General features: G+C 42.1%; 2 protein-coding genes across 4 annotated transcripts in view; both read left to right on the top strand.

The window, feature by feature from the left end:
- The first annotated feature begins 9,371 nt into the window (after nucleotides 1-9,371).
- cbfb (core-binding factor subunit beta) lies at nucleotides 9,372-38,702 on the top strand. Of its 2 annotated transcripts, XM_085357168.1 has the most exons (7): nucleotides 9,372-9,551; nucleotides 9,984-10,070; nucleotides 14,273-14,389; nucleotides 31,842-31,958; nucleotides 32,047-32,142; nucleotides 33,260-33,321; nucleotides 38,109-38,171. In XM_085357168.1, the coding sequence occupies exons 1-6, from the start codon at nucleotides 9,474-9,476 to the stop codon at nucleotides 33,287-33,289; spliced, it is 525 nt and encodes a 174-aa protein (XP_085213294.1). In that variant the 5' UTR covers nucleotides 9,372-9,473; the 3' UTR covers nucleotides 33,290-33,321; nucleotides 38,109-38,171. The 2 variants fall into 2 exon arrangements, with proteins under 2 accessions (XP_085213294.1, XP_085213292.1); XM_085357166.1 differs by lacking the exon at nucleotides 33,260-33,321 and having other exon boundaries at nucleotides 38,104-38,702.
- An 18,282-nt stretch (nucleotides 38,703-56,984) lies between these two features.
- The window catches only part of phaf1 (phagosome assembly factor 1), a 12,909-nt gene continuing 981 nt past the window's right edge, over nucleotides 56,985-68,912 (top strand). Inside the window, exons 1-16 of one of the 2 annotated variants that reach the window (XM_085358959.1) lie at nucleotides 56,985-58,230; nucleotides 58,347-58,429; nucleotides 59,602-59,685; nucleotides 59,779-59,822; nucleotides 60,166-60,245; nucleotides 60,355-60,449; nucleotides 61,224-61,288; nucleotides 61,456-61,568; nucleotides 62,318-62,451; nucleotides 62,672-62,755; nucleotides 63,889-63,971; nucleotides 64,066-64,109; nucleotides 64,215-64,258; nucleotides 64,639-64,697; nucleotides 64,803-64,875; nucleotides 65,236-68,912. The exon at nucleotides 65,236-68,912 is cut by the window's right edge and continues 981 nt beyond it. In XM_085358959.1, coding sequence (XP_085215085.1) covers nucleotides 58,167-58,230; nucleotides 58,347-58,429; nucleotides 59,602-59,685; nucleotides 59,779-59,822; nucleotides 60,166-60,245; nucleotides 60,355-60,449; nucleotides 61,224-61,288; nucleotides 61,456-61,568; nucleotides 62,318-62,451; nucleotides 62,672-62,755; nucleotides 63,889-63,971; nucleotides 64,066-64,109; nucleotides 64,215-64,258; nucleotides 64,639-64,697; nucleotides 64,803-64,875; nucleotides 65,236-65,331 — 1,245 coding nt within the window. In that variant the 5' untranslated portion in view covers nucleotides 56,985-58,166 and the 3' untranslated portion in view covers nucleotides 65,332-68,912. Of the gene's footprint in view, nucleotides 58,231-58,346; nucleotides 58,430-59,601; nucleotides 59,686-59,778; nucleotides 59,823-60,165; nucleotides 60,246-60,354; nucleotides 60,450-61,190; nucleotides 61,289-61,455; nucleotides 61,569-62,317; nucleotides 62,452-62,671; nucleotides 62,756-63,888; nucleotides 63,972-64,065; nucleotides 64,110-64,214; nucleotides 64,259-64,638; nucleotides 64,698-64,802; nucleotides 64,876-65,235 lie in introns of both variants that reach the window. The other variant, XM_085358958.1, reaches the window with a different exon arrangement.

Genomic DNA, 68,912 nt, shown 5'->3' with positions numbered 1-68,912 from the left:
GAAGGATGGATGAAGGATGAAGGATGGATGGATGGATGGATGGATGGATCATGGATGGATGATGGATGAAGGATGGATGAAGGATGGATGGACGGAAGGGTGGGTGGATCATGGATGGATGGGTGGGTGATGGATGATGGATGGATGGATGGATGGATGGATGGATGGATGGATGGATGGATGGATGGATGGACGGACGGGTGGATGGATCATGGATAGACGGGTGGGTGATGGATGGATGGATGGATGGATAGATGGATGGATGGATGGATGATGGATCATGGATGGATGATGGATCAAGGATGGATGGACGGGTGGGTGGATCATGGATAGACGGGTGGGTGATGGATGGATGGATGGATGGATGGATGGATGGATGGATGGATGGATGGATGGACGGGTGGGAGGATCATGGATAGACGGGTGGGTGATGGATGGATGGATGGATGGATGGATGGATGGATGGATGGATGGATGGATGGATGGACGGACGGGTGGATGGATCATGGATAGACGGGTGGGTGATGGATGATGATGGATGAAGGATGGATGGATGGATGGACAGACGGGTGGATGGATCATGGATAGACGGGTGGGTGATGGATGATGATGGATGAAGGATGGATGGATGGATGGATGGATGGATGGATGGATGGATCATGGATGGATGATGGATGATGGATGAAGGATGGATGGACGGGTGGGTGGATCATGGATGGACGGGTGGGTGATGGATGGATGGATGGATGGATGGATGGATGGATGGATGGATGGATAGATGGATGGATCATGGATGGATGATGGATGATGGATGAAGGATGGATGGACGGAAGGGTGGGTGGATCATGGATGGATGGGTGGGTGATGGATGGATGGATGGATGGATGGATGGATGGATGGATGGATGGATGGATGGATGGACGGACGGGTGGATGGATCATGGATAGACGGGTGGGTGATGGATGATGATGGATGAAGGATGGATGGATGGATGATGGATGAAGGATGGATGGACGGGTGGGTGGATCATGGATGGACGGGTGGGTGATGGATGATGGATGATGGATGGATGGATGGATGGATGGATGGATGGATGGATGGATGGATGGATGGACGGACGGACGGGTGGATGGATCATGGATAGACGGGTGGGTGATGGATGGATGGATGGATGGATGGATGGATGATGGATCAAGGATGGATGGAGGGGTGGGTGGATCATGGATAGACAGCTGGGTGATGGATGGATGATGGATGAAGGATGGATGAAGGATGAAGGATGGATGGATGGATGGATGATGGATGAAGGATGGATGGACGGGTGGGTGGATCATGGATGGATGGGTGGGTGATGGATGATGGATGGATGGATGGATGGATGGATGGATGATGGATGGATGGACGGGTGGGTGATGGATGATGGATGGATGGATGGATGGATGGATGGATGGATGGATGGATGGATGGATGGATGGATGATGGATGAAGGATGGATGAAGGATGGATGGACGGAAGGGTGGGTGGATCATGGATGGACGGGTGGGTGATGGATGATGGATGAAGGATGGATGGATGGATGGATGGATGGACGGAAGGGTGGGTGGATCATGGATGGACGGGTGGATGATGGATGGATGGATGGATGGATGGATGGATGGATGGATGGATGATGGATGAAGGATGGATGAAGGATGGATGGACGGATGGATGGATGGACGGGTGGGTGGATCATGGATAGACGGGTGGGTGATGGATGGATGGATGGATGGATGGATGGATGGATGGATCATGGATGATGGATGAAGGATGGATGGACGGGTGGGTGGATCATGGATGGACGGTTGGGTGATGGATGATGGATGATGGATGGATGGATGGATGGATGGATGGATGGATGGATGGATGGATTGATGGACGGGTGGGTGGATCATGGATAGACGGGTGGGTGATGGATGGATGAAGGATGGATGAAGGATGAAGGATGAAGGATGGATGGATGGATGGATGGATGGATGGATGGATGGATGGATGGATGGATGATGGATGATGGATGAATGAAGGATGGATGGACGGATGGATGGATGGACGGGTGGGTGGATCATGGATAGACGGGTGGGTGATGGATGGATGATGGATGAAGGATGGATGAAGGATGGATGGATGGATGGATGGATGGATGGATGGATGGATGGATGGATGGATGGATAGGTCGGTGATGGATGATGGATGATGGATGAAGGATGGATGGATGGATGGATGGATGGATGGATGGATGGATGGATGGATGGATGATGGATTCTTTAAAGTTAATAATACATGCACAGTATTCAGTGGCACTTGACTCAAGGCAAGTTTGGGCTTAAATATCAGTATATGATATTTAAGCCCAAACTTGCCTCAACACTTACAACCCTACAGCAATATCACTAACATCTATGTGTGTGTGTGTGTCTTCATATATATATATATATGAAGACACACACACACTATTCTTCCAGCTTTTTCTTTTTAGTAGTGTTTACTTTTCCATAATTTTGCTGTTGCTGTCTAAACATCTGAGACTTGTTGCTGATATTGAATTTAAAATAATCTGTTTTTCATGAAACATCAAATATCTCATGTTAAATATTTCATGTTTTTTCTTTGATCAATTGTGAATAAAATGTTACTTATATGTTTATTTCATTTTACAGAGCATTGCTCTCTCTCTCTTGCAAACACACACGTGTGTGTGTGTGTGTGTGTGTGTGTGTGTGTGTGTGTGTGTGTGTGTGGTTCTTCATCTAAGAAAGATCCACTCTGTGCATCGTGAAAATGATTTACTACCATGAGTAACTGTTTACTGTTGGGACTGCTCTGACCCCCACCCCCCACTTCCTGTGGTTTTTAGACACAGGAAACATACTAACAGTTCACATGTGTAAATAAAGCAACCTACTGAAAAATCCTGCATTACACTAGATCATAATAATCGTTTTGAAAGTGATACTACTGTCCTTAGTGACGTCATTCGACCCAGAGCTTAGGTAATTTATGGAAAGAGTAAATAAATAAGCCCTTACTCGATTAACTTCACTGACAAAGTAAAGTTCAAACTCCCCAACAACACATGTGAGTGAGCATTAAACATGTAAGAGGACTTTAAAGCTACATGACATGAAATAAAGTGGGACCTGTCCAGTGTGCGTGTGAAGATGAGACCAGACTGCACGTCAGAACTCTTTGGCACAGCAACCACAGATTTTCTGTTTAATTAATGAAGCTTTTACTGCGTCACCAGCATTTTTTGGCCTGCAGCAAACACACACACACACGAGACACTAAAATACTGGGCTTTGTGAGTGTGTGTGTGTCTTCAGGCTATCTGAATGGGTGAAGGGGTTTTGAAGAAATCAATGACACGGGTGTCATAAAAGGAGTGTTTCTTTTCGGAAAAAGGGTTGGGAGCATATGCTGCAGCCTGAGGTCTCGTTCCTAACCCTGGGACTCTTGTTAGGCAGAAAAGTAATGATTAAAACATTTGACCTGCACAGATGCACCACAAAAAAGCAAAAATCTTTTAGGCTTATGCTAAACTCCAGATACACATCTTTGAACAGCTGCACTCAGATGTGTGTGTGTGTGTGTGTGTGTGTGTGTGTGTGTGTGTGTGTGTGTGTGTGTGTGTGTGTGTGTGTGTGTGTGTGTGTGTTATTAAAGCTTAATTAGATGTGCTTCATTTTCTCTCTGTTCCATCTCAGAGGATCTTTGATCCAAACATATATTTATCTAATCTCTTTAGAAACACCAATAAAACGAACTACATCGCATGCCACGACAAACACACACACGGAGGTTCGACCTGCTGGATCTTGTTCATAGTTTAATTAAGATCTCTGTCTGTTATTGTGAGACATACCTGAGAGTCTGATAGTCATATTTCCTGCGTACAGTATGTTTGTGTTGACAAGAGAAAAAAGAGATTTCAACATTGTGTTTATATCTCCTTTGATTGCATAAACAAATCATTAAGTTTGCAGATGACACCACGGTGATTGGCCTCATCAGTGACAACGATGAGGCCGCCTACAGGGAGGAGGTGGATCGTCTGGCTGAGTGGTGCGACAGAAACAACCTGCTGCTTAACACCGAGAAGACCAAGGAGCTCATCGTGGACTACAGGAGGAATGCTGACCCACATCCACCCATCCACATTAAGGGGATGGCTGTGGAGCGTGTGAGCAGCTTCAAGTTCCTGGGAGTCCACATCTCCGAGGATCTCACCTGGACGACCAACTGCTCCAAGCTGGTCAAGAAGGCTCACCAGCGCCTCTTCTTCTTGAGGACTCTGAGGAAGAACCACCTGTCCTCAGACATCCTGGTGAACTTCTATCATTGCACCATCGAGAGCATCCTGACCAACTGTATAACAGTCTGGTACGGGAACTGCTCTGCCTCGGACCGGAAGGCGTTGCAGAGGGTCGTGAAAACTGCCCAGCGCATCGCCGGAGCACCACTTCCTGCCATAAAAGACATCTACAGGAAGCGGTGTCTGAAAAGGGCTGGGAAAATCATCAAAGACCCCAGTCACCCATCACATGGACTCTTCACCCTCCTGCCCTCTGGGAGGCGCCACAGGAGCCTCCGGACTAAGACCACCAGGTACCGGAACAGCTTCTTCCCCACAGCTGTCAGACTCCTGAACTCTGCCTCCTGACATCTGACCCACGTTAAACTCATGGACTGAACATACACACACCCACAATGGACAACTGTACCCTCAAACACACAATAATAACATGGACTGAACCACCACTCACAACCACTAGCACTTTATATAGCCTCTGTAGAAACTATCCACACCCTCACTTATCTTAACTGCACTACTGTATAGCTCTGTGTAAATAATCATTCTGTACATTCAATAATCTTTAATCCTACAACTGTTTACAACTTGCATAGTTCCCATTTCTGTATAGCTGTATATCTCAGATTCTGTAAAGTTATTTATCTCATATTCTGTATAGTTTTTCATATTTATATCCTGTTCATAGCCTGTACATAGCTTGTACTCACTACAGCCTGTACATACTTATAGTTATAGAATATTCACAACATACTTCATACCGTGTACATTATAACATACCATAATAGACCCATTTCTGTAGTATACTTACATATCTATACTATTGCTAATATATATTGTAATATATCTATATCACTAAAGCACTTCTGGATGGATGCAAACTGCATTTCGTTGCCCTGTACCTGTGCATGTGCAATGACAATAAAGTTGAATTCTATTCTATTCTATTCTATTCTATTCTAAACATCGATTCCTTATTTTGGTGCAAGTGCCGATAAGACTTAGCTGTCAAATGTAAAATAATATCAAACTCGAACAGCGGTTGGTGTCTGTAAGTGTTTTTTGACTATCCCTGGAAGCTTTAATTGCAACAAAGCATACTCGATAGAGAAGCAATGGAAATACCCAAGTGAAACATCTTTGTGTTTCCTGCTGTCTCGTGTCAAAATCTGAGGAAAACTTCAATCCGTCCATTTTCTTCCATTTATGTAATTCAGCTGTCATAGCACCAAAGCTAAGGTAGCCCCAGGACAGGTCACCCATCTGTCACTGTGCTTAGGAAAACATTTTAATGTAATTTATGAGAAACATAAAGCTCACAAACGTGCATGTTAATAATAAAAAACGTAGTGTATTATGATGCCGTGATCACAGCAGAAGAAGCATACTCGAGTAAAGCACGTTTCTGAAATTTCAGGCACGTTCAGGGAAAAAAGCAGAGAAACTCCAAATATTAAAGCAGCGCGACTTAAACTTTGTTAAAAGAGTTCTGGTTGGTAGGGGAGACCGGGGATAGTTGTAACATTTTTGACATTTCTGTCTGTAAATTGGAGCTCTTTTAAGGTAGTGGATTCAAAATGTAATGCAAAGTATTTACATGTCTCTGCTATTAAATAGTGCAGCTATTTTCTCTGCAGCACAATTACCCATTGCATGGTATGGCCTCAAACACAAAGAGTGAAATGTTACGATTAACCCCATAGTCTGGGTTAGTTGTAACATATCCTGGGGTGAAATGTAACACAATGAAATAAGGGTACTGACAAAATATTAACATGTAATCTTTGTTTATTCAACACATGAATGCACTTAGAGCCATTTATGTAGCTGTGTGTGTGTGTGTGTGTGTGTGTGTGTGTGTGTGTGTGTGTGTGTGTGTGTGTGTGTGTGTGTGTGTGTGTGTGTGTGTGTGTGACAGAATGCAGAAATCTAACTTTGAACATATTCCAACCCCCCAAAAAAGACAAATTATAAAATTTTCTGCAACTGAATATTTCCTTAATTTTGGTTGGTCTTCCTTGAGTTTGGCCTCATTGGCTCAGTGGGCATTATAACCTACAACTCTTGCACCAATTTTGAACATAACAATGAAGCTGAAAAAATGTAGTTGTTCACCAGCATCGCAATTCCATTACTTTTTATCATGGCTTACCTTGGTGAGGTTTGCAGAGTGCTTCAGAAAGATGAGGAAATCTGTTTCTTGCACCCATCCTGATTTATTTCCACTACCAGTACTTCCTACTGGTCCATCTCTGACACAGAGGTCTGCATAATGTATGTGTGGGAACACAAACAGTGAAGTAATTGTGTTGCCAATGGCATTAACCGCATATACAAAAGCGACCAGTGAACCTCTCTCTGCTGATGTCATTGCCCCAACTTGTTTAATATAAGTTAAAGTAATAGTGTGGTAAGTTGTAACATCTGCATTATTGTTACAACTGACCCAGACTCCTATAGCCATGAACTAGCTAACATTACAGCCAACGGCTAAAACACTAGCACTAAAGACTTACACAGAATATATCCCCATAGACATACAAATAACATAATTTGAGTTTGATGAGTTTAACTGCAAAGCAGATGATGCTATTAGAAATTGAAATAAAGTAGAAAAACTTACTTTTGGGCATACAAATTACTTTTTTTCGTGTTAAATTGTCTGTGTTTGACAAAATGTGCTGATTTTTCACATGTGATAGCAGAACTGAATTGGGCATGCACAGGATGAGTCACATCATTTGAAACTTAGCCCTGATTGGAGAAATTGGAAGTGTTACAACTGACCCACGTTACAACTATCCCCGGTCTCCCCTACATTTTCTCGTCCATCGAATGAATCACAATCAGAGGGCGTTATGAATCCAAAGCGTGAATCGTTTTGTTACAGACACTCACGTAAAATGTAAATATGAAACAAAGAACAAAGACCAAAAAGTGGAATCTTAATTACAAATAATAAAAGAATTCCCGATGTCCAGTGTTGGGGAGTAACGGAGTACATGTACCGCCGTTACGTATTTAAAATACAAAATATGAGTAACTGTATTCCGTTACAGTTAGTAGTATGTAGTATTTATTTATTGTCATTGTCAAGAACAATGAAATTGTGTTTGGGGCTTCCATACAACCCAAAAAAAGAAGAAAATAATAAATACCCCTTAAAACCCAAGTGTACATATTTAACCCAGTGTGACTCCAATGCAATAAGACAATCCTTAGCAATAATGTTCGTAGAAATTCAGACAAAGACCTGAGAAACATGACAAAATACAACAATGCAACCCATTCAATATTATTGTACTGTGAGATATGATATCAGATATGATAGTTATCTATTTAAGAAAGAGCGGGGGGGCAGGAGGGGGAAGAGAATAAAGATATGATGCACCAATGCAGACCAGTTCATTGCTATTAAGAAGTTGGATATGGTTATTGTCCGTGAGAGGGGGGCAGAGAGTTCAGGAGCCTCACAGCCTGTGGATACAGGCTGTTGGCCAGTCTGGATGTTCTGGCCTGTATAGACCTGTACCTTCTCGTTATAGCTCCTCATATATAAAGAGGAGCTATAGCCTGGAGTTTAACGGCCACAGGTACAATGATTTCCTGCAGCATTCGCTGATGCATCGTGGGTGAATGAGTCTTCTGAGATGGAGAGGCTGTGGGGGATTTTAAACTTGTTTATTTATTTATCTAAGTCCTCACTCTTCTCAGTAACCTGGTATTTCTTTCTGTATGTGTACTTTAAAAGTCGAGCACAGTCTGTCTGAGGAGAAGATGTTCCAAACATTTGTCGATCGCATCAGTAAATCTGTAAATGTGAGAGAACCAGACTGACTGTATGTCTGCACAATCAGAACACCGCCCATCATTTCTACAGCAACACAACATTTGATTTCTTTTTAAAGCAAACACACACCGCCCCCTCTTTATGCTCTCCCTCCCGCTTCCACTTCTCACATAAGGATCCTATAAAGTTACTGCGGCCCAAAGTAGACGCATGCGCGTTAGGTAGCGTGTGTAGTAGTATTATTATTATTGTGAATGGGGGGATGGAGGTGTGGGCATGGGGTAGAGTGGAAATGGGATGGGGGTGGGTGGCTGAGGGGGGCGGTATTTTCGGTGTACAGTCACAAGAGCGACTCGACGGAGCCAGGAAGTAGACTGTTGATGCCTTCAAGTACTTTCTAAACTGTCGTAAATGTGACCTTTGACAGCGGCGCTAACGACCTGCCAAAGCGTTACCACGAAGGAAAAAAGGAGAGAAAGAGAAAACAAGAGCTCTGTTATTTTATGAGAAACTGAAGGAAGGACTGTAACAAACGGCTGCTTGTACTCCCGACTTCCACAATGATACTGCAGGCTGTTAGTGATGAATTGTAGCTATTTCCTTTTTTAAAATTCATTTTAACTCCGGGCATACTGCATTTTGGAAGCATTTTGACCTTTTGCTAAATCATGCTGATACATGAATGAAAATGCAAATTATGCTACACACCAGACAAATATTTCCTGTGCTGCCAGAGCATAAAACAGCTTTGTTCCCTGGCATCCCTGCATTTATTCTAATAGCAACTTTACAGACTTAAGCGCCTTTGTTTGGTGCTTTAAGGTTATCTGTATCCCAAAAATCCCTCTTGACCCACGGGTAGTCGGTAGGCCCACTGAGAAGAAGCACTTGAAAGTTACAGGTAGACTTGAGACGCGCTCATTTGTTGCCACTTGCTTGAGATCAGACGCTCGTCGGGAGAGGGAGGGAGGGAGGGAGGGAGAGCTACACGGTCAAACTGAGCTTTATCTGTCGCTGTGGGTCACTTAATAAGAGCCATTTGGAGCTAGAGGCGACCCGGAGCGCGCAGGAGCCGCAGGCAGAGGCAGATCATCAGTGTGTCAGCAGCAGTCACAATCACAGAGATCAACAGCACAGAGCACATTGCTCCACACAGGGAAGGAAAAAAACACAGAGAGAGAGAGCGAGAGAGAGAGACGCGGAAGAGAAGTGAGTGAAAGAGAGACTGAGTGAGGGACGGACTGCAGCACACTCTTTAACTTGTACTCTGCGCTGCGGGATAATTACCAAAAAAAGAAAAAGAGGCGAATCTGAAGTGGCCGCAAAGTGTTGGTGAAGATGCCGCGGGTAGTCCCGGACCAGAGGAGCAAGTTTGAGAATGAGGAGTTTTTCCGCAAGTTGAGCAGGGAGTGTGAGGTGAGTCTGCTGCGCTTCTACACTCGGCGGAAATAAAGAGAGAAAGGAGGCTCGTTAGAGGAGAGAAGCGTGCTGTAACAAACTTCACACTGTTGGGTAAAACTAATAAAAACTGGTAGCGCACAGAGAGGCTTTGTTATCAGTTGCTTCGACATTGTTACTCTTTGTTATTTTGCTCTTTCCCTTTATGTCGTTATGGATTTATTTGTGGTATTAATCCTGGATGAACAAAAAAAATTTATGTATTTTTTGTTTTTTTGTTAAAGGTACAAACCCCAGAGTAGAAAGAAGGATCTGTTTCTGACATCAAAAATCTAAATTCCTGTCGCTTATCTTCAAATTGCAGCTTACTGAATATCAATCAGTCCCATTCAGTGCAGATGCCAAATCAAATTCAGCTTTATGAACATGTATGTGTTCTTTTCTCTGTAGATTAAATACACTGGCTTCAGAGACCGGCCCCACGAGGAGAGACAAGCTCGTTTCCAGAACGCCTGCAGAGATGGACGCTCAGAAGTGGTGAGCAAAACAAACATTTTTACTCCTTATAGAAAATAACTGGATGGGAGGGCAGTCCTGTGTACCCATAATGTGACACAAACAGTGGGAAAAGTGCACCAGAAACTTTTCATTTCTATAACAAGCACACTGATGTGGATATGATGTACAGTGGCTGGATGGTGTGTCTTATTCGCGCTGTTGTGAATGGCACTAGTATATATGAAATTACAAAGACACGATCGCGGCACTAATACGTGACACTATGAAAGCGTATTGTTAAACTGGCTTTGTGCGTGTGCGGATATTTTGATGCGTCCCTGCACCAGGAAGTAGACCTGTTATCAGACATGCAGACCCACCAGACTTTACTTCACTCGCGGGCTTCTTTCCTCTGTGTTCTGCAGCTGCAGTCGTCGCATGTTATCACGCAGGCTTCACGGTTCCAACGAACGCTGTGCAGGAGGCGCGATTTGGGGCCTGAAAGCTGCCACTTAAGCTAAACCTCACCTTGCTTGTCTAATGTTGTTGTACACAGGATCCAGACGACAGTAACGATACAAAAGAGTATTCACTCATTTTTTCAATAATCATGTAACTGATTAATACCTGGTAATTAGATTACTATTTTAGTTTAGATACTCAGTTGTGCTGGGCGGTCCCGTGCTCTGCTGTCGCCTGCGTCACACTGATTTATGTAAAAGTTTTTTCTTTATTTTCACTTACGGAGGAGCAGCCTGTGGGGAGCTGCGGCAGCAGGAGGTAACAGTGAGCTGGCTCTGCCATTTACCCGTTCCCCCGCCTCGCTGCGCTCTTCCAGTGCATCCAGTCAAACGTCCAGTTTGAAATGGATGCCTCCTCACACGAGCTCACTGTCACAGGATCACAATGTCAATTATAGTGCAATGCAGGTAAAACTGCAGTATTCTCAGCAGTGCGCTCTCTTTGTTGTACCCAAACAGTGTGAGCAGCATTTAATGTTGCTGTGTTGTGTGAAGGCTTTAAAACAGCTCTGAGTGGGAGATGAATCTGTGAACTCCAAAGTGCAGCGTAGAAGTTGCTCAGTGTCGAACTTTAACAGTCACACAAAGCAACAGTGTAACAGAAACGTATCTGCATATTTTACTGTCTTCACTTCTGTGGAAACACGACAAAGCTTTCTCCTTACAGTAAGCGCAAACAAACCCACGTGACCCGCTTTTGTTTCCTTTCAAACACACAGGGCGCAGTGTTTGCGATCAGCACTTTACCGCGTCAGAGCAAGTCTGGACACATTAATATTCTAATGAGGCGATTAGCCACGTCTGTTTCAAACTTTCTATATCACGCCTCCAATAAAAGGTGAGGTCAGACGAGAAAGCCTTCGGGCTGCTGGCGCAAACACAGAGCAACTTCTGCCGTCTTAGTCATCCTCGTGGTATTTTTCACAAACACGCTGTCATCATCGGGCAGCGGCGGTGAGCCAGGAGGGTGCAGGCCATCTAGTTTTACCATCTTTTAGTGGGCCGCGTTGCGTCTGTCTGTCTGTCCGCACTGTATTTATAAGCCTCTTCTGCCGTGAGAATTGATGGCCACGGTTTTAATGGTTTGACGGCAGCTGTGACATCATGCCTCTGATTTATCTATCGGCCTGACGCCGCTAAAGACCTCCTGCTATTTTAACGGTGAGCGTGAACAACTATTAGACACAATGTGCTGTCGAGGTTGGCCTTTTATGGACGAGACAAAGTCTTTTTAATACTTCTGGATTTTAAAGTTTGACCTCCAACGGATTGGGATGTGTGTGTAGCGACGTCACAACACGTTAACGTGTAGCTTTTAATAAAAGCTGACGTGTGTCAGCTCTGGCGCAGTCAGTCGATTATTAACTTTTAAAAACGATTGGGAAAAAATGACATCAGACCTTTTTCCAAGCAAAGACTTTTAAATCTCTGGGACTTTAAATAAATAGATTTCCAGAACAAACACGTAACTCACGGGCTAACTGTAGAATTCATTTTACTTGACATGAAAAAATCAAAGACAAAGTTTTAGTGGTTTTGTTTTCATTATTTTTTGAAAGTAAAATCAGATGTGCAGAAAGTCTTTAGAGTTCAATGGCTTTTAAAGAAACAGGCATTTATCTCGTTTAAAAAATCCTACTCATTTCTGTGCCTCGGCATTTTGTTAGACACGTACGTATCACGAGAAATGAAATGAGGCACACACACTGATGCGTGGCTCTAATCGCAGGGCCATTCTAAAATGTTCAGGATTGATCTGATGAATGGGACAATAATTCAAAGTAAATGATCTTCAGCTCAGCTCATTAGAGATGAGTCCTTTTCTAAACTACTATCGATTTTCCTGCTGCGCTGCTCTCTCTGTCTCTCTGGATGTTCATCTCCTTTGACTTCATTTTCTTTGCTCCTCATACTTCTCTTCATCTCACTTCATGTCCTCCTCCACCTTTGCCTCAGTTTCTTGTCTCCTCTCCTCCACTTCTGTCTTCTTTTCTGCTCCTTTGTCTCCGTTTCCCTCCATCTCTCTTTTTGCCTCCCCTTCCCTCTTTTTTCTCTCCTGCAGTAGTAGGCAGCAAATTAGTATCAGATGGTTGTAATCCAATACTTCAAATACAGCAGAAATGATGACTCGGGTGTTCTCTGCTCCCCTCCGCGTCGTTCTGTCCTTCTTCTCTTTCATTCAGTTTTTGCTCCCTCTCTGATGAGGGACAGATTTGAAAGGGTGCATAATTCATATGCTTCCAGTTTCAGTCGCATCACTAATGCCCTTAGTATTGATCTGTCTCAGCAAACGCAACACATCACACGGACACACAAAGACAGTGGGCGCACACGCACAGATTCGCATTATAAAAACGACATTTTCTAACCTAATTTTCTGCCTCTCTGTTATTCGTTGCTTTCTGACTGCAACGGAGAAATGCATTTTATTGATTTTCATTTCATTTGTGCTTCTGTGCGTTTGTGTGGAGGTACGTGCGCATATTCCGAGCGGAGCACATCCCATTAGAGCGAGAAGCTGTTTTACAGAAATCCGAACAGAAGAAACACTAGAGCCTGGTGTGATTATATGTTTGTGAGGAGAGCAGGCCGCTGTTTCAGTTGGAGCTTTTGTTCTGAGAGGAGAGCGGTTAGACCACGAAGAAACTCAGAAAGGCAAAAGGGAAAGAGGAGGAGGGGGCTTTGATGCATCGAACTTTAACATTTGTCACTTATTTTCAGCATTTCAGGTTTCCTGCTGAATGTGCTGGGATTCTTCTCATTTCTGGACGTTTTAAGAAAAAGGCCATTAACATTGATTAATTACAATAATGCCACTGGACTTCTAAATGCCAGCTTCTGGTTTGTTATCCAGTTTCAAGGCCCAAGCTGAGATATAACAGTAAGGTCGAGTAGATAAAAATGCTCATCCAGAGCCACAGCTGTGCAATATCCCCTTATTATCACTTATCACTCTGAGGTCAATATTAGCCCTCTTTACACCCTTTTAGGATTATTTTTTAATGTGCAGCCTGATAAAGTTCAATAAAAGTCGCAAAACAAATAAAGAGCAAGCGACACTGTTAAATGTAACTCAGTTAGTTTGTCTTGTAGCATGTAACACATGAAAGTCCATGTTTGAATTATTGAACCAACCCAAGTAGGTTTTTTTCTTTTTGCCTATCTAACCAAACAGTCAATGGTCAATGGTAACTTTATTGTCCCTAACGGGAAATTGATTTGCAGTATGTCCGTACAAACAAACAAACAAACAAACAGACAACCAACACATCACATACACTCACCAAGATAATATAATAATAAGTGACAGAAAAGGAAAAGTGGAAGTGTAAATGCAGCCGTCCCAAACGGGCCTTCAGCTCCTCTCTTTGCTTGGACGTCACTGGCTTCCTAATACAGAATTTTGACAGTTGTGCTGTACTGGCATGTACACTGATGCTAAAGCTGTGTTCATGTGTGACAGCAGTAAGCAAGAGACTGTAGGCAGAGCATCACCATAACTTCACCCGCTGGATAGTGAAGACCTGTGGTACCAAAGTCCTGCATAAAATATATTGTTATTTTTCTCAGAAGCTAAATGAAAATGAGCATTTTGAAGTCAAAACACCAGTTGTCTAAAAAGTTATGTGTTGAGATCTGTTTTCAAAACTTCATGCACATTTCAAATGATCTCGTTTCACCTCTGACCGACTCAATTGTGCATTTTCCATTTCTCCACAGGCCTTCGTAGCGACAGGTACCAACCTCTCTCTCCAGTTCTTCCCAGCCAACCTGCACGGAGATCAGAGGCAGGTTCCTACGAGGGAATACGTCGACTTCGAAAGAGAGTCGGGAAGGGTAGGATGAGTGAAAGATGCACCAGCTCCAGCAAACACATTTCTTTCATTTTGTAGTGTGAAGGGCAGCAGTCAGTGTCAAGCAGCGAGACACACTGTTTGCACCTTTAATCACGCAAACAGCAAAACCTCCACAGGTTTGAAAACAGATGTTTAGTCATGTGTGCTTGATTCATATGACGTTGACATTGTGAAACTTTTAACAAAAAAAATAGAGAAATGGCGTCTGCCCCTTTGCTTTCTGTTCCGCTTTTATTCAAGAAATGAAAATGACACCAAAGACCAAAAAAAGCCTCATGTGAATTTCTGAGTAGACGTGTATCAGGACACATTTGACTTCAACTTTTAGCCAAAAACAGCTGACAGAAAACACACTGATTTGGGTGTCAGGGGTCGTACAGGTGCCCACGATGGACTTGAAGGATCAATGAGCGTGTGGACGCATTTTGTCTTTTTTGCAAAGATAAGCTTTTAAACCAGCGTGGGCTGATTGTGACGCTGTGAACAGGATCTTGTTCTCAGAGGTGAAATCGCTGCCGAGCTTCGTCTCTCACGACAGCAAATTGATGAAAACCTTGTTTGAGGCCTGAGCCTCTTCTAACATCAAAGAAGTTAAACAACTTAGAGAGCTCAGAAGATGTTAGTTTGCTGCTGTTTCCAAAGTAATATCCACTGCTCGGGAAACCGGCGCTGCCCTGTTTATGTGTATGTTAATTGTGTCCCCTGGCGCCAAGCCTGGACTCTTCCTATGGTTGTGTGTGTGCGTGTGTCAGAAGACCCTCCACGGACACTGGCCAGCTGAAATGAATGCCGGCTGGCGGCTCATTAAAAATGCATTCTGGGGAATCGATGGACCTCCGTGCCCTGAGGCTGACGGGCTAATCTCACACTGTTAATTATTTAGCTCAAGTGCCCTGACGTTGGGAACTCGTGTGTGTGTGTGTGTGCATGCACTCGTGTTAATGGGTGATTAGCATTTTGCAGACTTTGTGTTTAGTGTCAGGCAAAAGGATGCATGCGTATACGGCCGAGGCACAGTTTGCGTGTAAGACTCTCCTCTTCTCTGTCACCTTAATGGTGCTCACAGATCTATGAAGTTTTAATGAGGCCAGCACTTGTCAATGTAAAGCAGCTCAACAGTTGTTTCGTAGCACCAAAGTCGAGGCCTCGCTTTCTGTGTCTCCCTCGTGAGACGAACAATGCTGACGCTCGTGCTGACAGCGTGGTGTTTGACTCCATATTCATGTTTTAAACTGAAACACAAACGAGTCCTTCTGCTCGCTGTCCGGCTCCTTTCATGCTTCTCCAACAAAAGACAGAACGATTTCGGTCTTTTCTTTGATGTAAGATTCATTTCCATTAAAAAATACAGGAGGGCGTGGTTTCCCGAGCGCAAACAATTCCACTCTGCCGTATCAGTGCAGAACCTTTGTTCGTGCACTCGGTGTACAGTTTCTGCAGCGTTACTCCACCAGTATCCCGTCTTTAGTTTCACGCACACAAACACACAAACACACACTCACAGCCTGCCTCGCTATCCCACTGGACCTTCCTGCAGAAGATGACTGTCAGGCCAGGCCAGAGATCTCGTGTACGTTGCAACTTCTTCTCTTAATTACTGTCACGGCTAACCCACACAGAGAAACCCGATGCTTGGGGATCGTTGGGGGTTTTAACTGCTTGCAAAACAATTGGTGCAGGCGAAAACTTTTCAAAATGAAATTACAGCACAGGGTAACTTTAGATATAAATGGGGTTATCGTTCTTGTAGTTCTCCTGATCCTTTCTCTGTTCGTTATTCTTTTGATTTTATGCCAACATCCATACTGCATCTCCTTTTTTCACTCTGCCAGCTGGACTTAGATCCAGATCCTTTGGGTCCCTAAGTTAGATAAATGGTAAAGAAAATGGGTCCACCCAACCCTCCGTCCACTCCCGGTATGTTTTGCACATATCCTCACTCCCACGCTGTGGGCTTCATCCCCCACTCCTTTACTCACTCTCATCCTCACTTCATTGCTCTACCCCTCCATTTCTCCCCTTTTCCCGCCTTCGTTTCCAAACACTGATGGTGCCAAACCAAAAGAGTGGCACAGCCAGGTTAAACTTGGCGACTGAGCATATGGTGTGTGTGTGTAAGAAAGAGGGAGAGAGGCAGGGAGTGTAGAAGTTACAGGCTCTCTGTTTTGCTGCAGGCTAATGGGAGCCAGCTGTGGAGGAGGTTAATTTTAGTGTTAGCTGCTAAGTTGCTAGCAAGCCTCTGAACAGGAACTGTAGCGCCGGCAGCAGCTTCGTCTGAAACAGACTACAGCACGGTTCTTATTTTAGAGTTTTGGAGCATTTAAAATGTCAAAACTTCCCCGGTCACTATGTTTCGGTTTGACTTTGCGTCGCGCTCAGCGTTGGATTGGTCTATCTGGGGCAGCCGTGCCTTGTTCAGAGGCAGGTGTGACCTAAAAATTAAACCCATTTCTAAATAAATGTTGGCTGATTAACGACAAAACAACTACACTATTATTTAAGTTTCAAATACTGAGTGGTGCTTTCTTCTGTAATCAGAGTAGTACATCGTGTTTAAGCACATTACCTTTATCGTTATTCACATAAATATGTGATTTGTTAGATGCTTGTTAAGTCATTTTTTTGTTCATGAAAGTCCTTAAAAATCGCTTTTCCCCTTCGTTGATTCTTTCGTGGGAGTAACCACGTTTCTAAAATGGATATCTGCCTTTCTCGCCACATTCCCATCCTCCTCCTCTACTCCTCTACTCTGCAGCTTTTAACAGGACAGCTCGAGACACCGCCTTTTTCATTGACCCAAAAGAATCGAGGTGAAGAGGCCATAACACCGTTGGGTTGCTGTACTTGTTCGGACCCAAGGTGCTAAAGTAAAGGTGCTCTTTTGGATTGAGATGTGATGATTGTGCAGTCCACTTGTTGTCAGCAGTGTCACCAGTGTTGTGGCTTTCTGCTGCTGTAGTACATCTGTGTGAGGGTTTGGTGTATTGTTATTCAGAGATGCTCTTCTTGGTTGTTACAAGAGGTTTAATAGTGTGGATGCCCTCAAAGGCATCCACACTATTGAGTTCCTGTTTCTCTTTATTCTTTATTCCACTATAATCTAGTTGCTTCCGTATGTTTTTTGGCACTTAACTACTCCCTCAGTTTTCAGCCAATTTTCACCGTTCAAACTTTTAAAAATTCTGCTGTTTCTGCTAATGGGTACAATGACTTTTGGTGCTCATAACTTCTATACTTTTTGAGATATTGAATTTTTTTTTTTGCAATATTTTTTGTCCATTTCTTCCGCATTATAAGTGGGGTCACTGATTTTCCTCACTGGGTTGACTGGTGTTTTAGCTCATTGAGATGAGCAGCTGTTCTCAGACTGGGAGGCCCGGGTTCAAATCCCGCTTATGGCAATATTTCTTTCAGTTAACAGTTTAACTTTTTTAACTCTTTTCAACACAAATTTCAGCTTTTTCACCAATTTATTTTCAGCTGTTTTCAGAAAAAAACTCTTTTGAGCAGAAATTCTGCTGATTCACCTCTTTTCTGCAAAGTTTTCAGCCTTTTCACCTCTTATCAGCACAATTCTCAGCCGCTTCTGCTCATTTCAGCAGAATTGTCAGTCTCTCCATCTCTTCTTTGTGAGAATAAGCTTGGCTCAGTGAGATGAGTAGCTGCCTTGAGACCAGGAGGGCCAGGTTCGAGTCCTGCTCATGGCAACATATTTTTTTTTTTCAGCAACAATTTTCTGCTTCTTCACCGCCATACAACTTTTTGCAAGTTTTCAACTTTTTCAGCTTTTTCAGCAGGCAACTTCAGCATTAAGGCATCCACACAGCATTTTCGCAGGAAATGCAAATTTTTCTAGTTGCAGTTGCCTTCTCCTCCTGACCTCAGCATCAGTAAGGTACTTTTGCCAAAGCTGCTGCTCACTGAATACTTTCTCCTTTCTTTACTTTTTATTGTGATACATTCGGATGCTCTTTTGCAGGATGTCCTGAGCATGTCTACGCGCCTAAATGCATTGATCTGCTGCCATGTGAGCGGCTGATTAAATATTAGCATTAAGCAGAAGTTGAACGGGTGTGCCTAATAGAGTGAATTTTTTGCGTGTGAAGACGCAGAAAAACTAACTGAAAACCTGTTCATGAACCAGGCCATTTTCAGTCATACGTGTATGAACTGTAAAGGTCTAGTTGTGTGAATGCTGTGTGATGGTTTTCAGCGCTGAGGCTCCGTCTCTGTTAAGTATTCTGACTTTGATCCGGTACGACGAGCCTGCACTGACACTTTTTCTTCTGCTGTGAGAAGTAATCAGATCTGCAAAGTCGTCGAGCTTGCAACCCAAAAAACTTTAAAGGATCGTCAGGTGATAACTTACCGTTTGTCATGACAGCACAACTGATGGCAGTTAACTCCACTTTTTATATTAATTCACACCACAAATATGTCGCACACCCAGTGGGCCTTACTTTCTCTTTGTTGGTGCCTCTCCGTGCCAAATGATTAGATACTATTATTGTGCCTGCAGATAAAAGTTGTTCCAGATCGATAGGAGTGAATAGAAAATATGGCAAATATGGACACAGCTGTTGATGTATGTTATTGCACCGTCACAGCTCCACGCCAAGAGTAAACGGACAACTTTTGAGTCATCGACAGCTTTCAGAAGAAGAATGTTCGCAATCATAGTCACTCTAGAAATGTCGCTCTTTTTAGGTTAGATACACAACAGTGGTGCAAATCAGCTGCTGCAGAAAGTGGACATTTCAAATGAAGTCAATGTCAGAATTACACTGTACACTGTGATGGATGCAAAGTGCTTTGGCTTCTTTGATCAATGTGAGAAGACGCCAGCTGTGAACCTAAATGTGCATTTCAGTGTGTTTGTCTGCTTTGTGCTCCAACCTCAGAGTTGTTTTCAAAGATGGTGAAAAAGTTCTTCCAGATGGCAGCGATCTCTCTGACACACACAAGCCCTCGCAAATCATTTCTTATCTGACGCCTCTGCTGCCCTCTAATTTATTCATCGGCTTTAAGCCTCCAGGACTCTGTCACAGCAGCATCAAGTGTGCGTGCATGTGTGCGTGCGCGGTGTGCGGTGTTATGTTTCCCTCTGAACGGAAGCTGTGCCATCGGTGCGTGACTTGTCAGTGACATCATCAAAGCCAGACCACTAATTGGTTCCCTCTGCTACTGCTTCTCTTCATCCAAGCCTGTGTGTGTGTGTGTGTGTGTGTGTGTGTGTGTGTGTGTGTGTGTGTGTGTTACTTCTCAGACAGCCCGAGTGGCTTTTCCGTTCATTTTAATGAAGGTTGTTTGATTGAAATAAGTTAAAGTAAACTTTGATCTGAGCCCCACAGAGACACACATCCACACACACATCCACACACACATCCACACACATCCCCACACACATCCACACACACACATCCATGTGCTTCTCCTCCCACAGAGTATCATGTTTCCTGCTCAAGGGCTCAGATCAATGACCACACCCACTCCCACAATGCACTGTTCTGTCTAGTGTCCTCTGTTTGCATGCTCTTTGTGCGCGTCCCCGTGCTGCATGTTCACATCGTGTCTTTGTGTTTGAATGGAGCTCTCTTTCTGGACTCGGGCTTGAACAGAGCGCGAGCTCACTCTGGTGAGGAATCCAGCACGAGTGTGTCAGTCCCATTCCTCTGCTCTTAGTCCTTCTCTTCCAGTAAACGTGTGCTGAGCTGGAACAAAGTATGTGCAACAGTTCACCTGTGTGTTTCTGTCCCTGTGAGCCTCAGATGTCCTGACGCGATCGCACACTTTTCTCTTTCCCGTTGCTGTTTTTATTGTTTTCCTGCCTCTAAAGAAGGACAGCCAGTGTTCTGAGTGGAAATGTTTTATACGTTATGCAGTTTTATGTGTACTTTGTACCTCTGAGTTATTCTTCTTTTTTTAAGCTTAGGGTTCTCAAAATGTGGTCAGCGGGTGCACTGGCAGCATTTCACGTGCCCTGAAAGCACATCAAGGAAAGAATTCACTTCTGCTCATTTCATTCATTCATAATTCACGTTCAGAACGAGGACAAAGGTGAATGTGCTCTTTTGTTGCCGTCATCGCAGCGCCCTAAGCCTTCCTAACATTGACAAATACAGCTGGTTTTTCAGAAATCTCAGCATCAACAACAGTTAAAGTGTGAGCCAGCACAGAAATTTAGTGAGCAGTGTTGAACCACCATCCTCGTAAAAGACGCATTAACTAACTAAAGGCTTTTCGTGTGTTTGCTTTAGCTTCACACCCAAGCTCACAGAAAACCTTTAAAATGGTTTAAAGGGATATGTGTAGAAAACTCACAGCACGTTGTGATGTGAACTACACTGTTTCCCCATTAACTTACTACACTTTGGTCTCCATCACCTTTGGTTTGCATGTAAGTCTACATGGGGAAAAGGGAAACTGCTAAATACTGAGAAGATGCTGGATGAGCACAGATTGGAAGCTGAGCTTTGAAACACGCTGATGTTGGCTGAGCTGCTTCAAACCCGATGAACAGGATCAGCTGCAGTTTGTGGATCGGTGTAGCGGCAACAGCGCGTTTCTCCACAAGAGAACGACGTGCCAAACACAAAGCGATGTCTGCAACATCATTATTTCAAACCTACAAGATGCATCTGTTTTCCTGCATCACAGTAAACATGGCAACCTGTTGCTATTTGGAAAATGTTGCTGCTTTGCTGCGAAGTTTTTTTCTTTGCCTGATCAGATATAAATCATTTTCTTGTTTGGACATTAAGCTCCGCCCCCACCTCCCCATCCTCCACACGGCTGTCAACCGTGTTGACAAAATCAAGCATGATGAAAATAATAATGTAATGAGAATAGCGAGATACAAAAAACACAAATGATTTGATTCCTGCTCCAGTAGCTGAGTAAAGCAGACTTTCTCCAGGTCACATGACACGGGACGTAACCTTCATCTCCAGGGTTTCTGGCTTTGGACCTCCTCTGATGTCCTGCAGCTTCTCTTCAGTTGCTGGACTGAAAAAAAAACACAAACACAATGCTTTGGAAATCTGCAATCATATCAGATAAACTGTGTCTGCAGAATATTTGGCAATGCAAAATGTGCTGGTGCGTGTCAGCACGTGTGAGTCTTTGGAAAAATATTTAGTACGAGCTCGTGCTCTCTCTTGTTTGTAAGTGCATCTCCAGCGTGTGGAAGGATTTGCATGATATTTCCATGAAAGCCATAGGAACATGCCACAGTTTCTGGCCCTCTGGTGCACACAGAAAGGACTTTGCATAGCAATGATGCACATTATGTGTCTCCGGGCAGTTAGAGATTCAGACTGGGGCAGGGCCAAGTCACTCACAATAGAGGCACCAACTGCCAGGAACAATTGTTTTGCAATACAAAGATATGACCTGAAAAAAGTTTCAACATTTTCGCTCTGTGAAAACTGAAAAGTGAGGCCTGTGAATCAGTTTGCACATAGAGAAAAGTTTCTTCTTCGTGGGTTCGTGTTTGTTTGTCTTCACCTTCCTCTCACATCTGTCTCAGATCATTTAGATGGAAGCTCAAAGTCCTATTTGACATCATCCAAGATGACCTGGCAGTTACTGTTTGTCATGTGGTGCGCGTGTGAGTGTGTGTGAGTGTGTGTGTGTGTGTGTGTGTGTGTGAGAGTGTGTGTGAGTGTGTGTGTGAGTGTGTCACGTGTTGTTTTGCAGTCTTTATAATTACAGGGTGGAAAGGCAGAAGAAGAGAGAGTGGTCATACAGTAGAAGAGTACCCTGCTATTATACTTCTGTTGCTTTAGCAGGTGTGTGTGTGTGTGTGAGTGTGTGAGTGTGTGTGTGTGTGTGTGTGTGAGAGTGTGTGTGAGTGTGTGTGTGTGAGTGTGTCACGTGTTGTTTTGCAGTCTTTATAATTACAGGGTGGAAAGGCAGAAGAAGAGAGAGTGGTCATACAGTAGAAGAGTACCCTGCTATTATACTTCTGTTGCTTTAGCAGGTGTGTGTGTGTGTGTGTGTGTGTGTGTGTGTGTGTGTGTGTGTGTGTGTGTGTGTGTGTGTGTGTGTGTGTGAGTGTGTGTAGGACAGACAGAGCAGGCTGTATTCAGCAGGGGATTAGAAACAGAAGGCCAGTAACGTGCTTTATCTACACCTGCTGCTGTCACACCTGGCACACACACACACACACACACACACACACACACACACACACACACACACACACACACACACACAGGTCTATGACTTTAATCTTTGAGGTGAAAACACTTATCGCAGTTTAACAGTTAAAGGCATGACAGTCAACCTGTACTTTATATGTAACATCATTACTGTCAGCTCTGAGTTTGAGCCTTTTCATAAGCACTGAGTTAGTCATTCATTTGCTTTACATTTTCCTCACTCAGAACACACCCTCAGGGGTGTGTTCTGAGCCCTCTGCTATACACTCTCTTCACCCATGACTGTATTTCCTCCTGCGCGTCCAATCTCATTGTTAAGTTTGCAGATGACACTACAGTGCTCGGACTTATTTCCAACAATGATGAGACAAACTATAGGACAGAGGTGCAACAACTAGAGTCATGGTGCCACGACAATAACTTGGTCTTAAACACCAAAAAGACCAAGGAGATCATTGTAGATTTCCGGAAGAGGGGTCATAACAACCATCTGCCTCTCTTCATTGGCAGTGAGGCGGTGGAGAGGGTGAGCAGTTTTAAATTCTTGGGGGTAACTGTGACCGAGGACCTGTCCTGGGGCAACCATATCACCTCAGTTGTACGGAAGGCCCAACAGCGCCTCTACTACCCGAGGAGACTGCGGAGCGCACACATTCCCAGATCTCTGATGTTGAACTTCTACAACTGTGCCATCAGCAGCGTTCTGACGTATGGATTTCTAGTGTGGTTCCCCAGCTGCACCAAGGCCGATCAGCAAGCACTCCAGCGGGTGGTGAAAGAAGCTGGCAGAATTATTGGAACAAGTCTGCCAGAGATCAGTAATATCTTCCCCACTCGCTGTCTGAGGAGGGTGCACAGTATCCTGCGGGACCAACATCACCCTGCGCGCCACCTTTTCCATCTGCTGCCCTCAGGGAGAAGGTACAGGTCTATACAGGCCAGAACATCCAGACTGGCCAACAGCCTGTATCCACAGGCTGTGAGGCTCCTGAACTCTCTGCCCCCCTCTCACGGACAATAACCATATCCAACTTCTTAATAGCAATGAACTGGTCTGCATTGGTGCATCATATCTTTATTCTCTTCCCCCTCCTGCCCCCCCCCCCCCCCCCCTCTTTCTTAAATAGATAACTATCATATCTGATATCATATCTCACAGTACAATAATATTGAATGGGTTGCATTGTTGTATTTTGTCATGTTTCTCAGGTCTTTGTCTGAATTTCTACGAACATTATTGCTAAGGATTGTCTTATTGCATTGGAGTCACACTGGGTTAAATATGTACACTTGGGTTTTAAGGGGTATTTATTATTTTCTTCTTTTTTTTTTGGGTTGTATGGAAGCCCCAAACACAATTTCATTGTTCTTGACAATGACAATAAATAAATAAATACTAAATACTAATACTCCATGTTTGAGCCAAAAGTGACCATATTTGGACATGAGGGTGGACTGTGCTAAGCTAGCTCTAGCTAGCTCAGAAAGTACATGTGAGCACATCACACAGTTTCCAGTTATTGCTATTAAAGGTTCATTCGCAGAGAAAAACTGCAGCACTCAGTTTTTACACAGGTTGTTAACAGTTAACCACACAGCAGCTGTATTATGTGTTATATTATTACATTAAAAGAGGTCTTAAAAAACACAAGACGCTTAGCTGAAATCAAGAACACAGCTAGAGGTCACAGCCAACTGCGTAAGCACCAGCCTCATTCGAAGTGGTCAAGCTCTTAATCACACATACTTTTAAGCCTTCGAAGCCTTTAAAGCAGGGGTGGGGAACTCCAGGCCTCGACGGCCGGTGTCCTGCAGGTTTTAGATGTGTCCTGATAAAATGGGTAAATGACCTCCTCAACATGTCCTGAAGTTCTCCAGAGGCCTGGTAATGAACTAATCATGTGATTCAGGTGTGTTGACCCAGGGTGCGATCTGAAACCTGCAGGACGAGGCCTGGAGTTCCCCACCCCTGCTTTAAAGTAAACCCCACAGAGTTGTCATGGAGCTGCAAGCTGGCTTTTTGTACCAGGCTGTAAGTTTGTCGATTTCTTTGTTAAAGTTGGAGGTCTTTAGGGACTGACTCAAGCATGAATCCAAGGACCTGCAGTTTTTGGCACGTCTGTGTAAAATGGTGTAGTTTTACACCTCTGGAGACGGGAAATTGGTTTTAAATCGTTTTGTAGTTAGAATCGATTTTAATGTTATTGCATGCATAACATGGCTGCAGGATCAGTCTGTCTGACTGTAACCATGAAGGTGAGCACAGCTGTTTTAGCGCTTTATGGTATTTTCCTTTGCATCATTATTAGCATAATGATTCTGAGTATATTTCAGTGGATTAACCATTTCTGTCTGGTTTCATTGACTGATCACTATGGTTTCAAAACGACCTACATCAGCGATATCACAGCGTGTTCATGTTGATAACCAGAGATGGGCAGTAGCGTTACTGTAATCCCATTACTTTTTTCAAGTAACGAGTAAAGTAAGGGATTACTATTGCAAAAACGGTAATTAGATTACCGTTACTTTCCCGTAGGAACGCTGCGTTACTGCGTTACTAAAACCGTGATTTTTTGCGAGAATGTCTCATGACAGTGACGTAAGCGAGTGCGACGTTCGTGACAACAGCTGTGTGCAGATCAACAATGGATCATATATCGAGTGCAGAGAGAGTATGAGCGTGCAGCGTTTAAAGCGTGGAAGTACTGACCTTACTTTGAGTTTGATTCCATAAAAAGTGACAAAAACATTAGTGTCCGCTGTGCGTGGGAAGAAAACTTCTTTTTACAGCGAAAAAACCCCTAAACTTCAGAGCAAGCACCGAGTAGCTACGACGTAATGGGAAACTCACAGAGAAACTCGCGGATTCTTCCACTGACCGCGGCACACCTGCACCAGGGTAAACCTCCGCCTACCTCACTCCTGCTTTACAGGTGAAAATAGAGCAACAGGACCGCTGAGTCTTTGACTTTATTTATGTTCTGCTGTGTTTTACTTGCATCTATTTGAAAGACTGAGTGTAAACACAAAAAATATTTTATTTTATGTGCTGGAATGTGCAGAAAATAGGTTTAAATGTTAAACTAATTTCTTCCAGTCAGAGAATGTTGCATATAATTAAATGTTTGCTTGATGCATAAAGTTAAAAGATTAAAACTAATAAAACAAGTTTTAAAAAGAGACTTTTCCATCTGATTACATTTTATATGATGGATTATGCAGGAAGTAGAATTGGGCTGAAAGATCTATCACTTTATCACCTCTTCAGGTTGTAAATCGTGTTTTTAAAAAGTAACTAAGTAACTAAGTAATTAATTACTTTTGAAAATAAGTAATCAGTAAAGTAACTGGATTACTTTTTGGGGGAGGTAATCAGTAATTAGTTACTGATTACTTTTTTCAAGTAACTTGACCAACACTGTTGATAACTATTGAGCTTCGATCCATCGATCTTTAGACTAAAATCCTAAATCTATATCTATATCACTAAAGCACTTCTGGATGGATGCAAACTGCATTTCGTTGCCCTGTACCTGTGCATGTGCAATGACAATAAAGTTGAATTCTATTCTATTCTATTCTATCCTAAACTCTTTCCAAACGTCTCCCTCAGCTTCTCTGCTTTAACTTCCAGAGATGAGAAAACGAGGTCTGCTGGCTGTGAAAAGGCCGTCGTGTGTGCTGTGGATGAATCAGGAATGATTCATGTGATGTGCACTTTATTATCCTCGCAGCTGTCCTGAGACTGTTTTACAAAATCCCTCCATTCTTCAGAGCAGTCCGCGGTCCTGTATCATACGAGGCGATCACATGGGTGATGAGATAAAAGGAGCGAACGGGGAAAGCAGGCAGAAAAGAAAGCATCTGGCTGCTGACTCAGACGCACACAAGGCACGTGTTTATTGTGTGAATAACACACACACAGATTTCCACATAGTCACTACAGATTGTCTTTAATCTAAATCGCACACACACACACACACACACACACACACACACACACACACACACACACACACACGCTGGTGTTTGAGTGACTCTTTGTAATCGACACATTCAACCCCCCAGACACTGATGTTACATTCTTCTGGATAATAACATAATTACTGCACTAAATCAGTCGGTGCCTCCAGCTTAGACAGTAGACACACACACACACACACGCCTGAAAGCAAAAAAGTTATGCGCTGAATTGTGGCGGAGGAATTAAAGAAGGCACGTTTTTGTGTTACTCGAATGTGTTTGCGTGTGCATTGACATGTGTAGGAGAGACGCACTGCCACAACTCAAAGGGCTGAAACACAGATACCCATTGTGATCACACACACTTTGTGGGCACTGGTCTGTGTGTGTGTGCGCGCTGTAGTGGGTTGTTGTGCTGACTAGATGGTTGGCATCAGGCTGAATGAAGGGCAGTATGCCAACACATCTCCCTCCATCTGCGTCACGCAATGTCTGCCAACATATACTCTGCCTTTCTCTTTGTTACACACACACACACACACACAATCTCAAAAGCACTTACAATAACCGGCGGCTCGGTGGATGTGTTAGCATGTGATACGTCTTTGCTTGGCTCAGTTTTTTCTGACAAAGTGGAAGAAAATACGATAATTAGATTTCTATTCTTTACACAAATGCAAATATTCACAGAAGAAATATAATTCACACTCATTCACAAACGAACTGGTTGTTCCTGTCACGTACAATCCTCATCAGCGGTCAATAACACATGAGGAGAATTAGTTTAAACCAGTCAGAGTAACATGTCACAGTGAGCAGAGATGATCCACAAACACACCTGTGAAGGTCACAACAGGTCAGTCAGGATATTTCACCAGCCATCCAATCACTGAGGCTACGTTCACACTGCAGGCGAAAGCGCATCAAATCCGACTTTTCTGACCCTCTGCGACCATCTGTCCGATCATGGTGTGACAGTGTGAACGGCACAAATCCGATATTTTCAAAGCCGATCTGGGTCACTTTCGTATGTGGTCCTGAATCCGATACATATCTGATGTTTCAGAAAGCGACTGCTGTTTGATGGTCATGTCGCATTAAATCCGTCTTTTACGTCACTGACACAAGACAGACGCCAATTATCAGCGCCGGAGAAGACATCGCGAACGCTTCCTGGCCATCCAGTGAAACTGTTGGGAAGACAACGTGAACATTTTATTTGTTGTGTATAATCTGCAGAGTCTGACAGAAATCTGCAGCTAGAAGCAGCGCTCCTCTCTTAAACAGCAATAAGGATCATTATTAGGTTATTTACATTATTATGTAAATATTATTATGTAAATTATTATGTAAACTGTCATTTACATTATTATGTAAATAACAAAATAATTTAAAGCAAAAAATTGGGAAACGTAAAGTCCGAAGTCTTTATATTAAAGGGCCATCAGTCAAGCAATGCTGTTTGCTCTGGGTCTAAACAGAGCGCGTTTGCTGTCGCATTTTAGTTGTAGTGTGAACAAGCACACAAAAAAATCGGATTTGATCAAAAAATCGGAATTGAGCATTAAGACCTGCAGAGTGAACGCAGCCTAAGTGACCTCTTCGTGTCCATCATCAATCTAAGCTGTGTGAAGTACCAAGAGACAGACGAGAGCGAGCATGATGTCAACGTATGAGTGTGACAATGTTAGCCTCACTCATACGTCTGCATTTCTATGGATGGATAAGAAGCAGTACAAAAAAGATGCTGATTGTGACTCTATAATATCATCAGGAGAACCCCACCAAAGACCAACGCACACACGTGCACTCACACACTGGTTTAAAATAAGTCGTAATTACTTAGCAAGAACCACACGACACTGCACCTATTCAACCAAACGTTAAAAGCAATTTACAAAAACGGAAAGAAGACAAAATATTCACTTAAGAAATAAATATATATATATTCAGTGCAATGCTGCGAGATTCCTGTGTTGAGGATTTAATGTTAGAGTCCAAAGAGAAATCGATCTGATCGGAGAAAAAGACAAAAGAAGCATTTTGACCTCAATGGAAATAAATCCAACACATCTCAGATTGTCACAGGCTCCACTGGAGACTCGCTGGTATAAAATCTAACATTCGAATAATGAAAATGATGAATCATTTTACAACTACAGCTTTTACAGGCATCACAGCACAGATTTGCCTTTGCATTACAGCTCACAGAGATGATCCTATCAAAGAGATAGTACGATTTGAAAGGCCATGGACTCAAAATAGTGAATGATTTCTCTCACAAAATGCCCAAACTCCAAGTAAAAGAACAAAATCGAGCCAAGGAAACTGTTTTTCATGCTTAACATCACTTAATAGAAGTCTGTATGCACGCTCAGCCCTTTATCACAGAAACAGCAGCGGCGCCCTGGTAAATGCACGGTTATGGGAAACCATGTGAAATATATTTAACCTCAGTAAACTTCACGTGTGATGACGAAGCACATAGGCACATGTGGTTTTAGAGTCTGTTTGTTCTTACAAGTGAAAACGTGAAGTTTGCTTCAAATGTTGTTGTGAGGAAGACTCACAGTGGATGGTCGCACTTTATAAAGTATGTGTAACTCTTACCAGTTAAATCAGTACATACATAGTCTCTGAGACCAAGAATAAGGCAACGCTTCACTGAGTGGTTCGCATTTCCACTGGATTTCACTCTGCTTGTTTTTCATATTCACTGCAGTGTGTGAGTTCTCCTGTCTTCACGTGTGTGTCTCAGTAAATGGATGTGGGGGTTGACATGGTTCTCTCTCAAAAGGAAGTCTGTGGTCGGGCCGTTTCTACATATTTTCCCCTCACACACACACACACACAGACACACACACACAGACACACAGACACACACACACAGACACAGACACACAGACACACAGACACACACACACACACACAGACACACAGACACACACACACACACACAGACACACAGACACACACACACACACACACACACACACACACACAGACACACACACACACACACACACACACACACACACACACACACACACAGACACAGACACACAGACACACACACACAGACACACACACACACACACACACACACACAGACACACACACAGACACACACACACAGACACACACACAGACACACACGTGCGTTTTCCCTGTCAAGCTAAATGAAGCTTTCTTTTAAAAGCAATATGCAGCCCCACAGATGTGGAAGCCATTCCTCTTGCTCTCTCTTGCTTTCACACACACACACACACACACACACACACACACACACACACACACACACACAGAAAAACATTCACTCGAATAAACACAAAAACCCACAGTCTCTTGGGGTGCGGTCTCCCCTGCAACCCCGGTGCAGTGTGGGTAGCTGTCGTAAAAGAGGTCCTGTGAGAGAGCGTCCAAAAATAGCCTGAGTAAAAAATGCAGGACCATAAAGCTCACCCAGTGTCACTCAGAGAAATCCAGTCATCTGTGTGTCTGTGGATGTGTTTAAGTTTTGTTCATTCATACCAAAATACTTATTGATGTTGATAAAAATAGCCCCTCACAGCTTCCCACCCTGACAAATACACTCTCTGCATCTGTCAGAGGTGCTGCTTCATTGGGTTACAGACATCAGAGTAAAGAAAAGGACGAAGGCTGAGTGTCCTGCATCGTACATTATGAACTCTTTTGGCTGAAATAATTTCTTAAATCTTGTGAAATTCATTGTTTAGTCTGACTGTGTTTTAACTAACTGACTGTTTTTGGCTGCTTCTTCGGGGTTTTGCCTCAGTTCAGGGCGCTGCAAACAAGCTGATACTGATTTATTAGATATGGGTTTTTATTGATCTCTGAGGGCCTTTCTCAGGAGCACAAAGACTGGTAGAATGAGCCCAGTATGTTTTTGAGGAAGGGAGAAATGTGATCAAATATAAGCGTTTTTAAGGCATATTGAGGCAGAGGTATCTTTGGCCACAGCAGGCAGCTACACCCTGAATATGCTGCCTGCCCAGCAAGTCAAACAAAGTTAGACTAGACAGGAAATAAAGTGTAGCGTTTGAGCTATTGGTGTCGTGTGTTTTCTATTCCTCAAGTATTTTGATGGAACCCAAAAAAACTCTAATTATTTTTTTATGTATTGCCAAATACTGAGAAGTAGTTCAGTTTGCAGCTACTTGAACAGCAAATCCAAACAGAGAAATAGTTTTGTGATCCTACAGATGCGAACGTGGTCTAAACTCAGTTCGTGCATACATGCAGACTGTGGCATACGCACCCTGACCACAGCCTGATCCTCTCCCAACGCACTGTGCTGCTCAGCAAACAAGGGAGAGACGAGGGCTCATGAAATATAAGTGAGCGCTTCTAGTCCCTTTATTATCACAGCTATTTCACCTCTCTCACTGACGGAAAGACAAAACAGAGACAAAACAAGGTCAAAGAAGAGTGACGTGGACAGTCTACTATCGATCGGCTAATGTTGTTCCGTTTCTCTTTCTGACTTAACTGAAAACACGTGACATTTGAGGCAAGATTACATTTATTTTCAATGAATAATGAAAGGGATGAAAGCTGTGCAGTCTAATGTCTGAATGAGACCATTAAAGAAGCCGCAGACCTTTTCCAGAGGCTTTGAAATTCAAATGCCTCTAAAAACGAACACAAAGAAGATGTTTTTGATATGCGACACTCACGTTTGATCATTTTAGCTACACTGTATCAAAGGAGTGAAAGCATCACTCACACAAACATTCGTGTACATTCAACGACCTCGACCAGTCGCACGTGCACACATCTGTAATTGCAAGTGTGTGCGTGTGTGTGTCATTTAATAGTCCGACACTCAGAGTCTCTGGAGAGGCCTTGACGTACTTTGTGGTTTTTCTGTTTCACAGACGATGGAGCAGGAGGGGTCAGTGGCAGGAAGGCGTCCACGTCCCAAACTCGGAGCTTTAACAGCCGATAGATTCTGATTTAAAGCCGTCATTTCGAATGAACTCGTGTTCACATGAAGCTGCTGCTCCACCCCAGGGCCAAAGCACAATCCGTGCACGCCCAGTGTTTCTGTCGTGAGGAGCAGATAACACATCTTTGTGTGATTCTTACAGAAAGAACTGATGTACTTTTAATATGACTGACTGCCATCTGCCTTAACAGCTTAGATGTAACTGTGATTACATGAGAGGAGTTTGAACAACACCATAAGCGCCGCAAATACTTAACCAATGTCACAACACATATTGGTTGCTATTTAAAATGGCAAATGTGGACATTAATGTGGTTCTCGCGCTGTCCTTGCAGGTCTATTTAAAGGCCCCTATGATCTTGAACGGTGTGTGTGTGATCTGGAAAGGCTGGATCGACCTACAAAGGCTGGATGGGATGGGATATCTGGAATACGATGATGAAAGGGCACAGGTATCACCAGTTCTGCTTTTTACTCAAATGTCTTTTCCTCATCAGGAAACCAACTACGATCTTTCTTTGTTGTCGTTTGTCCTCGCAGCACGAGGACGCTCTGGCTCAGGCCGCGTTCGAAGAGGCTCGACGCAGGACGAGAGACTTTGAGGACAGAGAGCGATCGCACAGAGAGGATCTAGAGGTGAGAGACGAGGGATCGCCGACTATTTATGTTGACTATTTATCTCAAATTTCTACTTTATCTTGAAATCTTTCTCAGTCTTGCAAAGCCGGTCCCAAATGATTCTGTTGTGGTGAACAAAACAAAAAAACCTCTCATATATGTAAAGGTTGGAAACGTGACTCGTGCAGTAGTGTTTCATGCTGGGCCTCTCAGTGATGGCTATAGTAGCTGTAAAGCAGTACAGTGAACACAAACTGCAGCTCTGGAGGTCGCAACAAAGCTTGACGTGTAATTATTTTTTACGGTGCATTTTAGTGTGAAAAAGAGAATTAAATGGCAAAAAGGCTCCTGCTCTTTTTGCCCTCTAACATATTTATGTCACAGACTGGCTTTGCAGGACTGGACAGAGCAAACAGCATCACCAACACAGCTTGCTTGTAGTGCAGTTTCTTGTTTGCAACTCTGAAAATAAATTGGCTCACTGAAAATGATTTTGATCCTCTGCTGAATTTTCTCACAGATGCTTTCAGACGCTGAAAGTAGAAAAGTATCAAAGTGAATTAAAAGTAGAAATGTATCAAGAGTGTAATATATATCTGCAGCATCAAATTTGTAGTATCGCTTTCCTTGCTTAGTGCTTGGGGTTGTGTGATGTGTGCTTGTGTTCTGTAGTTTGTTTTTAATTATTATTCTTTTTCTTTAAAGATTATTTCTGTAGTTTGAACCGTAGGTTTAGTGCATGATCAGTTTGACGGTAATTCTAATCTGATAATTGATCTGACTTGATATTCATGAACTATTGAATGACTACAGTTTTGTCAGGTTTCCCAAAAGCCTCAGAAGGGAAAGTAGTTTGCTCATTCTGTGCATTCCTTTGAGAAGTTTAATTGATGCAAACTTGGCAAAACAAGGTGATGTGTTCATTTTAGTAGTTCAAATGTGACCTTTGAACTGCACGTAGATGCTATAAACTGATTTCTAAACTGAGATTCTGTAGGTTTGAAATTTGAAAGTGTCCCAAATGCATTTCATTGCTTGAGACAAACTCACTTTCCCAGCAAGGCTTTGGGGAGATCAGTGGCATCCTTCCTAAGCTGACGCCCTCCGAATGAACCCCAAATTGTTTATTTTTTAGGACCCTGTGGTTTCTAAAATCTGGGACTGATGACACACAGACAGCCAGCAGAAAAGAACAGGGTCTGTGTCCTTCATTTCTCACCATCTATCACACTGTCATGCACTAAACCACCTCGTGTGTGTGTGTGCATGTGTGTGTGTGTGTGTGTGTGTCCACAGTTTCATTTGTGTATCTGCATTCTTGTTTTTGTCCATTAATGTCTGTGTGTGTCTCTCAGCACCTGCAGCATTTTCTGTGTTTTTATTTCCACACCGTGTGTGTGTGTGTGTGTGTGTGTGTGTGTGTGTGTGTGTGTGTGTGTGTGTTCATGACTGTGCATGCTCTGCAATGAATTTTATTCCTATAATTTTACTGTGTTTGTTTAATGCTTGAATGGTGTGAGAGACTCGGTGAGCACAATGTGATGTTTCATAGCTAGTTTGCAAAAGGAGACACACAGCCGACTCAGGCACAGCTTTGTGGCACATGGTCCTGCAGAAATGAAAGAAAAGAGAGGCTGAATGTCATCGTGTGAAACAGAAAGAAAGATTTGATCCAGGTTGCCTTTTATGTGACTGAGCTCATGTGGCTTCCCCGAGGCTGCGGCAGAAAAAGGAAACCTTGTGTCTCTCACTAAATCAGTAGAAGCACCATCACTAGCTTCTTTAACACAATGTATAAACGTGTTGTTTCCATATTTAAAATGATTTTGGACACATCGGCAATCAGAGGATGGAAACTGTTCCACTGTGCAGTAAAGTAACCGCACGTGAAGGTCGTGTTACTAAAACGCATGTTTGAGATGGAGCACATGAGCACATTGTTGCTATCCTTATCAGTATATATGAATCATAACATATAAAGCTTAGCTTCATACATATGGAGATCAAAATAATATAAATCAATAATAAAATGATAATAGCTCACGTGATTTTATATCAAAGAAAAAATGTGCACTGACCCTGAGGAAGAGTCATGGCTGTCTAAAAGCAACGGCCCCACAGATGATTTTACATTTCAATTCTTGTTTCATACCAAAAGAATCAGAGTTTGTAGAGTTGCTAGAAACAGCAGCCACAGCGGATCGCGCTATGAGCTTTTTGTTGTTTTCTCTGGGTGTGCCTGACGAGTGTTGCTGAATAGCTGCACAGATTCAGCCTCTGCATTTCTGTGGTCTGAACTCCACCTCTCCATCTGTCTCTCTTTCTCTGTAACTCTCTGTGTCTCGCTAGCTGGTGATCGAGTTATCTCTGTGTCCTGTCTGAGCTTCAAAGGCAAAGTTAATTTCTTCTTCTCTCCGACAGAAGAGAAAGAAAAAAATGAGCTGAGGCAAAATTCTCGTTTCTTTCCTCTTTTTCAAAATAGAAAGGGGAGGGAAATTTGATTGTTTCACCTGTACTGGAAAACACACATGACGATAAGAAGATTAGGCCGATTAGTAGGTTAAGAAAATTATGTTGCTCCAACTTTGGGTTGAGAAGTTTTCAAATAGATCAGCAGCAAAACGTTGACGTCTTTTTTCTCCTGTGAATGCTGATTGAATATAAAAGACCAGTCATTTTGGCAGACACAACATTTTTCATCCAAACGCAGCGATATTCCAGTTACTCAAGGTCAAAGGGTGCCTGTCACAATGATGGATGTATAAGCAATAGATGCATTTTTAATACTGCATGCATACACACACGTGGTGTGTTTAGCTATCCCTGTGAGTGCTCGCCCTTTGCTGCTCCTGCACAAATAATATTATTTTACACATGCGCCGTCCAAACACTCAGTGCTGACTTCTGTTTGAGTGAATCGATCGGAGCTCTGACACTTTGGATGTACTGGACACTCTAATTGAACAGTGGGAATCGGGATCCTGTGAAATCCTGACGCACGCTGATCCATCTCCCAGTCCGGTTACATTATGTGATAAAATGAGCTAATGTACAGCAGACTAATGGGACAAGAGCAGGAGCGCCACAGAACTGACAAACATCCGGTTTTCTTCCGTGCACAAATGTGATTTTCCAAAATATAAACACGCTGCCAAAAACCCCACGCTTAGCTGATGCTGTCAGTCCAGGTGGTTGTGTGTTTGTGATTGTGTTTACTGATAAGAGGGACAGTTATTCTGCTGTTGTTTCAGATCAGTTCAAACAAGTAGAATTTAGTTTCAAAAGCAGAGTGAATCGAGCCAACCAAAAGCCTCTTTATGCAGTCGGCCTGTTTAGCCTTACGTACCGGGTGAGTGATAGCAAAACCTAAACATGCGATTTGCTCATGAGCACATCTGTTGCACCGGCCTCAGTGAAAGCCTAACCTCTATTCTCACTTTAAGGCAAACCTACACCCGACGTGTGAAAATGTGACGACTGGCCGAGGGTCCCCTTCGCTACGATGTCCTCACGTCAGCGGTTTAAAACTCAGTCGGGTCCCCACTAGGATAGCTAGACAAGTGCATTCACACACAGTCACACGTGCACTCCAAGAGCAGAGAGATTTGGTGGTGAATGATGAGCTGCCACTAAAAGCATTAATATATCATTAGTATTGATTGCCATCAGACCCACTGCTTTGACTTACACACACACACAAATACTGTACAGGCACACGTGCACAAACTCGCAGATACAGCACATTTGCTCCAAGTTTATCAAGACACACACACACAAACACGCACGTGTGCACACTTGACACACTATTGAGTTGTGGTTAAGCAGCCTATAGTGGTACAGAAGGCTCGCATCTTTACGTGGATCAATACAGAGAGCTCTTCTGGCCTTATGATTACTGAGGACCACTCCCTTCTGCAGAGACAAACACTCGCTCAAGCTCTCGCTGTCTGATTAAAATCTTGCTTGTTTCCTGAGATTTTGGATAAACGAAGGTGTGTTTAGTCACATAATTAACTGCTACGTGCTGTTAATGTTAGAGGGAACAGTTTGTTTGTTTTTCATTTTTCAATTTGACCACTGAGAACACAGAGCAGCAACATGTCCTCAGCCAAATAATGTGAGCACCAAAACAACACATTTCAAAAGTACAATTAGCAGTCTTCTTCCTTATCACACACACACACACGTAAACAAGCATCACGTCGTACCCGGTGCTCTTCTCAGAGCAGATTCAGTGAGAGCATTTCTGAAAATGACCTTTGCTTCATAGCAGTAACTATGATTGTAACTGGTTTTTAACTACCAACAAGCAGGTACTGGAAGCAAGTTGCATCACAACTCTGTAAGTAAACAGCTGGCCAAGTAAACGCAAAACACAAATACTTACATTATGTGCTCCGTTGTTAAAGGTGCTTATTATTCTTAATGTTTTACATCATCTTGCATCTAAAACACGAGACTGTCATAGTCACAATGGTTTATCTGTAATAGCTATCGAGTTCAACCCAAACCTTTTGCCTCAGTATCCCAGTTTTCTTTGGGTTTCTCCGATTGGCTCTGAAAAAAGCGACAGAATAATCCAATATGACATTTTCTGGGGAGTACATACGCACATGGCACAGATGGTGCTGTGTGATCAATTAACTCAGCTTTGATGCAAGTCAGTCTAAATGAGCCACGCATTAATATTTGATGGTTGCAGCGTTGATAGAACAACAGAAAGCTTTCCAGAGGAGACTGACAGGGCCTGGAGTCAGTCTGGCTAAGAGGAGTTAAAATGGTAGCATGACATAGTGTGTGTGTGTGTGTGTGTGTGTGTGTGTGTGTGTGTGACTGCGTGTATGCTGCTATTATCGTGAGTCACTGAGATGACACAAACTACATTCCTCTTGAACTAAGCAACCCTTTACTATCTCTGTCTGCATTTCTGTCTGCTCTGCTCTCTGCTTCACCTCTCCCCCTTCTTGCTCTCAGTTGACCCCTGCTAAACTCCCCCAGCTATCACTTAAATGTAAACCTACAACCACAGGTTTTTTGGTTTTTACACCAAGAGACCATGCTACGGCGCAACAAACACGCGGACACTAAACCCACATATTTTTAAAGGCCTCGTCTCTCGACCCAATAATCTGCTTTGTTAGTGTGTTTGTCTGCGTCAGCCAGTTTATCTCTCTGCCTCTCCTGCCTGTCTGCCAGTTACCTCAACTAAAATATCAACATCGGTAAAGTGTATAAACAGCAGCACAGTCGTGCTGTAATGAAGCTCTCTGAGTACCTCTAATGGCAGTTTGGGGTATTGCAACTTTCTTTTGTAATTCTGTGTGTGTGTAGAGTCTTTTCAACATGAAAATCAGACTCTGTGTAAAGATTCTTACCTCAAGTGAAGCTTGGCATGTTTGCTGTTGCCATGGTGCTGGGGGCGGGTCAGAGGTGGCCATATTTGGATGAGAGCGGCTGAGTTATCAGATAATGTTAGCGAGCTGCAATCATAGACTGTATGGGTCCAGTATGCAGACACATGCCTTGTAATTAGTGCTACATAAAACACTATTATAAGTTAATTGGAGCCTCTGGCATGTCACTGCATTAGATGATTGCATAAATCACCAACAACACAAATGTTTACTGAGACGTCTCTGTGACTGGAATTAGCAGCGATGAAGGTGAACTCCTAACGTTAAGCCTTAATTAAGTGTTAAAGAAGATTTATAAAGAAAACTTTGCTCTCACAGTGGTCGTAGTGAAAGGCTGTAAATATGTTTACTTCTGTTTTAATTTGGGAGTCTGTGGGCATTGGCATTATTTTGAAGTTCGCCCCAGACTGGAGAAATCCTTACATTTGTTAACATGTGAAAATCTGTACTCAATTTATTGTCTTTTTTCTCTCTCATCCCTTCCTTGCCATCTCTTTCCTCCTGTCGTCTTAACATGCTCTTCTCTTTCCCCCTCTTCCATCCTTTTATCCCTCTCTCTCACCAGTCCAGACGACAGCAGGACCCCAGCCCTGGCTCAAACATGGCCAACGCTGACATGGAACACAAGATGCGCTGAGGAGGAGGAGGAAGTTATGCAAGGAGGAAGAGTAGAGAACCCGTGCCGGCTGTCCATTCACTTTCAATGCAATCAACTGAAAAAGAGTTGAATGAAACTGCAGTTGTAGATCAGTTGTTTCTAACGATGAAGGTTTCGCGTGATCATTTCTACATGCGACTCGTTTTGTTGTTTTCAATATTTGAATGTAGATGAAAATTGATTGAATTGAAAGTGAATAAAAACCCTCGAAAAAAGGGCCGAGGACACAAAGGACCTGGGCAAAAAGTAGTTATATGAATATTTAAATGTTGAACACGAGCAGTTAATGTTACAGGATATTGTAGATGTGACACGGCTTTCACGGATGTCATTCAGATTTAAAAGCTTTAATATTTTTTGTCCAGGTCTGAAAGAAAATCGATGGATAGGGCTAGTTTTGCATACCAAAATGTATTTTCTATTACTATTACTGTTAAAATAGAGCAAGAGTGGTTGTCAGAGGGCTTTAATGTCATTACGGGGGAGGGAGGGCAGAAGCTGAAAGAAGCAGTTAAAGAGAGTTTGTTGTGGCCTGAGGTCACAGCTTACCAGCATCAAAGGTGTTGGAAAAAATTTAAATAATTTTAAAAAAAGGTTTCTGCATTGTTCAGTGTTGTGTAACACTTAATATTTGTTAGCATGCCCTTGTTTACCCCTATTATACCTAGCTCACGTCCTAAAGCCTGCTGTTTTCTGAGACCAAAGTTCACTTTGCTGGAAAGGGGAGGGGGGGGCGGAGGGGAGGGGGGAATAAAAGAAGAGGGAAACTTTACTTGCATTTACTTTTTTTTTTTTTTAAGATAATTTTGCCAGGCTCTAGGGTTTAACAGCATTTGCTGTACTGTAATGGTAATTATCTATGAAAACATCACTATCATAAGATACCTGTGACGGTGAAATAACAGGTAATGTAGCAACAATCTGAAGGTAAGACAACAACAAATATGCTACAGTATCAGTGGCTCTGGAAGCAACTGGGAAAATTGTGTTTTTCTGGAGAGGGTTGGTCAGTCCGTGTGTCTTTTGTCTTCCAAGGGTTTCATTGATTGGGATACAATCAGTCTTGGCCTTTCTTTAGATGCATGAAACCAAACACAGGCCTGCCTACGCTCGTTGTTGTTCCCCACGTGGCCCGTCTATCATCAGAGCAATCGTTACAGTGCGTCGATTTGGAATAACAGGGTGATTCAAAACCATGTCATCATAGTGCTCCTGCTGCGGACCCCAGCAGGAGCACACAAAGGATCTGTGTCCTCATAGGACTTTTCAGATTTTCAAACCAAATGTCGCCTGTATGAACGATTTTTTTAAAAAGAGGTCGCCGTCTAATGAATCAGATGTATCTCCGAAATCTGGGATTTTTTCTTCTTCTCTTGGTTCATAAAAGATATATTCTATATATTGGAGATATGTGGTTTTCATCGGACAGTGAGCATCTGTCTGATCCATAACAGTTATATAACCCATCCATCCAGATCTGTCACCCAGATATTCCTTATCAGAAAAGGACAATAAAACCTAAATGCAGTCTAGCATCCCGTGTCCTGTTACTGCGTGATGAAATGGTATGTTTTTTGTTTGTTTTGTTATCATTTTTGTTTGTGTGAAAGTCATGATGTTTACTTTTTATATTACTTCTCACTTCTGTATATGTACTCGCTTTTGTTCAGCTTTCAGCTTTCTTATGAAGCAGCAGCGGCTGCTGTGCTTTTCTAGAGTTTAAAAGTACAAAATGTGTCCAGAAATTTGGGATGTTTGAGGACTTTGATGGATTTATTTTCCACATGTTCTTTTATTAATGTTATTATTTTTATTGCATTTGTTGTTATTTTATTTTAGTTTTTTTTTTTAAAATCCACTTCCTGGGTTAAATACATTGACTGTGGATTAACTTATGTCCTGTTACCAGGCAACATATTTTTTTTATTTTTTGCAGCTGAAAGTTTATTTCAGTTTCCAATGTATTTTAAAGTTAGTACAGTCAACGTTTTCATTATAATTATTATAACCAAGAAAACTCTTTGTTCCTGCCTTTCTTTCTTCTCATTGTTAGCAGTTGTGTCGAGATTGACATAAAATTAGAAAACTCTTCTTTTTGTACATTGAAAGCCACGAGTTTGTAACATTTTACATGATGTTTTGAAGTAATGTTGTTGCTAAGAAATGATAGTTTAAATTAAAATAAAAAGAACAAAAACTTAAACTCAAACAACGAAAAGAGACTTGAGGAAGTCGTACGTTATTTTTAAGTTAAGGCCTCAGGATCCAAATGATGCCTTAACTTAAAATGATGAAGGACTCATTTTTAACCAAAACTTCACAGAGAGTCCATCCTCTGTTTCCCCTTGCTTCAGGTAAAACAAAATAATACATTCTGGTTTTCAGATATACATGAAAGGATTTAATAACGTTAATCTAAGGTTTTTTTGTCTTCTCTCCCCCATTGGAGAATATTGAGAGCACAGAGAAATGCTTACCTTAGTCTCCTCATACCCTCCAAAGTCAGCTGGCCTTGTGACTCAGTGCTTGATAAGTTCAAGAACGTGGAAAATATATGATCTGTCTGAGGTTACCTTCAGTGGGATAAGTGGTGGATTATGTTGTCTGGGTTTAGCTCGGTGTTATGTTGAAAAGTTGAGACATAGCAATCAGATGCCACTGAAGACTTTGAATAGGGTGAGTGGACGAAGGGACAGAGTGAATGTGCATATAAAGCAGGTTATACCATAAGATGGGGTTAAAGTGATGCTGGTTTGAAGTTTTCATACTTTTACATGAATGCTAGCTGAGGTTTTAATGGGGCTGTAGCCAGTCTTGAAATTTTCAGGATTAAGGAATTTGATTTCATTCAGTGTCAGTGATGGTAAAAATGGCATTTTCACCATTTTTTGGTGGAAATTGAGCATTAATGAACCATTAATGAACCGGTACAGCACAATGAAGGGGTAAGAAGTAGGTGTTAAAAGCAGAATGGTATGAGGCATTTTCAACTAGGTTGTGTTTTTGTAAATTGATAGCATGTGTACCAAATTTGGATAAAGCATTCTGTGATAAATGTGGGATTTCTTCCACATGGTCAAATCTGAAATTATATATCTATGGATTTTAACAGCGTCCTCAGGTAAAGAAAAATTAGCCAGATAAGACTGGAACTTCATAACCAAGTCAAAGATTTAGGTTGTATTTAGTGAACATGCAGCCCTCATCAAATTATAAGCACGCCTCAGGTGGAGTCCATCCCTCAGTTTTCTTAATGCAGGCATTAAGGCAAACCATAAAACATTTTTTCTTCTTCTTCTTCTTTTTTTTTTTTACCTAAACTGTTTATGTTCTTAAGTGTTTAACTTATTTATACTTACAACAGCTCTGTGATATTTAACAGCTTGGGCATACTTTCAGTTTCTCCTGCCTGCTTGTGGTCTATGTTTCCCTCTCTTTTAGGGTTGAGCTTGTCCTCCCAAAGAAAATATGAGATACTCAATTTAAAATGTTGGATGTTTTTCAGAATAAACCTGTATTAATTCTTTGATTTGTTTATGTCTTTTTTTCAAACTAAATATAGCAGTTGAATGTCTTTGAATCAATGAAACTGGCATGTCAGTTTTTCCCTAGACTATATATGTATATCCAATTCAAATCAATTTTATTTACACAGCGCCAAATCATGACAGCAGTCAAGGCACTAAGGTCGACCCTACAATAATACAGACAGAGAAAAACCCAACAATCACATGACCCCCTATGAGCAAGCACTTTGGCGACAGTGGGAAGGAAAAACTCCCTTTTAACAGGAAGAAACCTCCAACAGAACCAGGCTAAGGGAGGGGCGGGGCCATCTGCTGTGATTGGTTGGGTCTCCTTTACCATGAGCAGTCAGATTACCTTGTAAAATAAACTAAAGTAGGACCTTTTCACTCCACACTTAGCACAGTGCAAAAACACAGTTATTACTAATAATATTAATAATATCCCAATTAGCCAAGACAGTATAAAAGGAATTACGGAGTTTAACCTTAAATTAGTTTTGTGACAAGTTGTGCAGCTTTTTTGCATTTATTCCTTTTGAAACAAAATGTCGGAAACTTTGATTAAAAGGGCTGTAATCTCTCTACTGTGTGGATCTGCCCTAGAACATCTTCCTGGTTGGACATCGCTGGAACACCTCACCCAGGAGGCATCTTAGTAAGATGCCTAAACCACTTCAGCTAGCTCCCTTCAATGGGGAGAAGTTACAGCTCTACACTGTGCCCCTCCTGAGTTACTGAAGCCTGTTTTCCATTAGTACCTGCTCAGATCGGCTTAATGCGACTCGAGGCGGTCAGACTCGGCATGACCTGTTTTCCATTACACTAATATCTGTGGGGCCGTTTTGAATTTCTTGAAGGAGAAAAAAATCCATAGAAAGACAAAAAATGTCCTCGTAATTTTCTGCCAGTACATTTTGGGGGTTTTTACGGAGGTTTGACGGAGTTTTCTGTAAATGATAAAACGGAAAATTCTGTAGATTTACAGTATACTCTCTGTACTATTTACGGACGTTTCCTTCAGTTATAAAACAGAAAATTCCGTTCACAGTATATTTTCTGTATCATTAACTGATATTTTCCATTCATAGAAAAATTGAAATTTCTGTTTATATTACTATTTCATAGCACTTCTTTTCACTGTAACTCATTAAATATGGTTTTTATATCCTTACACGTACATTTTTATGCAATTACAACCAAGTGCACCATGTGCTCAAAAATTCATAAATTAAAACTTTTTAAATTAATCTGTGCTTAGTACACAACAACATTGGTACAATTAATGTTAGATACTCTTTTATCCTCCTCAACTCAAAAACTATACTAAGAACAACAGAATCCATCTCGTCATAAAACACTAAACAGCTGATACATGAGCAAAGTAACTCACAAGCTTTCAAATTTGAGCATTTTTATTTCCTTGAAATCTGTTTGCCCTCATGTAAATGTGTTTACATACATTCATTCAGCTTTGGATTACTTAATATATTATCATGCTGTTTACAGCTACATGAATGTCCTATTGCTGTGTGATTTATTAGTATTACTTAAGGTCCGCGGCTCCGAACCGTAGTAAAGGGACCTCTGGCTAATACGTCGGGTTCGTGTCGGGCTTGTAGCTGAAAAATAGCTTTACTGTGTTGTGTGGGTCGACTTTGCTAGTGAGAGACAGAGAGAGGCGTTGAAAGGCTGCTCCAACGGAACTTGTTGTTTTTGGAGGAAAACAGGAACACAGTGTACAGTCGAGTCTTAATAGCTTACTTACAGCTGGGCTCGTCAGGCTCTCTTCTTGGCTGCAGTGGTTATTATTATATTTACATGCTTCCAGCTCCCGTTTCTGATCGGTGACAACTCGTAATTTTCCTTTCTCTCCCTCCTCGCGCTCACAGACACATAACTGCTGACGGCCAGGTTTAAGAGAAAAAACCGAGAGCTAAAAATTGGAGTTAACTCGCTGACTAGCTTGTCAGTTATACTACACTTCGCGCCGCTGTTTGCGCATGCGCAGCGACCTAAGCGTCAGAAAAAATCTGCTGTCATCTGACTGGCTTCCCTGTATCAATCAAGTGACGGGATGGATGATAGGCTGGCATCTATTTTTTTTAATGCCATGCGATCTACCAATATTACCTTTGCGATCGACTGGTCGATCGCGATCGACGTATTGAGCACCCCTGCTTTAGGGCAATGCCTGTAGCATTCTGCCTGTTAGCTTAGCACAACAACAAAAAGGCGCTCTCTCACCAGGAAACACACAGTCGCAGAGAGAGCGTCATGTATGTATGTACATGTACTCCGTTACTCCCCAACACTGAGTATACACATGTAGTCAGTTATAGCCAAACACATTTGTGTGAACATTTGTCCGAGATTAACTCTTTGGGGTCTTTACCTTACAACATGACATACTTTGAATCAAAATTTGTTGACTGTTTAAGTGGTGCCACATGAATAAAACTGAACAGATCTAAAGGTGTTCCTGAAATTTGGGTTTATTAGAACAGGACGGATGGATAACCACAGGACTTTTCCCCATATGAAAACTAAAACACAAAATAGATTAAGACAGATTACTGTTCCAAACTTAAAGATAAAAGTGCATTTACTGGAATTGTTTTGACAGCTCTTGCTTTTCAAAGACAGTGAGGAGCAAAGTACAAGTAGAAGTGCTTTTCCTGATGAAGAGTTAAACTGTAAACAGCAGCGTAGTGAATAAGGATCTGTGTCCACGAATCTTCAGCAGTGACAACACTTAAACATCATAGTTCAAAATCCTTAATGCACACCTTTTTCTCCACTGAGTTCAAATGCTCTTAGCTGTTTAAGTAGAGGAAAAAGTCATATTTCATGACAATTAAATGTTAGACAAGGCTCTGAAAACGAGGTCACGGTTACTTCCCAAGCAAAAACCTCTGCTTGTACGCACAGAACCTAAATTGCATCAAATAAGACAATAATAAAACAAATGACTGCAAAGTGACACCAGAAGCTGGAGAAGAGCAAGCATAAAGTGACATGTTATGTGTGCACAATTTCTCTTGGTACCACGCTTCATATACCAGTGTGACAAAGCCCTGAATGCAGCCTGCAGGTTAGTTCATCAAGTTCCAGCTGAGCTTTTTTTTTTTTTTTTTTTTTTTTTTTTTTTTTTTGGCCTGTCCCGTTTGGCTCTTTTGCATCAGAATTGTTGTCTAAAGGCAAAGAAAGATGCCCAACGGATTTACTTTACCAAACTGACCATCCCAGCCTTGCCGTAATGGTCCATTTGATTCACCTTTTATTGTTTATTTTATTTTCACTTACTGAATACGGGACAGACTTGACTGGGGGAAAGAAGGGGAGAAAGAAAGAGGGAAAGAGAAACAGCTGAGAAGAGGGACGGGGGAGAAGGGCAAAAGACAAAAACCAACAGAACGGGCAGAGAAAAAAAAATGCATATATCAATCACCTGGATCACCTGCTGAGAAAGAAAAAAGAAAGCAAGCAGAAGAGAACAAGAGTAATAGAATAAACAGCATCACAATGATATATGGGAATATGACAGTAAATACTAAATGTTAAACATTATTGTGCAGCACATAAGATCAACAGAACACAGTGTGCTTTGAGGTAGGAGCCAAAAAGGGTGTAGTTTGTGGGTGTGATCACCCGTGTGTACACCTGTGAGCATGGACGCGCTTGTTTTTTGTTTTTTTAAAAGGTTCCTTCATGTAATAATCTGCTAGAGGGTGTGGGGGGGCCACAGCCCCGTCCTCCAAGGCGTGAAGCAGGTGTGGAGGAGATCAAAACTCCAGACATCCAGAGGCCCCCAGAACACAAGAGACCAAGGAAGACCAACAGAGGGGCAGCCGCGCCACTGTCCCAGAAAGAGCTGAGGAGAGTCCCAGATGAGGGCTCACTCAGCAGCCGCGGAGCAGAAGCCAGGGGGAGTTGCAGTGACGCGCCCGTGAGCTCCGCCGGCAGCCAGCTGCGCCTGAGTGACCGAGCCCCAGGCCGAGAGGCCGGGGGCACCCCACCTCCGAAGTGGCCCGAGCGAGCCCCAGGCTCCAGGCCCCGATAAGCGGCCGCCAAGGAGTGAGCCGGTGTGTACCTGGACGCCCATCCCCGGACACAAAGAACCACCAACGCACCGACACCTGAGGGAGTCCGCCACTGGCAGGGGAAGTGGTGGTGGGTGGAGATAGGCCTCCAAACCTTGGAGGGCCTGAGATGTCCCCAGAGAGGTGGCGCCTGACACCCAACCTGACATATAGACACAGACATACAGGCACACACAGATACAAACATCCATTCCCACCCTCATGCTCTCATATGCACTTACTCCACACTCAACCAACGTGGAGACAGACATAAAGAGACGTTGTACACACGATCACACTCCCCAAGCGTACTCTACGAACCGGGTCTAGGTGCCCTTGCCCCTGGAGGGGGGAACTGCACCCAGACCCAGGTGGTGTTTCCCTTTTCCCTGCGGTGGGGGGAGGCAGACCGCCCCGACTCCGCAGCAGCAGGAAGGCTCCACACTCCAGACCGCAGTCGGACGGCCAACTCCTCCTCCTAGTCCTAGCCCCCCTGCTCCAGCAGGTCGCAGAGAACGGGGGTGAGAGAAGACTCCGAACCTCCCTCCACCCGCTCATTGTAATGTTGATGCATGTGTGTTCTAAGGTGCCTTTAAAACCCAGGAGGGCTTGGAGCTACCTGCCAGAGAGCAGCAGGTAAGCGCATGGTCCCTCCTGCTAGCCCTCAATGTCTACGTGTATTTAAAATTGAGAGGTGGGCAACGATGCCAGGGGTGAGGTGTACACCCTGATGGTACTTTGGACTCCGTGTATCGTGCCCACCCCCAAGATCCTATATGTATGTGTAATGAGAGTGTGAGTAATGTGAATGTCTAAGTTGTGGGATAAAATTGAGGCAGAGGCAGCCAGAAGGGGACAGAGGGGGGGGGGGGGGGGGGGGGGGGGTAGCCTCCTCTGCACCCTGGTGACATACCCCTACTCCAAGGCCCTGCATGTGTGGGTGGTTGTGGTGGAGCGGGAAGAGGGAGGCAGCTGGAGATGGGGAGGGAAGGAAGGGAGGGGCAAGTGACCCCTCCCTGGGGCCAGCTCCCCCGCTGACCCCAGTAGGCACCCCCACACTCCGCGACCCGCCAGGGAAAGGGGGCCCAGGCCCATCCAGACCGGGCCCAGTGCAGCAGCGCCGCCCGGCCCCACAGAGCCCGGGACAGTCCACCCAACCCCACCACAGAGAAAACTGCACCCACCCCACCATCCACTCATCTTCCAGACTACATAAGACAATAAACACCCAGGCTGAGATCTTCCTCCACCTCTCCTGTATCTCCCCCTCCTGCAGAGGCAGCTCCTGAGGAGAGGAAAGCTCCTGCAAGATGTGACAATCTCCCCCACCAGTTGAAGAGCCCCCCAGGTGGCTCGACGCACCGGCGGCACCCTGCTCCAGGGCTGGGCCCCCATGCACCCACCCGCCCACAACCCCGGCAACACACCAACCAGGACCCAAGCCCCCGAGGCCCGGTCCGGGTCCCAGCCCAGAGACGGAGCGCCCCCAGAACCTCACGCCCATCCCGGACCCACCCAGGGGCAGCCAGGCTACCAGGTCAGTAACCCACGTCCGTCAGCACAGACCCTCCCCTAGCCCCGCTGCACGCAGCCGCGAGGAAACAGTCACCGGAGAGCCAACAGAGCCCCTAACCGGACATGACCGCTACCCCGGGTTGAGCCCCCCAAGGAAGATGCCTCCGGGGAACCCCCCGACGCCCTAAGCCTGTCCCTACCCCCACACCAATCACAACAGTGAAGGCGGGACCAAACTATGACCCCCCACCCCCACTAGGTGATGGAGCTGATCAAAGGAGCCCAGAGCAATTGATCTGATGTGGTGGCAGAGGCTGTATCAAGACTAATGTAATCTAATAGATAATTTCTATATTGGTTAGAATTAAGATTATTTTTATTTTTCCAGTTCATGAGGACTGTTTTCTTGGCTATGCATAGGGCAGTGAAAACCATATGGGCGATATTCTTTTCTGAAGTGACATTATCTAAGCTGCCCAACAAACACACTAAGGGGGAAGTTGGAATGTTACATTTCAGACACTTCGATAAGTCTTCACATATCTCGCACCAAAACTTCTGAACTGGTGGACAGAACCAAAGAGCGTGGATATAATTGTCCGGTGAATTGGTTTGGCAGTGTGAGCAGTTGTTGGTAGACGTAAAGCCCATCTTGAACATCAGATGACCTGTATAGTGCACTCTATGTAATATTTTGTATTGAATTAATTGAAGACTGGGATTTCTAATTAGATGAAAGGTTTTTAAGCAAATCTGAGACCAGAAGTTTAGGTCTAAGTTAACTGATAAATCCGCTTCCCATTTTGCAATAGGAAGTGCTATTGATTCATCTGTTTTAGAAAGCATTCTGTATATTTTGGATAGTAATTTGGGGGGTTTAAGAGTAAGAAATTGAACCACACTTGGTGGTGTTTGTAGTTCAACTTGACCCGGTTTAAATTTCTTTTTTACTATGGATTTAATTTGTTGATATTCTAAAAATCTTTTCTTGTTGATCCCATATTGTGTAACTAGTCCGTCAAATGAAATAAATTCTGTTCCTTCTAGTATATGTTCTAAATATTTGATTCCTTTATCACTCCAATCTGAAAAGTTTATCATATTATTGTTTTGTAATATGTCAGGGTTGTTCCAGATAGGTGTACGTTTGCATGGGATTAATGAAGACGCCGTCAATTTTAGAAACTCCCACCATGCTGTCAGAGAAGAGCTGATGTTGATGCTTTTAAAGCATTCATGTCGTTGGATGTTTGAGCTGATAAATGGTAGGTCTGAGATCTCTAGATTATTGCAGAGTGCTTGTTCTACATCTAGCCAAGGTTCATCTAAGAGGGTATGTTTTAGCCATCCTGAGATAAACTGAAGCCTGTTGGCTAAGAAGTAGTGCTGAAAGTTAGGCAGTTCTAATCCTCCTTTATCCTTGGTCTTTTGTAGTGTTTTTAAGCTTATACGTGGGGGTTTATTTTTCCAAAGGAATTTGGACATACATGAATCTAGAGATCTGAACCAATCTTGTGGCGGTTTAGTTGGGATCATTGAGAATAAATAATTTATTTTTGGTAAGACCATCATTTTTATAGCGGCAACCCTTCCCATGAGTGATATGGGTAGACATTTCCATCTAGCCAGATCATCTTCTACCTTCTTTAAAAGTGGGATATGGTTTAATTTAGTTAGATCTGCAAGCTTGGGAGAAACATTAATACCTAAATATTTTATATTTCCTGATTGCAGTGGTGTAGAAGAGGAATTATGGAGGGAGCAATTAATCGGTAGAACTGTAGATTTTGACCAGTTAATTGAGTAATCTGATATTCTTGCAAAAGAGTTTATCAATTCAATCACCCCACAGATATTGGTTTGTGAATTTTGGAGAAAGAGTAACACATCATCCGCATAAAGGCTGATTTTATGTTCCACGTTCTTGCATTTTATGCCCTTAATTACTGAATTCTGTCTAATTGCTGCTGCTAGTGGTTCAATAAAAATTGCAAATAGTGAAGGGGAGAGTGGGCCTCCCTGCCTGGTGCCCCTCAAGAGACAGAAGCTGGAGGATGTCTGGTCATTTGTTCTAACACAAGCTGTTGGGGAATTATATAATATTTTTAACCAGTTTATGAAAGAGGATCCAAAACCAAATTTGTGTAAAGTTGCAAATAGAAATTTCCAGTTAACTCTGTCAAATGCTTTTTCTGCGTCTAAAGAGAATATTGTAGTTTCTAGGTTTTTACTGTATGAGTAGTCTATCAAATTAAGTAATCTACGTGTATTTGTTGATGAGTGCCGACCTTTTATGAAACCAGTTTGGTCAGGATGAATTAAGAGGGGGGTTATTTTCTCCAGTCTCTTTGAGAGAGCTTTGCAGATTATTTTAAGGTCTACATTTATAAGGGATATTGGACGATAGCTTGAGGGATATACAGGGTCTTTGCCTGGTTTTAGCAGGAGATTAATGTTTGCAGAATTCATATTTGATGGAAGTCTGCCCTTTTCTTTAATTTCCAACAACGTTCTGTAGAAAACTGGTGCTAGAATTGACCAGAATTCTTTGTAGAATTCTGCAGGAAAGCCATCTGGACCTGGAGCCTTATTATTGGGCATACTTATCAGGGCTTCCTGGAGTTCACCTGGTGTCAGTGGTGAATCCAGTGCCATTGCTTGAGTGTCCAATAATTTTGGAAGAGTTATGTTGTCCAAAAACTGATCAATTTCTTTTTTAGATGGGTTTATTTGTGGTGAATACAACGTTTTATAGAAATCCCTGAAAATGTTGTTTATTTGTATCGGATCATATATTGTGTTCCCAGATGAATCTTGAACAGCACATATAGTTGTTTTTTCTTTATTTATTTTTAGCTGGTTTGCTAGAAATTGACCGGATTTATTACCATGTTCATAATTTTGTAGGCGTAGTCTTTGTACTAAGAATTTTGTTTTTTTATCAATTATCTCATTTAATTCTAGTTTTGTTTTGCGTATTTTGTTCAATGTTTCCTGATCTTGGTGGGACGCGTAGGCTTCTTCTAGTGATTTGATGTTTTTTTCTAATTCCTGAATATTTTTGTTTTCGTTTTTCTTTTTATGTGATGAGAAAGAAATTATTTTACCTCTCATCACAGCTTTCCCTGCTTCCCATAGAACAGAAGCTGATGTTTCGGGAGTGTCATTATAGTTCAAATATGAAGTCCACTCTTTTTTAAAATATTTAATAAAGTCTTCATCTTTAAGTAGTGATATATTAAATCTCCAGTTTTTTCTTGGCGTAGTATTATTCTTGTGCATTAGTGTTAAAGATACAGGACCATGATCGCTGACAGCTATAGGGTGAATCTCAGTGTCTGAAATGTCGTTCAGCAGTGAGCTGCTGACCAAAAAATAATCCAGACGAGAGTAGGAGTGATGGACATGTGAGAAAAAAGTATATTCCTTACTGGTGGGGTGAAGGGAGTGCCATGCATCGCAAAGACCAAAGTCGCTCATATACTGTTTGATTATATTTGTGGACTGCCAATTACGCTGAGTTCCCGCTGTATTGAGCCTATCCATGTCTTCATTTAGTCCAAGGTTGAGGTCGCCTCCAAGAACAAGTGTGCCATCTAAGTGTTCAGAGAGTGCACTGAAAAAACCGTGAAAGAATGAGGGATCATCAACATTTGGACCATATACACTTGCAATACATAGCTTTTTATCACGTATAGATAGTTTAATGATTAAGAATCTGCCCTTAATGATTAAGAATCTGCCCTTAATGATTAAGAATCTGCCCAGCTGAGCTTTAAATAAAGTACACTCAGCTTTTCCTTGGATTTTCAGAGTTGCTCAGTTCATACAGGAACTGCAGCAGTCGGGGTTAACGTGTCACTGTGTTGCTCCTCCATCTCAGTCATTGAGACTAGTCGCAATTTATTCTGAGGAAAAAAAGAGGAACAAAAAGATATTTTTAAAAAGTTTGTATATTTATTCTTTTTTTTTACCTTAAAATGTCTATCGTTTCATATTATACCCTATCGTTTGTTGCAAAATAAACTGTTTACAGCAATATTTTTTCATGGTTGTGATGGTCACTGTAGTGGCTATATTACTTTCTTAAAGTTCTCTCCTTCTCTTATACTTAAAATAACCAGACTATGGACGGACAAGCGACTGTTTCTATGCATACTATCGTTACCAACAATGACAGTAAAACCATCGTGTGGCTCCGCCGTCCGCTTGTTTATTTTCTACATAAACCTTTCACAATAAAGCTCAAGATCCTGTTGAGACTTTTCAAAATAAACTGACATGATATACATTATTCTCAAACATAAAATTTCAGAATATGCATCAAACAAATGACCTCAAATAAAAACATCAAGTAACTATAAATGGCGCTTACAGTCACCACGCGGATGCAGGCACAGAGAATACCAGCATGACCAGCGAGGATGAGGCAGAACCAGCTAGCTCCAAACTGAAGGACCAGTCAAAACAAATCGAGGGCCTTATTGCTAAACGAGGGGCTACCTCTGTAGCATGGACATGGTTTGGTTATGAAAAGTTTGACACGCCCCAGAAAACTGTACTATGCAAATTATGCCACAAACTGGTCCCCACCACCACTCAAACATGACAAACCTCTTTAACCACCTACACAAGAATCACATGAAAGAGTTTCAAGAGAGTTTACGAATGAAAAGCAAAAAAAGAGTCATCAGGTGCTCAAAATAAACCTTAGACTCAAACGTTAGAACAGGCTTTTCCTCGCAGCACGCCGTGTAATAAATACTCACAAAGAATGGCGGCCGTTTAAACTCATGTCTAAAAGTGTATAGTTTCATGCATCGGTCAAAACACTCGACTCCAGGTACACGACGCCCAGCTGGAAACACTTCACACAAGTTGAGTTGCCCGAGATTCATAGAATTTACAGAAATGGCACTATTTTGTGATATATATCGTTATCAGGAGAGATATGTCTTATATTGGGATGACATATCACACAGCCCTACAAAGAATAATAATTCACGTGGAATTGCATACACATAGCAGCATTCTGTTGCAACATATGCAGTTTATAATCAAAGTGACATAAATACCTTGAAAAACTAAATCAACCACAACATTGAACTCACCTTGTTTCTGTAGAGAAGGTGATCAGGGTTTTTCTTCATTTCCTGAGACCAGCTGCTCTGGATCATCACCACCTTGTATCTTCATCTTTTTTTCACTGGGGGAAGTCTTTCCTTTTCATTGCTCTGCACTGGAAAACCAAAGTGTGTGATCACAGGTGAAATAAGTGATATTTTTACACTGCAGGATTTAGAGTGCTTCAAGTAGTGAAGCAAGTAGCTCTTGATGCATTTCTCAAAAAATCTCTAAGGATCTGAATTTTTAAGAAAGATACAAATATCTCTGCTTATATTTGGCTAAAAGCTTGATATAGACATAACAGTTTATAATATGTCAGCATCCCCCAAAAGACATAAAGCTCCTGCACACCAGCATTGCGCTTACAATATACTTCAGTCAAGATATAGTTATTATTGATTTATTATTGAATTTTTTTAGTAATAATTATTAGTATTTAATCACATTAGCACAGTGGGGTGACAAAAATATTCCACATACTAGAAATGCTGCTCAGCATTTCATAAATTACATTTTCAACAAATGTTGGAGTAAAAACACAGTTACAGGGGAAATGTGTCTGTCTGCAAATATTAACTAAACATTTTTATGTGCTACAAAATAGACATAATTGTAAATGTGCTGAGGTGAAACTATACTTTCAATAATATTACCACTACAGTCTGTTAACCACCAAATTAATCTATGCTGGTCAGCTAGCTAAAACTCTTTACTTTAGCAGCCCAAAACAGAGGCTAACATTAGCATTTGTTAGCGTCAGCCAGGAAGGTCTGAGACAAACTAGGGTTAGTGTAACTTTGCCTGAAACCCTTTAAAGTGTACAGTAGAGCCAATTGTAAAACACAGGTGATATAGTACTTATTAGAATCCTAAAATAATTTCTTCCTCTCTGTACATTAGTAGAACCATGAAGTTCTCCCTTTTCTGTGTTTGACTTAAGAAAGCTTAAGTCATGTTAAACTTAAACAACGATTATTTTAAAAAATGAGTCAGCAAAATGTTCCTGACTTGTCTGGAGACAGCAGAAACCAGTTAACAAATAAATTAACAATTCTTTCTAAATAAAAACACGGAGTCTTTTGAAAAACATTATTTTAATAAAAGAACATATGAGTTTAAATATTTACCACAGAAATGTGAAGGCAGTTTCTCCAACTCCAGAGTCCAAAATCCAGATGAAGTCTAAAAGAAGTGTAATGGCTGCTCTTACTCTGACTTTTCCCTCCTTTTGGGGTTCTTTTTCCCAAAATGCATTGCAGTAGTTGAGAAATTCAGAAAAATACCTGTAAATGACTAATACGGAAAATTCCTTTACATTTATACTGTAGATTGTACTGTACTTTTGGGTTTTTTTTACAGTGCAAGTGATGCCACTAATTAGCCAATCAGTGGCATGTTGATATCACATTTTCAGTTCACTTGGAAAACCAGTCAAGTAGGTACTAAAGAAGTAACTGGTACCAGGTACTGTCACCTAATGGAAAATCCTAAAAACCATGTCGAGCCGTGCCGAGCCAACCTGAGTAGGTACTAATGGAAAAAGGCTATAAACTACTCACCCTGTCTCTAAGGGAGAGATCAGCAACACTTCAAAAAAAGCTAATTTTTCATTCTTTTAGTCACTACCCAAATTCTATAACCATAGATGAGACTAGAAACATGGATCAATTGGTAAATTGGCACCGCAGGGTCCCAATCCATCTGCCAATTTCCCGCTGCCCCTCACCTCATTTGTGAACGAGATCCCTCCACTTGGGGCATTCTGCCCTTTTCCAGCTGAGAACCATGGCCTCAGACTTAGGGGTGCTAATTCTCAGTCCTGATGCTTCACACTTGGCTGTGAATCCTCTGGTGTGAACTGGAGGCCTTCACATGACAAAGCCACATCATCCACAAAAAGCAGCGATTAGATTCTGAGACCACCACAATGGAAGCTTTTTGGACCACTCATCATCAGGCTGTGATCAGTTGAAAGTTTGGCTCCTCTCTTCAGTTTGACACCATTTCTCCCGTTCCCGTTTCCCCAGCTCTCTCTTGCTGCCCACATGACTGTTGAAGTGCCTCGCCCCATAGGGGTTTTTGAATCCCTCTTCATCTTGCCACTGAACCACAGCCTTGGGAAAGCCCATCTGTGGATTTTGCTCCTGGCAACATAGCCCCTAGGATCCTGGGACACACAAACTCCTCCATCACAATACGTTTGCAATCCATGGAGGGGAAGTATAAAATTATTTTAAAAATAAAGAGCTTTAACCTCCTAAGACCTGAACTCTTCCACAGCATGCATTTTTAATTTCTCTTTGATATTTGGGCAGATTGGGACCTGATGAATGTAAAAACAAAGAATTATCAGAATTTTCTTTTATTCATATGAGGATATTCGTTTAAAATTTCGATAGAACAGTAGCAGTATAATGTCTTCGTATGCGGATACCAGGCTCTTGTAGAGCAAAATTGAGTATTTTGGTCTAAACAACCCAAAATGTGATGTCCACATATGTGAATGCCAGGTCCTAGGTTAAGTCAAATCATGTTATTGTCTGTGAAGGTTCTCAGTCATCTTATTATCTTATTATTATAATATGATTAAATAAATGTAATTTATGATTAATAAAGTATGCTGATTCTGATTCTGAAAAATGACATGGCTACACTTTGCTGACCAGTTAAAGCATTTAGGAAAGTTTGAAGTTAGAGTTGGTCAGTTTCTTAAAAAAACTGTAATAATTTAGCACATGATTGTCTCATAAAGGCACAGTATGCATTCATTTTCAGGGTTTTACTCCTTGAAAATAAAGAAGAAGCTGGATGAAAACTTGCACCAACTTTATTTCCTCTTTGTTCTGAGTAGACCACTAGCTTTCAAATGTAGCATCTACGGGGAACATGAGCATCAGAAGAGTGTTAAATGTTGCTTAGTTTAGTTCTGGTATATTTTAAAAATGTGAAAATTGTTTAAATTCAAGTGGCTGATAGGATTAAAAAAACAAAACATTCACAGCTCTGGAGGGACAAACAAACGAATGTTTGTGCTTTTATCCACTTTTGATAGTGGTGCACGAATCATGAATACTCAATACTCAAGAATCACTTTACTGACTCTGAATCATGATTCACAAGCCCAACTGACTCACTGTAGAAAGCTCACATCAAGACAATAGCTCCTCAGTTCACACTAGCATCGCTCTGCTAACATGCTAACAGCACATCTGAGTTACTCCCATCCTGTGCTGAATCGTAGCATGAACGAATCACTCACTCACTCACCCCCTCCCTTCCTGTGCTGAATCGTAGCATGAGCGAATCTCACCCCCTCCCTCCTGGCTCACAGCTTCTTCTTCTTCTTCTTGGTTGGCAACCAATGTCAAGGAGCATTACCGACCCGGGGCACACAGCTCAGCGGACATTTAGATGAGAAAATATATATTTGACACATTTGAGGAAAAAACTAATAAAATAACATAAAAATAAATAAAATAAATGTTCTCTTTAGAAAACTTTTTTTTGCTCTTTTTTGCCCTATAAAAATAGTTGTTTTTCTTTTTCAATCACTCATCTTAGCAGTAGGATTTACATGAAAAGAGAAACAAATTAAGTTTGAGTGAAAATGTACATTTTTTTCCACTCTCTGGTCAACTGACTCAGTGACTCAAATGACTCAAGAAACCCGATTCACTTTGGTGAGTGACTCATTCAAACTCGATTCAGTAAAAAGAATCAAATTTACCATCACTAACTTTTGAAAAACTTGCAGGAGAGTTTTTTTTTTTTAACTTTATTTAACAAACAATGAGTATACAACATACGAACAGATGAAGTATACAAAACAACAGAACATGAACACACAAAGCCAAGGGTAAAAGAAAAAGGTAACAATTATAAGAATACACGCAAAAATTCACATACATACATTGTTTTGAGAGCCTTTTTGTTGGTGGAGTCTGATATTGATTGTATGTACATTTTCACATCCTTAAAATAATGACAGAAACATGGTGTTTTGTTAGTAAACTTACATTTATGGATAAAAAATTTAGCTAAAAGTATTAACAAATTTATCATAAAAAACATTTATCATACTTCTTGGGAAACTTAAAGAAACAGAATAAAACATTTTCCCATCGTAAAGAAAACTCCCTTAAAATATGGACAATAACAAACCTGCTAAATTCCTTCCAGAATCTCTGTGTAAAAGAACAGTACCAAAAAAGATGTGTCACAGTTTCTGGATGATCCCCACAGAAAGTACAATTAGTATTAATGTCCCTTTTAAATTTTACCATGAAGTGACTGGCTGGATAACATTTATGTAGAATTTTAAATGAGACTTCTTTCACCTTATTTACAATCAAGTATTTATGGGGGACCATCCAGACTGTCTTCCACTTGATATCTGGAACATATCGGTTTCAATAAGATATTATATATGGGAGAGAGACGATATCTTCTTGGAAGCAGGAGAGAACTTAAAACGTCTCTAGCTGTCACCTGACCATGACGTCATGACGTCGACCTCGAATGTGCGCCGAAGACAGGAAGTTGAATTATCAGCTGATCCTACTGGCTGTTGTTGATGCCTGAAGTTGCTGTTGTTTGGACGCCGTGTCGCTCTTATCAGGTCCTGACATTGAAGACACGTTAAAGCGCAGAAAGGGACACGGTGGGCATTTACCGGCCGGCGAGCTTATGAGTGACACGGAAAGCGTTTCCGCGCGAGTACTTGGGAATTTGCGCACGAGCGACGAAGAGCTAGCGCTCGAGCTTAAAGCTTCGCTGAAACGAAAAAAGAAAAACAGCAGAGACAGCCGACGGCTCGGCGTGCTGTCTTTTGTTTATGTCGTGTCAGTTTGAACCGTGATATTCATCATTTCTGACTTGACTTTGAGAGTCTTTTACGTTATTTATATTTATACTTGATTGAAAATAAGCCAACAGGGCAGCTAGCTCGTCCGCTAATGTTAGCTCGTAGCGCGAAGAAAAACAGTCTTGTTGACAAGATTTGATGCTTTCGTAACCGCCCAACTGTGACAGATGATAAACATAACGGGCGGAAACAGCTGAGTTTGAAAGCGCTATTTTCGTGCCTCCGTATTAGTTTGTTGTGTTTTAACCTGTCTGCCACTGGATCCGGTGCTCTGTTAGGAAACACGGCACCACAGAAGTTCATGTTTAGTTACTGAATCGAAGCCTGTTGGAGACATTTGTGGCTGTCGGACAAGTTTCTGATTAAACTCAGTGGATTCGTTTTTTAATCCTCATCGATTTATTTAAAAACACACAAACAAGCAGTCAGCTAGTTGACAGCTGGCCTTGTGCGTTTTAGGTTTGCTAAACGTTGCGTAATTTATGTTCAAGCTGGCAGCCAATGTTGGACAACTTGTTAAATTCCAAGTTAAAACTTGTGCGTTTTAGGAAAGTGTGTGTGCTTTGTATGTGATTTTAAGGCCCGTTTACTTTCTCTTCTTTGGTACCATTTTAATGTCAAGGACGTATGACATGAGATAAAAAAAAAAGGACACGTTTACAGTAACGCGCAGACTGAGTGGCTGTTCTGATTCTCATGAATTTGATAGCTTTGGAAAAATAATAAGAGTTATGATTTAAAGTAGCCGTCGGAAATCCTGTGGGAAAGTACTGTGTTCAGCAGCGAGAGAGAGAGAGGGTCCCTCACAGGATCCCATCGTGTCTTGAGGTGAGGTGAGCTGCCCCCCACTACTTGCCAATGCTGGATCTGGAAGTGGTGCCTGAGAGATCACTAGGAAATGAGCAATGGGAATTCGCCTTAGGTGAGCATTAAACATCTTCGGTGAATTGAAAAGATACTTTTCAACTACCTTACATATGCACTTGTTTAGACTCAATAACAAATTGTGTGTCTTGCGTTCACTGTGTGGGTGTTCAGGGATGCCATTTTCCCAGGCCATCTCTATCCTTCAGAAACACTGCCGCATCATCAAAAATGTCCAGGTGCTATACAGTGAACAGGTAAGACGCACAAATATCTGTTGTTTAAAAATATAAACTTGTGCTTGCTCACAATCCACAAACAGTCATAATCAGGTTGCAGAAGAGTTCTGGGCAGCAATTCGAGTTGTTCAGGCGTTCCCGTGCAGTTGAAGTAAATCAAATTGGTTTCTAATTATTTTTCACTGAAATTACTGTAGACCACTGTAACACAGATAAAGCCATATTTATAAGTTTATCAGTTGATGATAAACAAATGCTTAACAATCTGTTTGTTGAATAAAATGTCGAAACTTTGTTGTCAGTAGGTCGTTTGTTCACCATAGTGCTGAAAAGTTCAAATTTCTATCTGCTATTGTCTTTGTCACGATAGTACGAGAAGCTTGTTTCTCCCATTTATTTAAAAAAAAAAACACCCCCAAGCTCTTAATCACCACAAATTGTAATCTGTTGCAAAATGAATATATATATTTACATTTTGCAACAGATTACAATTTGTGGTGACTAAGTAGTTGCTCAGAGCTTGGGGATGTTGCACTTTCGATTGCAAAGCACAGGTTGCCTGACGGGGGGCATCCTTTCTGCAAACATTTACAGTTGGACTGACTGCAGTCACTCTCAGAGACTGTTGGAACAGATAATTGCTGTCTAATTTATAAATGCAGACAGATTGCTCACGTTGCCATCAGTCTGAATCTTTGTCAGTGAGCACAAACTGACTTGACAGATTGACTCAACTGGCTGCCAGCTTGTTGTATTCTGGTGATATTCCTGTAGAACGGGAAGGTTGCTGAGTGGAAGTGCAATAACGAATTAAAATTAAAAGAAAAATAACTGAGGTGAGATAAGTTTATTTTTACCTCTTAAACCTTGTCAATATCTGTTTTAACTCTGAGGACATGCTGTGCAGGTGAAAAAATGTGATAAACCACAATGACAATAATATTGTATCGTGGGATGTCTGATAATTCCCACCTCTGTTATCTTATATATTGTTAATGTTTTGTTTTCACTCATCTGCACAAATCTTCTAATAATCACCCAGTATTAACTTTTTAAAATCATGTCAAAAATAAATCGAGGTGGTTGTTTCTCAGGTTTCAATGAATTCAAGGTCCGTTTGCCTGTGCGTGACAGCATCTGCTCCTGCCTCTTAATGTTAATTTATCGGTTTTAACTCCCTGCCTCTGTAGACACCACTCAGCCATGACCTCATACTGAACTTGACTCAGGATGGGATTAAACTGCTGTTTGATGCCACAAATCAGAGACTCAAGGTAAGAATTTAAGATAATTAGCAGAGCTCCAACAGTCTCCTCCAAACACTCTTGGCATCCGTGCGCTGATGTTTCTGACTTTCTGCGTGATAGGTGATTGAAGTGTATGACCTGAGCAAAGTCAAGTTGAAATACTGGTAAGTAAAAACGTAAATCTATTAAATAGCAGCTGATGTAGCTGCTTTGAGAGTCATGTTAGCTTCTCAGCGACATTTAATGGCATAAATCCTGGATTGTTCTGCATACACGGCACGCCTGGTTCTCTTTATATTAACACGAACACCACTTTCAACTTTAAGTCACAGGTAGGCTTACAGCTTACTTGAGTCTGCCTGCATTAATGTGTTTCTTATTCAACGTTATCTGTTGACAAGCATAATCCATTTCCCATCTTTGCCATTAACTCTTGAAATAATGCAGCACAGGCGCTTTGTTAATGGGTTTAATACTGACACCGTGTATGTATGGATTGTGTTTCAGTGGAGTCCATTTCAACTCTCAGACCATTGCCCCCACGATAGAGCAAATAGACCAGTCATTTGGCGCTACACACCCTGGAGGTACTTTCTAAAGGACCAGCACACTTGGAATGTTTTCACTTACAACTAATTTGGGGTTTTGGTTGTTACCCTGTATAAAATGCTCTCCTCTTCACGTGTCTCTCCCTAGTTTACAATGCTGCAGAGCAGTTGTTCCATCTCAACTTCCGGGGACTGTCCTTCTCTTTTCAACTGGACTCATGGAATGAAGCTCCAAAATATGAGGTGAGAGCGTTTTAGTCCATTTGCCTGTGAGCCAATTAAAGAAGAGCTGAGTGCTCGCTATTTCCAGTCCCAGGACAGCCAGGCCAGCCTTGGGATTTGAGTGGTTTCCAGTCATGTAGACACTCAAAGGTCAAGCTGTATTTTTTGCCTTGTCACAGATTTACATGAAACCAAATCGGTGTGTGTCTTGGATTCTGACAGTGTTTTTGTCTTTCAGTGGATTTTGTCATGAAGTTTGAGGCACACAATGACAAAATTCATGTATTTTCTAAATTAACCCGTGGTAGTCTTAGTGTATAAGAAGACTTTATTCTTCTTACTGCAGATTAATGACTTTTTAAATGGGTAGTGGGTACGAGATGTGGCTGTTTTTAATTAAAATCAAATGTCATCCCACGGGAAGGACTCCTGCAGTGATAGCTGCATAAGAATAAGTCAGAAGTGCTGAGTCACAGTGAGTCTCGATTTGATGTTGGACCAGATTACGCCGAAGATCCAAGACGAATGAAAGTACAAAGAACAGTGTCATCAATCAGTGAAAACACTGGTGCTTTCTTTTTTTTGAAAGCAGTGTTTAGTCAGTGCTTCATGAGACATTTCACTCCCTTGATCACATGTTGTCACTCCTCTGTACTGTCACAGCTCTGTTTTTTAGTCTTCTGAATGTGTTTATTCATGTGGACGCAGAGACCTTTAGTATCTACCAGTCCTGTACTACTTCCAGCTGTTTTGCCTTGGCAGCCTAACTTTGCCATGGGTTTGGCCTCCCTGCAGATTCCACATGGGGCAATGGTCAAGAGGATGCACATCTACACTGGCAACAACCTGCAGGAAACAAGGTACGTAATAATGGCAATGCTGCCAGAGGAAACGGTTACTTTTAGTCCTTACTTCACATATTGATATGAGTTTGTTTCAACTGTTTTAAATGTTGGAAATCAATCACAGAGACGGCAAGAACAAAAAGTTACAGAAAAAATAGCTAAACTTATTTCACTGTTCTCAGAGCTCCTGCAATGCCGTTGGCTTGTTTCCTCGGTAATATTTATGCAGAGTGTGTGGATGTCCTGAGGGATCGGGCGGGCCCTCTGGGACTCAGGCTCCGCCTTCTCACTGCAGGTAACACACAGCTCAGTACCGTGTGTGTGTGTGTGTGTGTGTGTGTCTTGAAGGCTGCAAGTGATTATTTGTAAGTTTGACACCTTTGTTTTCCCCATAATGTTAACCCTTTCACGCATAGTGGTCACTACAGTGGACAGCTATTCAAAGGCTGTTTTCTTGTATTTGTATCAGTGTTGATGGTGTACTTGCACATAAACCATACCTGCCACCCACTGGTCGTTTAATGTTACTATAGATGGATGACTTGTTTCATGCATGAATTATCACAACCTCAATCTGGATTTTTTCTTATTCATCTTTTCTTGCATAAAAATGAATAAAAATACTTAAGAAAAAAATCCTGATTGAGGTTGTGATAATTCATGCATGACAGGGTTAATATGGGACTACATAAATGAGCACATATACACAGTAATACCAATTTTTACTGTTGTTATTAACAGTGGTGTGAACTTGAGCTTCTTTTCTTTTTAATGTCAAAAATCACTTTTAATGTCACATCACATGTGCAGGTACACTGGTACAGCACATCAGAATGAAATTCTTGTGTGCGAGCTTCACAAGCAACAGAGGTGTGCAAAATACAATAACATAAGAAGTAGGCAAAATATGAGAATGGAAATCTGTGAATTATAAGAAAAAATAAATGTACAAATAAAATATATATATATACACACACACACACACACACATAGGTCAGCAGTGCAGTGACGTGGAGCTTTACTGACTTGTTGTCTAAACTGCAGGTTGTGGTCTCGGTGTGATGACTGATAGTAAAGTCAAGTCCCTAGAGAGGAGCATCTACTTTGGAGATTCCTGTCAGGATGTGCTCGGTGCTCTGGGCTCCCCACATAAAGTTTTCTACAAATCTGAGGACAAGGTAGCAATTCAGTTTAACTCCATCTTTGCTTCTTGTGTTATTGCTATTATGTTAAGTCTGTAAAGTGGTGTTTAACCTGTTGGATGTTATCCATTTATCAAACCTGCTCTCTTGTCATATTTTCACCATCTTAAGAAGTTGTATTAAATATTATTTGTATTAATTTAATTAAAGACAAAAAGTCAGAAGACTATTTTCCCAAATTCTTTTTGTGTTTCAGATGAAGATCCACTCTCCGTCACCACATAAGCAGGTCCCATCTAAATGTAACGACTACTTCTTCAACTATTTTACCCTGGGAGTGGTACGTAAGCGAAGCCGTGCTTGTGTGTGTAAATCTTGGTGTCAGTGTCTGTGCCGAGTTGTTTTTAAGAGCTTTGTCTGCCTCTGAGCTGTGTTTGAGTTTTCGTTTCCTTTTAATGGGGACTCAATGTTGTCTGAAAGTACTGTATGCGTCATTCAGAACCATTGGACGTCATACTGGAGCGCCCATATCAGCAGCACCTCCCCCTCCTTTCATATTATATTTATGTAAGTCAGAGCCACGCCAAAAAGAAAAGTCCAGCTGCAACCATTGGTCAAATCTAGCAGTGTACAGTTATAATGGTCGTAGTGTATGTACCCCATCTCCTCCTCATTGGGTGGGCCAATCTTACTGAAACCTTGGATGAACATTGTCACACCTACAGTGATTATTAGTCTGTTTCTCAGAACGATTTGTAATGAATCCCATTTTTACCATCACCTGCAAATGTGATGTTACATTCACTCTTTACGCTTGTTTCACGTGTCACATTCGACACACATCATCATCGTGTAACTTAAAGGTCACCAAAATTTGTATCTGCGATGATTTTGTTGACTCACCACTAAATACGTAATGAAGAACCAGCAGGAGCCTGGCTAGTATATTCAGTGACCGTGGTATGCTAAAAGTCAACGCATCGTGACCCCCCGTTAGGATAAGTCCCTGCGGCCGGGCGGCGTGGACGCCCAGAACCTGCAAGCGAGGCAACGCCGATGAGTTTGAATATTGTTGACCTTGACCACTCCTACCTGCTCGCTGTGAATTAATGGGACATTTACCTGCACTGCAGCTTGTTTCTACAATGGATGAGATGCAGGCTAAAACCGTGATAGGCGCTCAGTCTAACACAGCTTTAACTCAGTCATGTCAAGATTCATGTCTTTGGACTGTGAGAAAACTCCTGGTCCAAAGACATGAAGGTTGAAGTTTGTGCAATAATAAAAAACAAAAACTGCAGTTTGCAACCTGCAACCATCTTGTGATGCAAACCACATGCACCTGCATAAATCACTGCATGCAGAGGTGTAGTTCTACTTTTCTTGATTTGCTCACATCTACTGTTTGCAGTAGATGGGTGTCTACTGCAAACACTAAAGTAACCTCAATGACTGTATTTTCGTATTTTTCAGGATATTCTGTTTGACTCGACAACTCACCTGGTTAAGAAGTTTGTTCTCCATACCAACTACCCTGGACATTACAACTTTAATATGTAATTATCCTTCTTATAATATAAACCAAATGTTTATTATATTTTTACACTTGTTTTTGTTGTTGCACTTATTGTAATCTCTCTGTCATCACAGATATCATCGATGTGACTTTAAGATTCCACTTGTCATCAAAAAAGGTAAAAGTTATTCAGTCGACAGCAATACCTCCATAATCATGCTTTAATGTCTAGTACTTGACTCTCCTCTGTTCTAATGTCTGTTCATTTATGTCGGCGCTTTAGAGGGAGCAGACTCTGAGGACTGCATCTTAACTACATACAGCAAGGTCAGTTCTGGAACTGTTCAATTTAGCCACAGGGTGGCGCTGTGGTAGGCAGTAGAAATCTAACAGGACTTGTAGTTTTCGGTTCGATGTTCTGACTCTGCACCTTTAGCGGATTACAAGGTTGTGACTTTGCATCACTGACATAGGCTTACAAATTTGGTGACTGATCATAAGATGCTTTCTGTTGCACCACAGATCCAATAACAAATCAACAGTCCTGTGATATGAAACATTCATAACTGAATATCTTAGTCCTTTCTGCCGCTGGAAATGGCGTTGAGTCAGGTGTGACATAAACAGCTGTCAGCAGTCGAGAAACAGACCGACTCCTGGAAATGTGTTTGTTATAATTGTCTGTTAACCTTTTGACTCTTCCTCAGTGGGATCAAATCCAAGAACTGCTCGGCCATCCAATGGAAAAACCTGTAGTGCTGCACAGGTAACATATAGTCTACATATATGCATTTAATATAGACAACACAGCTGTTTCAGACACCACCCACATATGTGACATCAAGTCTTGTGACCTTGTTTGCGTTTACAGGTCTTCATCGGCCAATAACACAAATCCTTTCGGCTCTACGTTCTGCTTCGGACTGCAGAGGATGATCTTTGAGGTCAGCACATTTTATGATTCAGCTGGGATTACAACATAAAACTATATGGCAGCATGCATTTTATCTGAACCACCTGGCTACATGGATTGTTCCATTTAGAGCACATGTGTTACGTAAAATGCTGCACAAGACTGACACGTTCAGCAGTGTTATTATAGCAAAGCTGCTGAACCCGTTTAAAGCTGACAGGAATGTGAATTATTCTCTCTGAAAGGACATTTGTAGAGATTTGCTCGCAAAAGTATTAGAAATGCAAAGGTGATCAAGAAACAGCTCAACCCCTAATCTTTGAAATATGTGTTGTAGTTTCGAGCCCGTGTGTTTCAGGAGTCCTCACTGTCTTGTGTTCCTCCTCCCCAGGTGATGCAGAATAACCACATAGCATCGGTAACCCTCTACGGTGCTCCACGCACGACCAGTCACGCACGACCCGAGTCCAGCAGTAGTTCCCACTAAACAAGTAACCGCAACCACATCCCGTTTTGGCCTGTCGTGAATCCAGTACTTCTACTGACTGACTTTCTAATCCAGAGCCAGATTCTTAACCAAGCAGACCTAACCGAACAAAGTTACTCTTACCCAGCTCAGATGCTAACAGAGAAACAACTAAAATCAGACACGGCATTTACCAACTCTTCCTGTTGGATACTAAGACTCATTCTTCCAATCCGGCACACCCACCTAGCACAGCTAAACCAACTCTGTCTATCCCGGGACATCCGAGATCCAGTCACACAGTCTCTGTGCTGGAGCATGGAGCGTTTTATCTTGGTTAGTCCAACGGTCCCAGTGGTGCTGCGTTGTGGTAGAGCTCGACTGTTTCCTTTCCATCCTTAAATTGCTTTCACCCCGGACCACAGGGGGAAAAAGCTTGTGCAGACTCTAAGCTGGCGCCAGTTTATTTATCAGCAGCCTCCGTACCGCTGTGGTGGGACAGTTGGCGTTTGAATTCATCTGCTGCAAATCTCAAGTTGTTTAACATCAGTGTAATAATATCGCAGCTGGAAGCTGCTGTGGCCAGAGTCTGGAAACAAAGTGTATCACGTCAAACAACCAGCAAACCAGTACCGCCAGTCTTCCTGCCTCAGCTTCAGAACGGCATCCAAACTACAAAAAAACCAAACCAGTTCAGTCCAACCGAGAGCCATCAGAGCCAAAATGCAGTGAAAGCTGCAGAGGACTTGAACCAAAAACACCAGAATCCCAATTTTGTCACACAAGAGAAGAAGCGCTCGCTCTCAAGGTTCGGACGGAGACGTCCTCCTGAACATAACCCGCTTGATGTCCCGCCCAGTTGAACCAGATGTGACCAGAAAGAAAATCCTCCCTGTTGTCTCCTTATTCTTCCTTCAACTTTGCTCCGCGGCGCCCGCCAACACACACAGACACACACACAGGCAAACAAAGCACACTCAACAGCACGGCTGCTGTTACGTCTCCCTGCACGGACACGGTGACAGAAATGAGCATCTGCATGTGGTGTGAGGCTAATTTTTAAAAATGACGTTTGAATTTGTGTTATTTTAAGCTTGCACAAACACACACAGCATCCTTTCATTACTAAACTCATGTATTCCTGATACATGAAAGCTGGTTTTATCCATTTTATCGTGAAGCAGACTGACATGCAGGAATGACACGAGAATCTTTGCATGGACTCTTGTGCAGCGAGAGGAGACTTACTACAAGCACAAACTGACAGCCCGTTTTCTCTGATTGGTTGCATCTTCTTGCATGTTGTGAGGGGTGTAGAGTCACCACAGAGTTTCTTCATTTTACCGCGGCCGCCCTTTTCACTCGTTCGCCTCGAGACCATTTCCATCGTGTACTGTTTTAAATCCGTCCGTACATTTGCACTAATACTCACCTTTTTACTTGACTGTTTGATTGATCTTCAGATATGGATATTTTTTTTTCGTACATTGGATGAGAGTGTGTGTGTGTGTGTGTCCTGTATACATATGGAAAGAAAGAAGAGGCCCTTACGTGGTGCTCAGTGTTCGCAGTGCCGTCCTCTTTGTCGCTCCATCTTCTGCTCCTCCTTCACGTCACTGACACATGGCACAGTCTGCATTTGTTTCCTTGTTGAATTGCCAAACTGCGATAGCCAAAGAGGTTTCAGGATGTTGTTATTTGATGTGCTGACATTATCACTGTGTTACTGTCTGAACATTTCATACAGAGAGAGTCGGGCGTTGGCCGTCTCTGTTCTTTTGGATCTTTTTGTGTCTGACTTGCACATGTTCGTCGTTGCTGTAGTAAAACCTCAGCTCCTGGTTTCTCTGACGGCTGACGGTAATTATACGACACGAAGAGCTGACTCTGAAAGCGCTCAGTCCATCTGTCGTCTGGATTCGGTTCCACAGATTCACAGTAGTGTGTGTATGCTGAGAAGTGTCAGAGTGGTCACTGTTGTCACTGAGCTGTCATTCAAAGATCCGCCACCATTTCTCTGGGTTTAGTTCATTTGAACCTATTTTGGAAATGGGGAGAGAAAACCAGTCATTCCTCCATCGTGTGACGTGCAGCTTTGCATCAAACTCCCATTTTATAAATTTACATTATTTTTAATTCCAAGCAGATTAATAAACTGTGTATTAATTTTAATACACATTTTCTTGTCTTGTTCTTCAGTACAAACAATTCCTTTAATTTTCTCTCTGTTGCTGAATTTGTGATCAGTGACTCAATCGGTTAGCATCCCTGTCTGTTAGCCTGTGACCAGCATTAGCCAACAAGTACAAACCTGTGCTAACTCTACTTTAATAAGCAAAAAACAAACAAAAAGACCAATACTGCGATGTTTTCATTAGAAGGAAACTAATTAATTTTACCTGTCTATGTTCCTAATTCCTTATAATTCCTAAGCATTTGCTATTTTTATGTATTCAGGCCTTTATGCGTAATGTTGTTGTATGAATGCTGTATATAAATGCGTGCTCTTATTCTGGTGTCTTCTTATTTACAGTGTTAGTGGCTTGGCACCTCAACATTTCTGCATTGATTTTTATTAGAGTTAAGCTCAGGTGGAGTCACCTGCTCACAGCTCATTATTGTTTTTATTCTAGACCACTCAGTATTCATATTTTTGCATGTGCAATGCTAACACTGCAAGTATGCTGACATGTCAGCAGTTAGTAAAGCCCTGCTTAAACTGCTTGTTCACAGTTGGCCTGGAAGAGAGCTCTGTCTTTAATCCAGTGGACAAAAATGGATTTTTAGTCTGGCTTTGGTGTGCTGCGAGATTTAACATCTGCATCCTGAAAGTTGATGCTGTTCATCTGGACGTTTTCAGTGGGAGAAACGTTTCGTCATCATCAGGTGACCTCTTCAGTCTCAGCTGACTGCAGGTTTCCAACCTTATAAACATCTGCACAATGACAGAAACTAGCACCACCGAATGAACAATGGGCTGGGAGGCCAGTTTATGATCATTAATATGCAAACTGTTATGATCATTGATCAAAGCCCATGAGTCCCATTCACAGAGAGTTGAGGACTGGCTGCAATCACAGCATTGTGAGATGGTTACAGATGCATCTACATCTACTTGTTTACAAAGAAAAATATCAGTTTTCCAAGCTTTCCTGTAGCCAGATGAGCATGGCGTTCCATTACTCGTTTTCCAAAACTGGGACACCACAAGCTACAGTAATATTTTAAAATTTAAATCCAAAAAACACCTATTTTCTTATTGGACTCCCAGGGTCAGATATTTAAGAGCGACGGCTGTCCGCTTTGTCTCTGATGAAATTGGAAAGACTGTTCCCTACTCTCCTCCCGTTTGTCCACAGCTTCAGTCAAATAGGGGAAAGGTGTAACTCTAGTGAATGCTATATACCATTTGCTACCACTTGCTTTTGTGTAAGCAAATATAAATGTAAAAAAGAAGATACAACACTGTTGGATATCGTGCCTCATCTCCCACCGAGCCTGTCTTTGACTTCTTTCTCTATCGACCCTGTAAAAAGGAATCTCCTTGTATATAAAATCGAATGCATTTGAGCTGCAGCGTTGTACAGTATGTATGTGTGTCA

Source organism: Diplotaxodon limnothrissa, linkage group LG7 (assembly GCF_057381915.1).
Source record: "Diplotaxodon limnothrissa isolate DT_005_m linkage group LG7, D_limnothrissa_male_GT1.1, whole genome shotgun sequence".
Taxonomy (NCBI): Eukaryota; Metazoa; Chordata; class Actinopteri; order Cichliformes; family Cichlidae; genus Diplotaxodon; species Diplotaxodon limnothrissa.
This window is presented reverse-complemented; position numbering and strand designations above follow the sequence as displayed.

Excerpts from the sequence above, each read along its gene's own strand:
- cbfb (XM_085357166.1), top strand. The coding sequence starts at position 9,474 with ATGCCGCGGGTAGTCCCGGACCAGAGGAGCAAGTTTGAGAATGAGGAG. Across the intron at positions 10,071-14,272 it reads GAGATGGACGCTCAGAAGTG|GCCTTCGTAGCGACAGGTAC; the intron begins GTGAGCAAAACA and ends ATTTCTCCACAG. Across the intron at positions 14,390-31,841 it reads TCGAAAGAGAGTCGGGAAGG|GTCTATTTAAAGGCCCCTAT; the intron begins GTAGGATGAGTG and ends CTGTCCTTGCAG.